Raw genomic sequence first — 67,846 nt, forward strand, 5'->3', positions numbered from 1 at the left:
CTGACTAGTACCTTATCTAAGAGCCTCCTAGCCAGGCCCCAGGGAAGATATACAATTCAGAGAAGCGCTGTTCCTTATCAGGGGTACCAGCCTGCTGAAGCCCGCCTGTAAATCTAAAGGTGCCACAGATCTAGATCTATTGGGGTGCCAGCCTGCTACAGTCTGCCCATAAATCCAAGGGAACAACAGATAACCAACAACTCATCCTTTCATAAAGATCTGTTCTGGAAAAACTGTATAAAAGGTGCTTGTATTGTAAACTGCGGGCTGTTTTTTGTCCTGGAGAGGAAGCGACCCCAGCATTCTGGAATAATAAAACCTCATGTTTATTGCAATGGTCTCTATCTCGTGGTCTTTGTGAGGTGAGCCATCCCAACGTGTGGGATTTGTGCATGGTGCACGGGTCTTACAATAGTTGGCAGGATATTTGAGCAGGTACAGGAGCCAAAAGGCCCTTGGAGAGGGAGGAAATGTGGTTACTCCTGAATATGTTGTGCCCTCTGGCCACTTTCCTGTTGACCGGGATCTGGTTGCTGCTTGCTATACTACAAGTCAGCATGGACCAGGCACTCCATGAAGCAGTGCAGCCTTGGCGAGCCCCCTGGGAGGGGGAGTAAATATGGCTATCCCTGAGCATATGGTGCCCGGTGGCCACTTTTCTCCTGACCAGAGCCTGGCTACTGCTCACTATGATACAAACTGATCGAGATTTAAAGAAGAAAGCAGAGCTGTTAGCACGGATAATCTGTCTGGAGGATGACGTGCAGCAACTGGGCACCCCTGCCTCTCACACCTGGAAGAACGACAAACCCAGTGATGGGTTGGGGGAGACTGTGCATCCCCAGGCACGACCTGTCGTGCACCAGAAAGTGAAACACGAGCAGCCTATGGGACTGGATGGACAACCAGTGGGCAATCCACAGGTGACTCAATTTACCACCTGTGCTCCATATAGCCAGGTGGAGTTAGTTGACTAGGGGAGACAGTTTTGGCAGAAACAGGGGGAGCCCCTGGCTGCTTGGCTGTTGCAGTTATGGGACCTAGGGGTGGATAGTTTGATATGCTCTGGTGAGGAGATGGAAAAATTGGCCTCTATCACCATGCAGAATAGCCACAGGTATGCACAAAGGTCAGGCAATGGAATGTCGTTCTTCCAGGTGTGAGAGGCAGGGGTGCCCAGTTGCTGCACGTCATCCTCCAGACAGATTATCCGTGCTAACAGCTCTGCTTAATGGAATGGGTGAGTGCAGCTGCCCAAACCTTGTCGGCAAACGCTGAAGAACTGCCCAAGATTGTTAGTAAATGGCAAACTTATGCTGAGTTAGTTTAAATAATTTGAGAGCTGGGAATGCAGCAGTCCAGGTTTAATGTGAACACTCGTAGCCTGGATGATAACTTTACAGGTAGCATGAGAGACATAGTGCTGCAGAATACCCTGTCAATGTCCTTTGGGTCGCTGATGGCCATACTGGCCTCTTACGTTGGCTGCCCTATGCATGCAGTAACAACCATGATAGCCAGCTTGGGTGACATAGAAGATAGGAGACAAGCAAAAGAGGTCTGAAAGGTGGCTAAGACCAAATCCTCAAGAAATACTCAGGATTTTATCCTGAGGGGACCAAGCAAGACTAGCCATAAGCAGATGTGGCTTGACTTGCTCACAGCAGGGGTTGATAAAAAGAAAATTGACCAGCAGCCAAATGTAGTCCTGTTTGCCTTGTGGCAGCAATTGCGCCCTGAACAGCATTTCTTCACTAAATGTCCAACAGGTAGCAAGGTATGTTCAGTGGATTTAAAGGATTTTTTTGTTGCTCCTGAGGAGGCAGATGAACTGTTCAATTTCAATTAGGGAGCAGGCCAAAGTGCTGGTCTTCTGGGGGCAGGTGAGGACCAGAGGCTTCATGTTGAACTGGCAATACACTGGTCAAGGACTAATGTGCAGCGTGTTTTGGCATTGGTGGATACAGGCTCAGAATGCAGCCTGATATAACAATCCAGATAAGCTTCCAGGGGCCAGAGTTCATATTAGATGGCTATGGAGGACATACTACTGAGGTCAAAGCTGTCTCATTGCCATTGGGCATAGGAAGATTACCTCCTCATGTATGTACTGTATATATATCCCCCGTAGCTGAATACATCTTGGGTATGGAGGTACTTTATGGTTTGCACCTGCAAACATCAGTTGGAGAGTTTTGGCTGTGGATACGGACAGTAAAGCCTGTGTCATGAGGATATGCTAAACACAGCCCACAGGTGTTAACCCAGCCAAGATGTGTAGTTAATGTAAAGCAGTACTGCCTACCAGGAGGACATGCAGAGATAGGTGCCACTATATTGGAATTAGAAAAAGTTGGCATTATTCGTCCAGTTCATAGCCCATTTAATGCTTGGTATGGCCGGTGAAAAAGGCTGATGGTACCTGGAGAATGACTGTAGACTATTGAGAACTAAACAAAGTAGTGCCTCCTTTGCATGTGGCTGTTCCTTCAGTTCACGACTTGATGGATCAGCTGACGACTCAGCTGGGAACTTATTATGCATTGGACATTGCAAATGCTTTCTTTTCTATTCCAATTTCAGCCAATAGCCAAGATCAGTTCACCTTCAAGTGGGAAGGAAGACAGTGGACCTTTCAAGTATTGCCCCAAGGTTTTCTGCATAGCTCAACCATCTGTCATGGTTGAGTGGCTGGGGACCTAGCCAAGTAGACTAGGCCCAGCACGGTTGCAATGTTTCACTACATTGATGATGTGTTGCTAACCTCTGATTCTCTTACAGATTTACCTCAGGCAGCTCCAATGCTGCTAAGCCATCTGGAACAATGTGGGTGGGCCATGAACACAGCCAAAGTACAAGGACCTGGGCTGTCAGTCAAATTCTTAGGAGTGGTCTGGTCAGGTAAGACAAGGATCCTCCCAGAAGCTTTTGTAGACAAGATACAGGCATACCCTCGACCCACAACTGTAGCTCAGCTACAGACATATTTGGGACTTCTGGGGTATTGGAGAGCTTTTGTACACCATATGGCTCAAATGGCATGCCCACTGTATGCATTAACAAAGAAAGGAGCCCCCTGGGATTGGACTGAGGAAGTAGAACAGGCTTACCAAGCTACAAAAAGGGCAATACAGCAAGTACAGGCTTTACAAGTGGCTGATCCCACTAAACCTTTTGAATTAGATGTAAGTATCACCCAAGAGGGGTTAGGATGGGGTTTGTGGCAGAGACAAGACCGATTCCGAACACCTGTAGGATTCTGGTCTCATCTCTGGAAGGGTGCTGAAGTGTGCTACACCCTAATAGAAAAGCAGTTAGCAGATGTGTATTCTACCGTGATGGTCACTGAAGCTATCACAGGAACTGCCAAAGTCCTAGTAAGGACAACATATCCCATACTAGGTTGGCTGCGCACATGCGCAATCAACCCTAAGACGGTGTAGCTCAGACTCCCACTCTGTCTAAATGGGGAGCATATATAGAACAAAGGAGCACTGTGTCAGCGAGTCCTCTGTCCAAAGAGTTGCAAGCTGTGCTAGGCTCAATAGAGGTTGTGGAGGAAACTTTGACACAACCCCTACCCATGGATGTGGAGGCTACACCTTTCCACGAGGGACAGGGACCTATCACAGAGCAAGCTTGGTATACAGATGGCTCTAGCATGGGACCCTCAGCATCCTGGACAGCTGTTGCTGTCCAGCCCTTAACAGATACTATGTGGTATGAAAATGACACAGGGCAAAGCAGTCAATGGGCAGAATTGAGAGCTGTTTGGATAGTAATAAAAAAATGAGCCTGGGCCATTCACCATCTGTACTGACAGCTGGCAAACTAGCATGGATCTTACCAGAGGGGTGAGAACTCCCCCTATTGGTACCAATAACTCTTCTGTCTTTTCGCCCATAGTGTCCTGGTTGCAGGAACCAGAGTCAACTGGATACAGACATACGTTCCTGTGACCCATGTGTTGGCTTATTGAATACACACTGAACTTCATACCAATGATGACTACCTACCGCACATGTGCGACTAATAATTGAAAGAACAAAACTACAGGACAAACCTTAAGGACAAGCCTTAAGGCATATCGGGCAGACAATAGGTTGTATGAATGTAAGGGTCACTTATCCTTGCTAAGGGAACATTGTGGAAGATTCTGAACACATAGATTGTACAGCGAGGGACCCTGAAGGGGTGGATTGTTGGGAAAAATAGGAAAATGTCAGGGCCCCTCATGTTCAGAGTCTTGTCGAGCATTTGCTGCAAATATCCTCACAGGTGTTCCTTGTTACTACTTAATGTAAATTGTGTACTGGCACCCAGGTGTCCGGGGTTATGGACTTAAGTATAAAAGCCTAACAGCTCTGCTCCACAGTGCTTCTCAGAACACTCAGAGAAGCCCCTAGGACAGTTGCTCCTCGATCTGAATACCACCCATTCATTTTTCTATACCCACGGCTCCCAGAACCTTTTGTTCCCTATTACCTAGCTCACAGACCTGCGTGTGGAGGGTTTGTAACCCAATCTGTGCAACAGACCCGAGGGGTCTGTAAGCCCCAGCTTTACATGCACTCGCCAGAGAAGATGCTGGCAGGGAGGGCACGCGGCTGGGCTTCACCAGACCCTTCTTCCCACCCTCCCCTCGCTGCTGAGACACCCCACTGGGCAGATAGAACCAGATAGATAGACCCTTGGAGATAGACCCTTGCTAACCTCAAGGCAGATAGACCCTTGGAGGAAACCAAATTCCAACTCCAAGCTCCTTTCCAGCCTGGGGTGGGGGTGACACCTCCAGGGTTTGAGGGGAGATTCTTGTAGGAGGGACTTTCCTTGGGCTAAGGAACAGGTCCTGATCCGAGATGGTGTGGGGCTAGTTTGCAGGAAGGGCGGCCCAGGAGGCATTTCTCCCCCACATCTCAGTCTCCCCATTGCAGAATGGGTCAGAAAGGCTCTGATGAGAACAAGGGTCAGGTGCCTGGAACATGCTGCAACTCCGCCCAGCCCAGGAAGGATAGAAGTCATCTCCACCCTTGGCTTATTTATTTTCCTTAAGGTTGGGGGATGGAGGGCAGAGGGCGCTCCTGGTGCAATCCTCTCCCTTTGCGTCCTATGAGCAACCTGAGGCCCAGGGAGCTCTGCCTGCCGGGATGAGTGGGCAGAGGTGAGCGCAGGCGGTGCCAGGCCCTCTCAGGAGAGGAGGGGCCCAAGGAGCGCCTTCTTAGCCTGGCCACTGACACTGAGTTGCAGAGGTCACGAAAGCAGCAGTAGATGAGGTGGGCAGCCCCAATGCTGTCAGGGTCTGTGGCCTGGCAGGAGCTGGAGCAGGAGCGGGTCACCACGGGGATCTGGTTGAAGGGGTACTCTGCAGGGTGGACAGGCGTCAGAGCACACCCCACTGCAGTGCCCGCCTTGCTCTGCACACCCTCACACAGCTCCCAACCTCCGTGCTTTTGACCTTGTCCTTCCTGCCTCCTCCAGCCCTACCCTGCCATATCCCCATCCCTAATGGTCCAGATCTGGGAGGTGGTCCATGGCCACTCCACTGCTGATTGTGACACATTTGTTATTAGTCACCAGCCCCTGTGGAGCACCTGCAGTGCCAGCCTGAGACAGGAGCTGAGCCTGAGGCTGAGGCAGTAGCGCCCCCACCCCACCCTCAGTGTCTGGTACCTCAGGGCCGGGTCCCTGAGGGGGCTGTGCCTCCCTAGCTGCAGGTGTCCCCTCTAAAGTGGGGAAGCCCACCCTGTCCTTCCCATCCCTGCCCCCCAGCCAAGAGGAACAATGGGAGACGTTTAGGGGAGGTGGCCCTGCCCCTGTACACCCCAGGTCTGCCACAGTGCCCTGCCTCACCCGCCTCCACCGTCACCAGTGTAGTAATGCAGGCTGTGTCCTCCGGCTTGCAGTAAGTGATGTTCTTGCACGAAGACATGGCCACAGGCTGCTCACAGCTGTAGCACCTGAAGGCTTCACCTGGGTGAGGGGTGGGGGCAGAAACTCATCACCCTGCCTTGGAGGCCCCATGCCGGAACCAGGAGGACAGGGCTGGAGGAAACCTGCTGAGATCCTTCCAGCCCCGGAGGGTTGGCTAACAGGCCTCTACGCAAGCCTCCATCTCCCTTTCTAGAGAATGGGGTCATGACCCCTGTCCCAGGGTGAACTTGGGCTCTAGGACCCAGAAGGCTCATTAAGAATGAGGAGAGCAAGCCCCATGGGGGCGTCAGGTGGCCTTCAGCCACACAGTCCCCCAACAGACCCATCGCTCTAGGAGGTGGGCAAGCTGAGGCCCAGAGGCAGGGTCCCTCGCCAGCCGCACCCCGACCCGCTCACCACAGCCCATGCTCCAAGCTGCCACGAGCAGCAGCACGGCCCAGCGCGAGGCCATTCCTCGGTGCTCAGCAGCCAGCTGCGAGAGCCGCTGGCTGCTGAGGATTTATACCTGGCTCCTTGAGCACCTGCTCCTGGGTGGCGGCAGCAGAACCGGCCCTGTGAGTCAGGAGGTGGCAGAACAGGGAGGCAGCTGGCAGGAGCATCGTCACTTGCAGCCCTCGGGGGTGGGGCCTGGGAGCCCCGTCTGAGCACCACGGCCTGCCCTCAGCTTGCACCCCCCATGCCTGGGAATGCGCCCTCCCCAGACATCCTCGGTCGTCCTGGGACAGCTCTGACCAGCCCTTCCCATGGAGCTTGGGCCAACCGTTTGACGAGTCCCTGAGGCCTGGCTCTGCTTTTGGCTCACATAGGTCATGGGGCCCAGTATTGGGGCCCTGGAGAGCCAGGTCCAGGCTGGCCTTGTTGCTTGAGCCCTGCCCGGATTACCACCCTGCAGCCTGGCCTGGTCCTGCCAGGGAGACCAGCAGGAACTGCAGCCCACTGGGCAGGCCTGGAGCCAAGGTCTGTCTCCCCCACACCCAGACTCCCCATACTGGGTGTATGCCTGATACACATACCTGCAAAGCAGAGGCCAGAAGAGGATGTGCCATGGACCAGCCCGGCCACTCTCAGGCCGACAGATGAGGGCTCTGGACTGGCCAGCCCCTTCTCCACTAAGAGCCTTTACACCAAGCCTGAGCTTCTCAGTTTTAGGCCTCTGACAACAGGGCTCTGCCCATGCCTCAGCCTCCCGGCCCAACAGTCTTGTCTACTGTCCTCACTGCCTTTCTCCCACCACACACCCCATGCTTCTGCCTGTGCTGTGCCTCCCGGTGGGTGCTGTCTGGTCTCCCATCCGATGCCTCAAATCGTCCCCGTGCTGTAAGATCCATTCAGGTGCTCCTCTTCCACTGCCCTGCCCGGTATCTCAGCCTCTCCAGTTTCTCTATTCTCCAAAGTCCTAATGGGTGGTTGGGTGGATGGATGAGTGGTTGGATGAGTGGTTGGACGGATGGATGGACGGATGAATGGATGGTTAGATGGATAGGTGGATGAGTAAATGGATGAATGGATGGATAGATGTGTGGGTGGGTGAGTGAGTGAGTGAGTGAGTGGGTGAGTGGGTGGATGGACGGATGGACGGATGGATGCTGGATGTTGGTTGTATGATGTTTGAGAGAGCAGATGGGTGGAGAGAATGAATGGATACGAGAATTTGTGAATGGAGGGATGGATACTGGAAAAGTTGGGGTAGATGAGGGGATGGGTGCATGAGTGGATGGGTGGGCAGGCTGCGTGTGAGGCTGTGTGGAAGGCTGGTGGGTGAGCCCTGCTGTGGGGTAGGGAGTCATGCTCTGAATTCAAGGTAGGACGAGATGCTGGAAGAAGCTCTGGTCTGGTACCAGGAAGCCTGGGTTTTGGTCTTAGCCTTGTTTTTCTCTACATGTGTGGTCTTGGGGTGGCCCCCTTGTCCCTCTAGACTTTGGTTTCCTGTTTATAGGTTGAAAGGGAAGAATGACCTGGCCTTGTGGGCTGAGGCTAGTTGTACAAGGCAGAGGGAAGGTTGCAAGAAAGCAAAGGGAGAGACCGTGGTTACTACAAATCAAACAATGGGGCCGCATGGCGGGAGGTGCACACACAGCAGCAGGGGCAGCCCATCCCCAGGGCTTGGTCCACAGACGCACCCAGATGTTGCGAAAGGAGCCAGGGACTGTTTGGTTCTGAAACCTGATAGACTGATCCCAGTCCTGTCTCCACCTGACCTCCTGCATGACCCATGTCTACCAAGGAGGCACTCTGATCCCCCTTTCTTTCATCTGTAGCCTGGGCAGAGGAACAGCTACCCCAGAGGGTGGCTGTGAAAACAAGCAGGTGCTTGGCAAAGCATGTGTCTCCATTGCAGTGCAAGCTCCACACACATCACAGTGAGGTGGCCTGGAGCCCGGGTGGGGTGGCGCTGAGGGTGGGAGGCACCGGCACGCTGTCAGCTGAGGCCCTTTGCCCTGACTTTGAAAGCGAGGGAAGACCTCAGAGGCCAAGGACAGCAGGGAGCATGCTCCGGGTGGGAGTGGCAGCTGGGAGAGGGGCACACATAGCCTTCCCACGGGCAGAGTGGGCCCCATCCTAGCCCATCCCTGAGCCCAGCACCCCACCAGCAGGTAGAAAAGCAGCGCCACACCCAGGTCAGACATGACCCAGGCAGGGCAGAATATATGCCCTAGTGAGGCAGCTGCCCTCCCCTCCTGCCGCCTCTTTGTGAATCCACCACCCTTCCCATTGGCCCCTGATGTGGAGATCAGATTTGAGCCCGGTCAAGGGCAGTGTGTGATCTCGGGAGGCAGCTCACTTCCCTTACCCTGGGAGTCCTCGTTTGTGGAAATCCCATAGCCCTGTGGCCAGGACAGGGCTATCATGCAGACCCAGGGGAGCCCCGGCCCTGTCAGTCACTTGCAGCGTGGCCATCGGCCAGTCATTTTCCCTTTCTGAGCCTCAGTGTCTAATCTGTCAATTGGAATGATGACTGTTCCCAGTCCGCAGGTTGCCGGGAAGTTGTAATGAAGGAATTTGTGTAAAAACTGTCCATGCCGTTTAAGACTATAAGCACTGATGGAGGCTCTGATGGGGCCTCATTCCCTCTCTCCCATTGCCTGCCACAGTCAGGGGAGGACACAGAGGAACCTCCAGGCCCCTCTCCAGGCTGGCCAGGTGCCTGAAGCAACCCCCCCCCATTACCTGAGATGGAACCACGGTCCCTGCCTGCACCCTGCTCCCCGCTGGCCACTGCCAGGTTCACACCAAGCCCCAGCCATCTGCCAGGTCAGCTGGCCCATCTCCGTCTCTGGGGCCTGGCTTCTCCCCCTCAGCCACACCCTTCACCCTCCATTCAGAGGGACTGACTGAATGCAGAATGCACCATAGCACTGCTGCTCCCAGAAACCCTCCCTGACCCTCCACTGCCCTCAGGGGGTACTCAAAGCCCACCCCCACCCTTGGCATTCGATGCCTGCCCTGCCTGTCCTAGCCTGATGGACAGCCAGTTCCTCCAGTGGAAGAACACGTTTCCATTTCTCTAGGGATCCTCCTACCACAGCCCAGCCCTGGTCATGCTAACCATGGAGCAGCATTTGCTGGAGGATGGAGTGATGGATGGATGAGGGGTGGGTGGATGGAGGAGTGGATGGATGGATGGATGGATGGATGGAGGGGTGGATGGAGGGGTGGATGGAGGAGTGGATGGATGGATGGAGGGGTGGATGGAGGGATGGATGGATGGATGGAGGAGGGGATGGAGGGATGGATGGATGGATGGATGGATGGATGGATGGATGGATGGATGGATGGATAGATGGATGGGTGGATGGAGGGGTGGATGGATGGGTGGAGGGGTGGATGGAGTGATGGATGAATGGATGATGGGTAGATGGAGGGGTGGACAGATGGATGGATGGATGGATGGATGGATGGAAGGATGATAGGTGGATGGGTGGGCGGACAGGTGGTTGGGTGGGCGGATAGGTGTCGGGGTGGGCGGATAGTTGTCTGGGTGGGCGGATAGGTGGGTGGGTGGGCAGATAGGTGTCTGGGTGGGCGGATAGGTGGCTGGGTGGGCGGATAGGTGGCTGGGTGGGCGGATAGGTGGATGGGTGGGATAGTGGCTGGATGGGTGGTTGAAGACAGGGAGTCGATGTTGTTTCTTTCAAGGAAACCCAGGGTAAGTGTAATCTGAGGTCTAGCCTAAACTCTGTCCTGGCATTCAGGTCGACCCCTCCCCAGGCTACAAATGGCCTTGCTGGCTCTCTGACAGGGCTTAGTTAGCACAGGCTCGAACTCCCTTGGGGATGGGAGCTTATTCCTTCTTCTGGCAGCCACCGCACTTTTGAGACAAATCTATCTCAGGTCTTCTTCCCTGGGAGCTCACACTTGTCCCAATGACACCCCCTCACTTGGTCCTGGCCCTGTGTCCAGGCTGCAGAGCCAAGCACACCTCCCAGATGAGCCCCAGAGCTAACCAAGTACCTCCAGAACTTGACCCTTGGGGGCTTGAGGGTTTTTTGCATAGATGGGCACTGAGTGACACTTTCAGGTCTGTCTGCTGATTGGACAATGGATTAGGGTGGGGATGGAGGAAGCAGTGAGATGGGAGGTGGCTGCCATAGCCACCCAGGAAGACTGGATGGTGGCTTGGACAGGCAGCGGCAGTGGGCACAGGGACAAGGATAGGAAGACATCCTGGCAGCGGGGTGAGGATGTGCTGCTGCTGAGATGTGGTGAGTGGCTGAGGTGCAGGGGATTACCTCGTCACCATCTTCATCAGCATGGCTGGCTTCCCCACCTCCTCCCAGCCCTAGAGTGGAATGCCAGGTCCTGACCAGGGAGGTCAGCCATGGGGGTCCAGAAGACAGTGAGGTGGGCTCCTTGTTCCTCTTGGCGGCTAGAGCTGGATTCCAGCCTCATCCTGGTTCATGTCCAGGCTGCCTAAGCAGCCTTTGGGCTCTCTGGTCTGCATTGGAGACCTGTAGGCAGGCCAGGCTCTGCTCCCTGAAAAAGGAGGCAGGATGCTCATCTCTGGGCCTGAAGGTCATGCAGGCTGGTACAGGTGACATTCGCTCTGCTGGGCAGGGCAAGCAGGGGCCAAGAGGTCTCCAGGGAGGTCATCTCATTATTCCTGATTCCAGGGCCAGGGGTGATGGGGCTGGTGAGAGGTGCCGGAGTCTGCAGATCCCAGGAGTGGAGCCCACACATGACCCAGCCCGGGGGCAGTGGTGGCCTGGGCGAGTGGATTCTGAATTCAGCTACTCCCCTTTCCTGCCAGCTCCTGGATCCTCTTCCAGCTAAAATCTGGGGCCACCAGCTCTTCCCTTCCCATCACACCACGTCCTGCCCTGCCCAGTCTACAGTCTGTGCAACTGCCCAGGCCACGGCACTTTCTGCTTCTCTTCCCCACAGGTGAGTCAGGGAGGGGAACTGGCTGAAGGACTCAAGCTGTAGGGCGCGTCAGAACAGGGACAGGTCTCCAAAAGATGGCCTCACAGCCAATGAGGTTGAGGTCAAGGAAAAGGTTCTAAGGACTAGGCCTCACACGTATCCTGTGCTTGGCAGGAACTGAACCCCTTCCTTTGTCACTGATGGAGCACTCTCCCTAGTCACACACTGAGCCTTGATCCTGGTCCCAGGTTGAACCCTGATCCTTGGTTCCAGACGGAGTCCTGCTCCCTGGCTACACACTGAGCCCTGACATCAGTCACAGATCAAGGCCTGGCACTGGTGAGACTGAGCCCTGATTCCTGGTCATAGACTAAGCCTGGCTCCTGATCACAGGCTGAGCCCTGATCCCTGGTCATAGACTAAGCCTGGCTCCTGATCACAAGCTGAGCCCTGATCCCTGGTCACAGATGGGCCTTGTTCCCAGTCTCTGTAGTTGTTCATGGAGTGCGTGTGTATGTGTGTGTGTGTAATGCATCTTAACCCAGGCTTCAAGGCCAAGTGACCCCACCCCACTCCTTGCTTTTGTGGGAGGCACAAGAAAAGCCAGATGAGAGAGTGTGATGTGATGACTGAGGACAGGGTCTCCCTCTTGACAAAGGCAAAGCTCCAGGTCACAGCTCCAGATGGGGGCATCCAAGACAGCACTAGACTGTTCCCATCCTCCCAGCCACTGCCCCCATTCTGTTCTGCCCTTGCTCTGCTCCCAGGGGCTCTACAGACAAATGGTATACATACTGTGCGGGCGGTTGTGCTCTGGGACCAATGAGGAAGCTCACTGGGCTGTGGGGGTCCTGACCCCTGGGAGCTGGCCCAGGACCACAGAGCCCCATGGGCTGCAGGTCTTGCCCATGGGAGGCAGAGGTGTGGAGTTCCCAGGGTCCCAGGGACAGGGGGCCTTCTGGAACACTGGTCTCCTCTTCTCCCACAGGCATGGGGGTGTCCCTCAGTGGTGCCTGGCCATGGGACCCTGGCCCAGGACAGATCCTGCTTCAGCTCCTGGCTGCGGCCTGTCTCCACTCAGGAGCAGGAAATCCTTAAAGGGGGTGATGGCTGATGGGCAGGGGGCTCTCTGAGTTCAGGGTCATGGGCTGGGTGGCTAGCACTAGAAGGCTAACCAGACCCATCTGAGCTTAGCTGGAAATGCTGGGAGCTATGTGCTCCTCCCAGGACCCAGGAAGCCAACTCCTCAGGGGCCTATAGGCAGCGGTGGGAGCAGAGAGAGTGAGGTGGGGTCTGCAGGGTCAGAGAGGAGGGGTAGGTCCCAGGGTGAAAAGGGGGCCCTGCCAAGTGATCTCCTCTGCTCAGGCAGAGGCCCATCCCCTGCCCCCACTTCCCTTGGGCAACCCTGGGGAGGGGGTGACACTGGGTAGGAGGGCTGGGTCCCTCCCTGAAGTGCCCAAGTCCCTTATTGTGTGCTTAGAGGAATGCATGTGTGCGTGTATGCATCTTGCCCGTGACTGTGCTGAGTCTCCACCCGGAGGCCTGTAGGGCAGATGACGCTCTGGGGTGTTGGCCTGGAGGATGTGGGTGCTGGCAAGTCCAGGTGAACTGAAGGCCCCTTCTGCACCAGGGCTTGTGGCTGCCCTGGGCACCTGACACACCCCGTCCCCAGGGAGAAGGGCTTGGTGAGAGCAGGAGCGTCAGGTGTACATGGCCACCTCCCCACAGGAGCCTCCGCCATCAGCTTTGGGGTAAAGCCCACTTAGGGGCTGGAAACGTGGGCAGTGGGGTGCTGCCCAGAGCAGACCCAGATCTTGGATCGCTCGGATGACCTTCCTCCCACCTGGCATGTCCCTGCCCTCCTCAACCCATCCAGATCTCCTCTTATTCCAGGCCCAGCCCTAACGCCCCTCCTCCAAGAAGCCAGCCTGACCTGTCCTGGTGGACGGGGTGTGCCCCCACCAGGTGGCCCCACCTCCTGCTCCAACCTTGTCAGGCCCCCTGCAGACCCCGAGGGCCCAAAGGGCAGACATCTGCCTGTTCTGGTTGGATGCCCCAGGCAGGCCTAGTGACCGTCCTTGCTTGTGGGATGGAGCTTAAACCACATCCCAGGGAGAGAGAAGGAGAGACAGACAGGGACAGGGACAGAGTCAGAGACACAGGCAGAAGGCCCCTCTCCCATGCCCAGAAAGGAGACTCGGGAGGCCTGGTACAGGCGGCCACATGCATTTCTTCAAAGCATCTGGGGCTGGGCTCACAGGGCCAGGTCAGGGCTCTAGAGGCAGAGGCTGCAAAGGGGGACAAGCACAAGGGCGAGGGCCAGGCTGTGGGGACTGCCCAGGGCGGGTGCTCCATCCATGTTGCACAGATCAGTGTTACAGCAGGACACTGGCCGAGTCAGGCCGATGCCGTCCACATCTGAGGGCTCACACTTGCTGGCGCAGGACTTGGTCACTGTGGAGTCCCCCAGGAAGGGGTACACTGCAAGGCATAGGAAGCACCAGCTGTCAGGGCTGGTCCTTGACCAAGCCCCAACCCTCAGGCCACCTCAAGAAGGGCCCGCTCTGGGGCGGCCCCCCGGGTCTCAGTCCCTCCAGGCTGGGTGCTGCATTCCTCTTTCCTTCCACCAGCATTGGCCAAGGACCCAGTACGTGCCAGGGACACATGGCATCTTGCACTGGGATTCTTCCCTTGATGGGACAATTCCTGCCTCTATGTGCTCAGGGAGAGCAAAGCCTGTAAGCGAGCCCAGCTTCCCCAGTGACTCCCAAACAAGGTTGAAGATGCGTTCCATGAAAGGAAGGGAGGGACGGAGGGCGGAGGCATAATTACTTGGACAGAAAGCCCGTTTTGGAAATGGGTAAGATGGGGGCTGCGCACTGTGTGCTGGGGGCCGAGCTGGCCCGTGGTGATCGGGCTGGGGGGGCTCTGACCCTGAGACCCCAGCCCTGCCCCACCCAATGCCCAACTGACCAATCTCCAGGGAGTAGAGTGTGGACTTGCACATGGTTTCATTGGCGCTGCAGGTGGTGACAGTGACACATCTGGACACTTCCATGGGTTCGTCACAGGTGTAGCATTGTAGGGCCATTACTGCAAGAGAAGTGATGGGGGTAAGTCAGGCAGCCCTGCCCCTCCAAATCCCAGAGACAGTGTGCGGGGTGACACTCAGCCCTGCCTTGGAGTCCCAGGTCTGAAGGGGACAATGACAATAGCCAGGGTCCAGCTGCCCACCCACCAAAACTCAGGGACAATGCCATGAGGCAGACAGTGCCCCTGGGAGAGATGGGCTCAGCCTGTGGGGGCCAGGGTGGTGACAAGACAGCATTGGAAGTATTTGGGAGGCGCAGGGAGACCAAGGCACTGGTGTCTCCATGGTAAGAGGCACTGCAGGGGTGCGAGGGCCTCGGGTCGGTGGGGCTAGGGGCAGGTCACCCCTCCGCTTCCTCATCAGCAGTGTCCTTCTGGTGAAGGGCTGCTGTGGGGATCAAGGGATCAGGAAAGAGGTCCATGGAGTGCAGGGTGGGCCCAGCTGTGCCTGGTGTGCCCCAGGTGCCAGCTTAACAAAGGCTGTCCTCTTCCCAGAGTGGGGCTGCAGGCTGGGGGGCCGGCATACGCACTTCCCTCCTGCTCCAGCGTCCCTGCCCCCAGCCACAGGCGCCCACGTGTACAGTGAGCCACAGGCCTGGCTGGCCCCTGTGTGACGAGGCAGGGCCTCCGTGCTCTCCGGCTCCCCTCGGTTTCTCCCTCTGAGGAGTGGGCAGAACTGTCTGCCCGGGCCTCTCTCAGACCCACCTCGGGGTGCGCTGGGTGCCTCCCTCCTCCCCATCCCGCTGCTGTCCCAGCCTCCCTCGTCCACCTCCCCTACCCAGCTCAAAGCCCTTCCCTGGGTGCCCAAGACCCCCGGACGTGGCGCAACCCCCCAGCTGGCACCCAGGGCCTTGGCGGCCGACCCCCGCCCACCTGGCCGGTCTCAGCCTCCTCCCTGGGGGCCACGCCTTCCTGACCCTCACTTGAGCCCAGGCCCCATTTGTCCGCAAGGCCCCCTCCACGGCCCCCACCTTGCTCTCCATCCCTTCCCTTCCTTCCCTCCTTACCTGGGGGTGCACCCTGACGCCCTGCTTATCGCCCCCTCTGAGGCCCCTTCCTGAGGTGCCCTCCCTGGGAGAGTGTGTGAATGTCAGCAGGGTGGGGACAGCCTCGGGGGGCAGATCCCGCTCGGCAGGGCCCCGCCGCTCCCCTCCAGCCCCGGCCCCGCGCCCTTACCGAGCTCCCCGAAGGCGGCCAGCACCAGCGCCAGGAGCGCCAGCCACGTCCCCCGCATGGTCCCCTGGTCCCCGGGCCGCTCGCTCTGCACTCTCCCCTCGGCTTGCCTGGCAGGGACAACGGACGCCAAATGCGGTGGCCCGACTGGTTGGCTGAGCAGATTAGCGGGATCAGGTTTCCGCGGCCAGAGGCGCGGAGACCCCGCCCCAGGCCCCTCCCCGCCTCCACTTGGACACCCCATCCCCTGCGGGTGCTCCTCCCTGTCCCCTTCCTGACACGCCCAGGCCCCCTTCCCCCCGGGACCCCTCCCCGCCCTGCCTGACCCCTCCAGCCCCAACCCCATGTTCTGTGGCCGCTTCCCCTGCCATTTGGGGGACCTCACCCTACTCCTCTCCCCAACTCCTTGCCCGGGGACCCTCCCTGACCCCCGCACCTCCACTGTCTGCGGCTCTTCCCCCTTCTCCCCTCTGGCTGGCACAGTCTCCAGCTGGTTCACCCCCCCGGTAGTCCAGGGACCCCCAGACTGCCTGGATCAGGGAGGGGGGCTCTCTCGCCCCTGACTCCTGGCTCTCTTAGGTATCCCGCCTACCCTGGGTCCCTACTCCTGCTCCAGGGCAGATTTGTGGTCCGGTGGCTCCAGGTTGGAGTCTTCCCGGGACCACCGTGGTCCCACCTGCCAGCTCCTGTGAACTGCCACCCAAACAACCAGTGCAAAGTTTGCTCAAAGGCTTAAGGAGACAAAGACTGAAAACTGCTGGGTCAACAGCAAGCAAAGGTCCTGGATGGAGGGTGGGGGTAGGGAAGGGGCCAGGGTCCCCTTGGGGATGCTAATCCCCTAATCTTGTGTCCCCTGGAAGGCCAGTGCCCACCCTTGATCTCTAATAATCCCGTGGGGTGGGCATACCTGTCAGCCGATGGCAGGTGAGGAAATTGAGGGAAAGTTCCTTGCCCAAGGCTTAGACAGGACAGGGTGCATTTGGGTCTGGACGGCTCAGGGCAGCTCCAGCCACAGCTCCCCACAGTCCCCACACACGTCCCCCACAGTCCCTGCCCTGCAGCCCCTCCCCTCTCCAAGGTCTGCCTGGCCTGTGATCCTGTCACCCTCCTCCAAGTCACACGGCTGTCAGTGTGTGTGTGTGTGTGTGTTTGGGGGTTGACAGGGCCTGGGGCCTTCTCCCTGGTGCTCAAGGCCAGAGTCGTGCAGGGCAGTGTCCAGACTCACATTGGAGCTCCGCTGCAGCCCCCACCATCCAAATGTCACTCCCCCCCAGAACCCTGCTGTTCCCATACCTCACCTCACTGGGAATGCCCTTCCCTCCCCTACCCCTCAGTGGTTGAAGTTTATCTGTCTTTGGGGCCCCCCCAACCCCTGCCCTTTCGTGGTCCCTAGGCTTTCCTGATGGATCAGCTGCATTGGGGATCTGGTCTCTGCCCTAGCGACTGGGGGTGCCTGTGTCTCCCTAAGCACTGGGTGGGAGCCCAGTGGGCATGCTGGGGGTGAGTGGGGGTACCAGGTTGCCCAGTACCCCACTTAGCCTCCCGGATCTGAGTTTTCTTCACTGTAGCTCTAGGGGCATACAGAACTGATTACTTTTAGTTTGGATGAAGGAACTGAGGCTCCAAGAGGCTAATTGACTGGGCAAGGTCACCTAGTGAGGGCTGGGGAAAGCCTAGGGCAGCCCAGGCTCGTCCAGTTTTGCATGTCACCACACAGCCACGCTGCAATCGGCCGCTGATGCTGGGTGCAGCTAACTGGATTAGACACCCACCACACACACCCTAGTTCCTCCTCAGGTCTGACCCACTTCCTCTGCTGTGGCGCGGCCCAGTCAGCTCCTTCCCATCCTCAGACCCAGGGGTGCCACCTGTGCCCGCCATCCGAACACACCCGGCCCCCAGGCATTCGGCTCCTCCTAGAGTTTCTGCCTGACCCCCACTGAGGAGACCCAGGCTGAAACTTTCTGCAAAGGTGCAGCTGCCTGCTTGGGGTGGGGAGGAATGTGGCCCAGCCAGGGTCTGAGCTGGCTCTGTCTGAAAGGTCTCTGTTCTGAGAGGCCCACACCTTTCCCTCCTCAGTTCCTCCAGGAACCACTGGGTCAGGGCTCAGTGTGTGACCAAGATCAGGGCTCAGCATGCCACCAGTGTCAGGGCTCAGTGTGTGATCTGGATCAGGGCTCAGCGTGTGTGCAGGGATGGCCTCCACAGCAGTGCTGCTAAACTGGGGAAGCGTGAGACTGCCACTGGAGCTGCTGGCCTCAAGAACGTACTCCTGAGCCATGACCCAGGGATGAGATCCTGCCCTGCTCCCTTCCCCACACCGCTGCCTCTTTTCTGGGCATGCTGGAATTCTGCTACAGAGATCCCTTCCGCTGGACCTTGCTGAGATCCCTCTCTAGAGGTCAGGGTGAAGATTCAATCCTGTCACGTAGACGCACTTGGGTGGGGGGAGGGAGGAGGGCGCGGAGGCCACCCCCTGCTCCTGTTCCTGTGGCTGCTTCTGCTGACAGCCCAGTGGGTCAGACGGTACCCAGGATGGGACCAGCAGCCCAGCTCGCATGGTCTGCAGTGTCCCTTGTTACCCATGACACATGGTCTTCAGTGTCCTGTGGTCACCGGTGTCCCGGGTCATTCAGTGTCCACGGTCTTCAGTGCCTCATGGTCTCCAGTGTCCCATGGTTGCCAGTGTCCTGTGGTCAGCCAGTGTCTGTGGTCACCCAGTGTCGATGGTCTTCAGTGTCTCATGGTCTCCAGTGTCCTGTGGTTATTCAGTGTCCCATGGTCATCCAGTGTCCATGGTCACCATGCCCCATGGTCACTCACTGTCCCGTGGTCTCCCACATGCACTGCCTCACTGTTCCTGTGGGTCTGAGTCAGGGCACGGCTTTGCTCGGCTCCAGGGTCACTCCCAGGCTACAATCCAGGTGCTGGCTGGGCCATAATCATCTCAAGGCTCAGCTAGGGGAAGATACTCTTCCAAACTCGCGTGGAGTGGGCAGGATTCTGCTCCTCACCGTCTGTTGGTGGAGGCTGCCCTCAGTTTCTTGCCATGCAGGCATCTTCAGCAGGCAGCTCGCCTGATCAGGGCCTGCAAGCTGCAGCAGTGTCTAGGGCTGCATGACACATTAACCAACACTCACGGGCTTCCAATAACGCCCGTCCCTAGCTCAGTTCTTTTACACATATATAATGTTTTTTAACCGTGCACCTTTATGGGGTAAAGCTTGTTGTTTCAATATATGCATACATTGTATAATAATCCAATTAAAATAGTTAGCACATCTGTCACCTAAACATTTATCATTCCTTTGTGGTTATAACATTCCAGATCCTATTTTCCAGCTATCGTATATATATACATACCATACAACATTGTTAGCTGTTGTCTCCTAGAGCACCAGCACTCACTCTTCCTATCTAACTGTCCCTTTGAAAATTTGTACCGGTGTGCCCACCTTTCCCCAGCCGCCGCCCCAACTAGCTCAGTTCCCAAAGCCCTGCCTTTGACGGCTGCTCCATCCCAGAGGATCACTTTGGTAGCTGCTGGGTCCCGGCATACTGCAACGACGCTGGTCCATCTTCTCAGGCTGCCAGACAGACCCTCAAGGCACTGTTGCCCGTGGCCCTCCTGATGCTCAGCAGGGCTCGAGGAAAGATTCCCAGAACACCCCCAGCCCCCAGCTGGTTGGGAGGCGGTGAACCTCAGCCTGTACTGCTGCCACCCTCAGCACCCACCTCCACACGGTGGCACTCAGCAGGAAGCCTCGCATGCCAGGCTCTGGACCTCTAGGGCCCCCGACGAGTAGGTGCCTTTCCTGGTCCTGCCCTCCACGTTTGGGGAATGGAAGTTGCCTCCAGCCACTGTGGCCCAGACAGTGTGCCGAAGGAGGTGGGGGCAGAGTTGTGGGCTCTCCACCACGCACAGCCAGGGCTCCCTGCTGGCCCCAGCCACAGTGAGAGGACACCGGGGACCGACACTGGTGGCCCTCCCCTGAGCCCAGCCCATTCTGCATTTTGCATTTCCCTGTCTGCTCTGGACTCTGTGGCTTCTCCTTTGTCCACGCTTCACACTGTTTGGGTAGGAAGTCCCGATGTGGGGTGTGTGGCCAAGCCAGGGGCAATTTCTGATCACATTTCTTTGGGAAGGACTCACATATTGAGTCTTGCACACAGAGCCCCCAGGAGCTAGCACTTTCCCCCATGTGGCCTTGTCCCCTGCACAGCCCAGTGCAGTAGATGCTGGCAACACTCACCCTCAACCTGAAGAAGAGTTCTCTCTGCTGCGGCTGCTTCATGGCCCTGGCACGCCTTCCTTTCCTGTGTCCTGCAGGGTGAGCCTCCCCAGGTGGTCTCTGCTGCATCCATTTGTAGACGAATGGCTCTTAAACTAATGTTTCTGCATTGAAAAGGTGTGCACACATGGCAAAAAGGGCTTTACCTTGGAAAGAGGCTGCTGAGACCCCTTTCTCCCGTGTCCTTCCAGAAGGATTCGAACTAGATGTGCCCCAAGGTACTCACCTCTGTACTCATGGGCATTTAGGCTGCACTCAGTTTCCACTGATAAAAGCTGCAGCGAACATCTGTCTGTCACACTCTTTGCACCCTTCCACCGCGTGTGTGGGGATACGTCTCCAGGAGAGACAGTACCTGGTCACACTGAGAACCAGAACTGTCTCTGCCTTGCACAGGGCTCACTGTCCACAGGGTCACTCTCCTCTTCCAGGTGGCTTCCAGGAACATAAAAGTGGCAATAACTATCACTTATTACAGGACTTTCCTGAAAGACCTACAGATGCTTCAGTAGAAACAATGCAACGATGCCAACGACTCAGAACCCTAACTACTTGATCAGGGTCTTTACCCAACCCCAGCCAAGTCCCCGCCATGGAACACCTACCTTAAACCAGACTCTCAAATCTCAGGAGTGCTGGGAGGCGGCCAGGGCACCCCCCACAGGTGCTGGGTGATGTTTTGGGGGGCCAGCATTTGACAAAACTCTAGGGGCATTTCAGAGATTCAGAGATAGTTAAGGGGCTGCACCCCGACAGCATGCAGAGGCCAGCTCTCCGTTCTTTCTCACCACGGCCTCTCACCTTTTGCTCATAGCTTGAAAATGTTACTTCTCTTTTCCCATTCTGAGTGTGTGGGAATTTCTTTCCTCTTGCTGACACTTGCATCTTCTCCGATCGTGCTGCTCATATCCCCAGCCCGTGTTCTGCCGGGCGCTGTCCCTCCCTGGGGGTCTGTAAGGGCTCCTCATAGATGAGGGATCATCCTTCTACGTGGGTGGCAGGTGTTTCTAAGTTTGTCTTCTGTCCTTCAGTTCTGTTCAAGGTATTTCTTTTTTTTTTTTTGCTAGTTTTTAAATGTAATTATTTATGAATCTTTCTCCATCTGGATTTTGTGCCGATTTTCTTTTTCTTTTTAATTTTTAACAGCTTTGTTCAATACACTTCCCTACTGTACAGCTGTGGACCTGAACCCCTTCCCCAACCCTTAAATATTAACTGACTAGCTTTTCTGCTTCTGTAATTAGCTTGCACAAGGTTTTACAAGCCCCTGCGGGTGGGACTTTCTGGTAAGGGCAGATGAAGGACTTCCCAAACCACCCAAAGTTCACCCAGTTCCGGGAAGGGCCTAACCACACAAGGGGTGGGCTGTTGGGCAATTCCCCAGTTCCTCGTCTGTATACCACCCCACTGAAAGCCACCAATGAATTTAAAAGTCACCTCAGGTGACCAATAAGCTATATACAACTCATCCTGTTGCCAAAGTCTGCCTACCAAACTGTATAAAAAGTGCTCGTGTTAAGAGCTCGGGGCCGCTTCTGTCCTGAAGACAGAGCAACCCCAGCATGCTGGAATAAAAAAACCTCTTGCTTGATTGCAGCGATCTCTGCCTCCTGGTCTTTGCGAGATGAGCCTTCCCAACAAGTAAGATTCGCGCTTTCGGGCCAGTCTTACACAGCTCACCCATTTGAAGTGTGTAAGTCGATGGTTTTTAGTCCACACCTCATCGTCTCTGAAAGAAGCCCTGTGCCCTTTGGCTGCAGCTCCCTGTTGCTCCCTTCCCGTGACATTGTGAAGTGAGTATTTGGTCTTCACCCTTCCTGACACACAGGCCCTAAAACCCTTGGACTCTCATGAGTGACAAGTGTCTTTTGTATGCTAATGAGATGGCTGGGGGCCTCTAGGTCACCAGATCTTCAGGGTCAGGGTTGGTCACCAGGGAGACCAAGGCACATCAGAGGGTTGAGGCTTTTCAGTTTCACCTCCAGCCCTGGGGGAAGGGAGAGGGGCTGAAGGTTGAGCTGATCACCAATGGCCAGTGATTGGATCAATCACACCTACGTAATGAAGCCAGCACACAAACCCAAAAGGACAGCGTTGGGGAGCTTCAGGACAGCCGGACATGAGGAGGGCCCTGGAGGGCGGTGCCTGGGGGCATGGGAGCTCCGAGCTCCTCCCCATACCTCGCCCAGGTGTCTCTTCACCTGGCTGTGTCCTTTGTCGTGTCCTTTGTAGTATGTGGTTAAACCTAAGTAAGGTGTTTCTCTGAATTCTGTGAACCCAGCAAATTAATTGAACTTGCAGAGGGGGTCGTGGGGACCCTGATTTAAACTGGTCTGTCAGAAGCACAGGCCATGCCTGGGGCTTGCGACTGGCATCAGAAGTGGGGGATAGTCTTGTGGGACTGAGCCCTCAACCTGTGGGATCTGATGGCATCTCCAGGTAGATAGTGTCAGAATGTAATCAGATTTGAGGACACCCACTGGAACGGCTTGGTTGCTGGTGGAGAGAATCCACACACATTTTGGCGACCGGAGGCGAAGAATTGTATTGAGTGGTGTGAGAGTAGGAAAAAGCACTGTGGCTTTTCCCATCTGTTACTAATTCTCCTCGAGTCCTAGGCAACCAGTAATCTACTTTCTGCCTCTACAGATTTCCACATTCTCACCATTTCACGCACAGTAAATAGAATCATGGAATATATGGTCTTTTGTGTTTGGCTTCTTTCACTTGGTGTAGCGTTTTCAAGGCTCACCCTGTTCTCGCACAGATCAGATGTCATTTCTTCTGTAGCTGAGTCATGTCCAGGGCATGGGTACACTTTGTCTATTCATTCCTCAGCCGATGGACATTTGAATGGGCTGCTTCCGCCTTTTGGCCACTGTGAGTGATGCTGCTGTGAACATCCGTGTGCAGGTTTTTGTGTGGACGTGTCCTCACTTCTCTTGGGCATCTGTGCCCAGGGGTGAAAGTACTGGGTCCTCTGGTAACTGTGTTTGATTGTTTGAGGAATGTGTCTTGCTTTTCTATTCTAAATTGCCTAGCATCTTAAAGCTCTATTTCTTTTTTGTTTTTTTTTTACAAAGATGACCAGTAAGGGGATCTTAACCCCTGACTTGGTGTTGTCAGCACCACGCTCACCCAGTGAGCTAACCGGCCATCCCTATATAGGATCCGAACCCGTGGCCTCGGTGTTATCAGCATCACACTCTCCCGAGTGAGCCATGGGCCGGCCCTAAACTTTCTTTTTAAAGGACTGGCCAGTTAGCTCGGCTGGGTAGAGCATGGTGCTGACAACACCAAGGTCCGGGGTCAATCCCTGTACTGACCAGCTGCCCCCAAAAACAAAACTTTTTTTTTTCCATTTAAACCTTTGATTTAAGCGGAACGCTTTCTGATGGAATGAGAGGTCAGGACCGTGCTGTACCTGTTTCCCCTCGGTGTTGGCCAGCGAGCCCGCCATCCTGCAAGCCCCCGCCCCCACCCTGCCGTCTGAACAGCCACCATTAGCCCTTTAGCGTATTCTAGACCCTCTTTTGCATTTGTTTGCATTTGGGCTTACTCAGGCACGTCAGACAGTCCCATCCATCTCTTTTTCTGTGCCTATGACAACACTGGGTGTCATCCTCATTGTACCTCTACGTTGGGCTACTCTCTGCTTGGGGCACCCCCCTCCCCAGCAGCTTTACAATCACATCGGCTTTTCCACGTGTTTATTTTCCACAGGAGCTTTGCAAGGTGAAAGCAAGAAGGCCCGAGGGAAGGGCTGCTTGTGTGTTTCCCAGCAGAGGGTAACTCAGGAAGGCGTCAGGGTACACGGTGGTTGACACGCTTTGACGCCGGCAGTGACCAGGAGCACCAGGGCTGCATGCAGGTGCTATGCAACCCACAGCCCGGAGCTCAGCCCAGGGCCTCGCTGGGAGCCCATGATTAAACGTCTGCCGAGTGAGTGTGTAACTTCCACAAACAGCAGCTCATTTAATTCCCGTATCACCCTTGAGGTGAATGGTCACAGCTTTCTCATCCATACCTTTCATCCACCTCAGGGATGTGACTTGATGCCTGCAGGCTGGGCACCCAGTGGGCCAGAGGAGCTGCAGGGAGAGGCCCCTGCTGAGTTGGGGGGCTTCCTAGAGAGGGGCACGCAGCCGTGGGATGGACGAGCCTCCCAGAAATATGCACTGAGCCAAGCAAGCGCAAGGGTGGGTGGGCCCGCATGGGCAGGGCTCGCAGGGAGCTGCAAGGAGCCAGGCCCATGCCGAGGAGGTGGCGGGGTCTTTTTTCCATGAGCAGCTGACCAAGGTGTGTGTGTGTTGGGGGGCTGGTTAGTGAAAGAGAGGAAGAGGGGCTGCCCCACCTCCAGCGCCCCATCCTGCTGCAGCCCTCTCACCCTGGTTCTCCCTCAGCCAGGAGCCCCTCCTCCCTTCCTCCACCCCTGCAGAGCCTGGAGATCTCGGCTCGGATGTCCTTCCTCCAGGGCTTCCTGGACTCCCCCTCTGGGTTGGGGTGCTCCTTGTGTCCCCAGCCCCAGCTCCCCATCACAGCTGGCTCAGGAAAAGCATCTGCTTGGGGTCCCGGGCTCATCTGCAGGCCCCTAAGCCTTTCCAGGCCCTGACATCTGGTTGGAAGTGGGAAAGCTTGTTCAGTGGATCAGGGAAGGTTGGGGTGGGGGGCTGCTGGGGAACAGCCAGCGGCATGGAGGTCATCATTGAAAAGAGGTAGTGAGGAGGGTGAAGCACCCCCAAACCTGCCCCCTTCAACCCCTCTTACTGGACAGCTCATGCCAAGTGATCCGGCAACATTTTATTGGGGGGTTTGGTCAGGACTTGAGGGGGTGGCACACAGGGAGGCCCGGGCCTGAGCTGCAGTGGGTTTAGGCAGGACTTCTCGCAGGACTCCCCGAGGAACAGCGTGCTGGACTGTGGCATGCACACATGGTTGGGGAGGTGAGGGCTGACCAGGCCTGGAGGACAGGGCTGTGCCCTGGGGAGTGTGCAGGGCCCCAGAGCCAGGCCCAGGGGAGGGCATGTGCTTCTGGCAGGCCCACCGGTGAGGGCCAAGTGCGCAGCCAGGAGAGGAGGAGGGTAGTCAGTCGTGGTTGCACAGGCTAGCTTGGCAGCAGGCGATGGACACTTGGGGGCCTAAGCCCAGCATGCCGATGTTGGGGCAACCGCTGTAGCAGGACTTGGTGACCAGGGGCAGGTCCTGGAAGCTGATGAGGGCCCCTGGAGCCAGTGGGAGAGGAGCCATAGAGGTTCTCAGAGGCCCTGAGCTGCCCAGACCCCCTTCACCCACCTGAGGGTCAACCCCTTGCCCAGGTGTTGGACTTCCCAGGGACACAGGTGGCCCCCTCACTTGGGCCCTTCCCTGGGCTGAGGCTGATGGATGCTCTCTCCACTCTGCTCCTGATTTGCTGGGTGCCTGGATCAGGCTCTGCCCCCTCTGGGCCTGGATCTCCCCACCTGGGCAAGAAGGGTGTGGCCGGCCCACCCCTGCCCATCCCCTACTCACGGGTGGCTATAGTCACACAGTGGGTGGAGCCCCTTGGGCATCTGGTCTCGTGGGAGCATCCTCCGAAGCCTTTGCACTGGTGGCACCACATGGCTTCAGCTGCAGCTGCAGGCAGAGGGACACACAGACAGGGAGGCCGTGGAGGCAACTCCCGCAGGTAGCAGTGCCACGCAATTCCCACCCAGCACCCCACTCCCATTCTCAGGGGCTCGTGCCTCAACTCTGTGATCCAGCTCTCACAGGCACTGGGTCCCCAGCCCCTTATCTTGGGGTGCCTGGCCCCTCAATACCCCCAACATAGGATTTGGGGAGAAAGTCACCCTGTACCAAGCCTCAACCAAGGCTGGGCAAGATCCCGACAGGCAGGGATATCTGTGCCCCAGGGCACCACCAAGAGACGATCTGTTCCTGCCTCCCATTCCCTCGCACGTGCCCATCTTCCCAAATGACTCCCTGCTTTGCACACGCTGTTCGTTCTGCCGTCCAGGCAAAACAAGCCCAGTTCAGAAGCCGCCTCCTCTAAGAGGGCCTCCTGGGTTTCCGGGGAAGAGTTAATGATTCCTCCTCTGACCTGCCCACCTCAAGCAGCAGTGTCCCTGGCCTCATCTGGTACCAGTGTCCCTGCGCATGTGACTGTGCTCAGGGCTGTCTCCCCACCCCCGCCAACCCAGATGTGAGGGCCTCCAGAGCAGGGCAGGGCATTCTACCCAGTCCTCGGCGCCGCGCCTCAGGGCACGTGCCACACTGCACCTAATGAGGCTCAGGAGAGGTTCGCAGAAGGAATGAATGAATTCCAGGGGTCGGGGGAGGGGCTGGGTTCTCAAATAATTAGAATAATTCTGGCCCTTCCCAGAAGGTTTTGTGTTTTCAGCAATGAGGTAGAGGGAGGCAGGGGACATTTTAGCTCCAGAAAGGAAATTGGCTGCTGGACGGTGAATGCTGCGGACGCTGGGACAGTATCACGGCAGCTCCTGGCACACAGTGACCAGGCTGAGGAGGAGGAGGGGGGAGAGAGAGGGGTGCGCTGAGGGTGCGGCCGGCCAGTGTAGAGGCCAGCCCAGCCCCCACCCGGTCGCGGGCAGGTCGCCTCCTCTCTGGACTCATCTGCTCACTCGGAAGCAGGCACGGTAGCCGCCTCTCTAGCCCTGCGTGAGGCCTGGGTGGGATCGTGCTGCCCACGGGTGGACGTGGGCTTGTGGGGCACCCTGAGAGAGAGAGACTCATGGGACTCCGACCCTCCATCCTCCAACTGGAAGAAAGCCAGCCGGCCTGCGGCCTGTTCCTCGTGAGGCAGGTAGGACTTCAGCAGCCAGAGGAGCTCAAGGACCCCCTCATGTAGAGAAGGGTCTCTGGGTCAGAGGTGAGTCAGGGGGTGCTTAGCACCCAGGCTCCCATGCGGTGCTGGGCCCCAGGCTAAGATGGAAAGGGAGGGGTGACCGATGGGTGGCCACTCGCTCTGAGGCCACCTGACCCCTCGTGCCCCAGCCCTGACGGTGACAAAGGCTTTCCCCACTTTGAGCTCAGCATCCCTAAGGGTCCTCTGTGGGTCTTGGGCTTTCAGGATGGAGCTCGTCTGTGCTGATGGCCCTGATGCTGTCCTTAGGGCCAGTGGTTCAGCTCCTCACAGGACACGGGGTCCTGGCCGGGAGGAGCATCCCTGGGGATGGAGACTGATGGACATGAGAGCTTCCTGAGTCCAGGGATGTACAAACGCTCTACCCTGTCTCATTTAGGGCCCCATGGCTGGGTCATCCCCAGCCAGCCTTCAGGCCAAAGGGCGTGAGGCTGGGGAGATGCACCAGCAGAGCAGATATGGGCACTGTCAGAGAACACTGCACAATGGAGCCGGGCGGAGGAGAGGAGTGGGGCAGAGGGCTCCATCCCCCAGGAGGATGGTAGGAGGGAATCAGAGACAGTGGCCCAGGAGACAGGCCAGCCGGGAGAGAGGGCTGGGAGGGTGGGCTGTGCACCTGCGAGGGGGCCACTGTGGAAGTGGAGCAGCCTGGGGGTTGGGGGTGGCTTCAAGGGGTGAGCAGTACACTGAGAAGCGCAGGGGTCGGTGTGAAGGCCGGGGAGGGGGTTTCAGGAGGACTCTGAGTGGTGCTGGGAGTAGAGGGCAGGAGCTGGAGCTGGGAAGGGGATGGGAAATGGGCTCCCCCAAGGTGGACAGTCATAGCCCAGGGCCGGGAGTAGCTGAGACTGAGGGACGGGCTGGAGTGATGGGGGAGGACATGGGAGGGCCCCAGCAGGAGGTGGCCGGACCCCTGGACTCACTCAGCTCCAGGCTCAGGGTGGCGGCCAGCAGGAGCCCGACGAGAAGCCGCATGTTCTCTGGAGGTGAGGACGAGGCTCTCGGGCCACCCTGGCCGCCACCTTATACCTGCTGCCACCTGCACCCCGCCCTGGCCCTCACCTGCCGGCTCGGCGGGTCTGAGTCACCAAGCAGCCTGGTGCGGCGAGGAGCTGGGCTGTGGCCCAGGCAGTGCTGGGGTCCAGCCTGGCCCCAAAGTTCGCTGGTTGTGAGTCTTGTTTAATCCCAGGGGCCTTCTTTCCTTGTCTGTAAGGTAGGGATAATCCCAGGTCACCGGACCAAGGATCATGCAAGACGGCCTGGCACAGGGCAGACAGTCAGCACACAGGCCAGCCTCCCTCGGGTGGCATGGGAAGAGGGTCTGGCACAGCAGCCCACCCAGCCCTGTCCCCCAAAAGTGCAGGTGGAGCTGAGGGTGGCTGGAAACCAGAGCTTGGTCACACGCCCAGCCTGGAGAGAGTCAGATCGCCAGATCTCCTCCAAAGAGGCCAGAGCTCCTCCTTCTGCAAAGGGGGCCCCCAGCTCCATCCGACCCCTCCCAGGCTGGGAAAGCGTGAGGCGTGGGCGTGAGCTGCCCTCTCAGAGTGAGCAGCAAGGATTGCCATACAACCTTTACTGAGGGGCCGAGGACCTGCAGGTGTTTTCCCAGTGGTGGGGGGATGGGGGTGGCAAAAAAGAGCCCTAAGGATGAGGTAAGAGCCCAGAGGGTCGCCCTGGAGAACAGGAGCTGTTGCCAGCCACACCATTCTGAAGGAAGCTGGCAGGGCGCTGGGGGACCATGGAGGGGGCCGTCTGTAGGGAGTCAGCCCTGCCAACCAGGAGCCGCTGTGTCTGCTCTGGATGTCCAAGTGGCTTCTGTCCACCCATCTGTCTGGTAAGCTCCTTAAGGCTGGGGAACTGGGGGGAACACAAGGGAGGGAGATCCTGAAAGGGGGTCTGGCAGATTAAGACCCTCCTCCCAGGGGAAGTCAAGAAGCTGGGGTCAGGAACCAGGAAGCCAGAGGAGGGGTCCTGCACCCAGCCCTGTTCCCAGCCCTCCCCAGGGCCTTGTCTGCCTCTCTTCCGTGGAACCAGGGACAATTCCCAACGAGCCCCAGGAATCCCGTCTGCCCCCCTCCAAGCGCCTGGGCTGTCCCCGAGGCCAGGCCAGGATTTATGGAGCTAGGAGAACCAGCCACACCAGATTGGAAAGGTGAGGCCTGAGCTCCAGCCGAGGCACTGGGGCCAGAGAGAAGGGCAGACACATGTGTCCGTCATTCTTTCATTCATTTGGTGAGAAATACTGACCGGACTTCTCTTAAGTGCTGGGGACATAGTGGTAGCAAGGACAGAGCTACGGCCTGAAGGTGGAATTCCGTGTTCCAGTTAGGGTCAGGGCGTAGGGTTAGCTGCTGGCAGGGGCACGACCCTGGGAAGCACCGGGCCGCAGGAAGTTAGGTAGGAGGGAAAGGGCAGTGGGGCAGTGTGCATCCTCATGTGTGCAGGCCCTGAGCTGGGCGCTCACACCCATGACCAGCTGAGGGGGAACTATCATCCCCACCTCATCAATGAGACAACTGAGACTTGGAGCTGTGGATAAGAAGCCCCAGGTCCCCAGAGCTGCAGGACTGGGCAAAGCACACACAGGAAGGCACAGCATGTAAAGACAAGGGCCTCTCGATGTTTTGTTTTGTTTTGTTTACCCTTTTCAGGTTTTAGAATAATGAATAAAATAAACATTTATTGCAACAAATCGGTCACTACACAGGGAGATAAAGAAGCAGCTAGTCTGGCCTCCCCTTTTCCACGTGCAGCTCCTGAGGATGCCAGCGGCTCATGAGCGGTTGGGGCGGTCTGCTGGTTTCCCTGCACCCCCGTAGCGTGCTCACCACCACTGAGGCTGACCTGGCGGAGCCTCCAGGCCTGTGCCTGCAGCTCCCATTTCTCCTGAGTCGCTTTGTCATATTCCAGGAGCGTATGTGCTAGCCCAGGGTACCACAGCACATTCAAGCAGTCTCTCCCAAGACACCCAGGCTGCTTCCAGATTGCAGACTCCATCGGGAGTGGCAACAAACAGCCCTGAGCATCTCTCCATCTTGGGGGTCCCTGTTTCTGTCGGTCCTCCCCCAGCCCCCTGTATCCCCTCCCTCACGTCCATACACAGGGCTGGACACCCCGACTCCAGCCCATACAGCTTTTCAAACCTCTGATCCTTATTTTTTCCTTCTTGCTTTCCTGATCCTAAGCTCTTATAATCACTTAACATGCTAAAATTCTCTTAAGTTTATAAATCCACCTTCCCCCTCCCGGACTTGGGGGTGCAGAGCCTCTGAGGAACCCCAGCTGGTGAGAGAAGAGAGCACAGTGGGGCAGGGGGTGGTGGGAGGGTAGGGAGACCAGTGTGCCTGGTTGCAACCACTTCCCCTCTCCGTGCCTCGGTTTCCTAGTCCATTAAAGGGGCGTGCTAATGGTTTCTGCCTTGCAAGGCTAGCCATTGCCATCACCGACGCTATCAGGACAAGCTGACCGGTTTGACCCTCACTGGTCCTGCTGCTCCAGGTCCCTGCCGCTGCAGTGCCACACACTTCCCACTAGAGGGCCGAGCATTAGCCGTGCGCCCTGTCTGGGTACCTAGAACAGGCCAGCAGGCAGAACTCCGACTGGGGTGTGGGGTGGGGGCAGGGAGGGCAGTGCCGTCAGTGCTGGGCTTGGACCACCTCAGGGCGGGGGACAGATGGACAGAGGGGCGTGGGAGGCAGGCGTGAGAAGCTGCCTGCCAACACTGCAGCGCTCCACGCTCCCATGGTCCCGTCTGGGTGGATCCATCCTGCGGCCCCGCCCAGCTCTGGCCAGGATGCCACCTGACTCAGGACAGAGGACTTGCACAGGCAGGGTAATGATTGCTTCCCAGGCCTCGGCACTGAGTCAGGAGCCGCCTTGGGCTGGAGGGCCCACACCTGCCCTCCCTCCCAGCCAGCATCCTGAGGCCTATCTGGTCACTGTCCTGAGGCTGACCCCTTGTTGGGGTCCTGTGACACCTGGTTTCCTCCCAGCCTAGGTGACACCTGGTTTCCTCCCAGCCTCCCCCAGGGAGGGGCTCGGGTAAGCACTAGACCCACAGCCCCTGGGGGGTGGGCAGGGGGGAGTCCAGGGCCACCCGTACTGTTTACAACGCCTTCCCACCTCCTGGCCTGCTGTGAAGCCTGCCCTCCCTCCAGGATGACCTCTGGGAAGTCAAATGTCCCCCAACCCACAGGCACCTTCCCACCCAAGCCCCTCTGCAAGAGACGCCATACTGTCTTGTCTCATGAGGAAGTGGGTGAGCCTTCAGCAAAGGACACCCGCCCCCCAACATCCTGTCCTCCAGATGAGGAAACAGGCCAGAAAACTACCCCAGCCCCAGGAACAGAATCCTGACCTGCATGAGGACTTCCCGCCATGTGTTGTCCCAGTCCTGCGGAGTCCTAGTCCCAGAGAAACCCCCATCCCCCAAGCTCCATGGGTCCTGGAGCAAAGATCTCAAGATGCAAGTTCCGGCTCTGGCTCCCCTGATAAGGGCCATGCTTTGGGCCAGGGGCAATCCCACCACATGCACATTTGCCACCATTCTGCCCACCTGGGCTGGGACAGCTTGAGAGGGCTCCTCTGTGGACATCAGAGCTGGGGACATGGGTCAGGTGAGGAGGCCTCAGGTGCTGTGTGACAGGGCACCAGACATCCAGCCTCCCTCAAGAGGGTCAAGTGCTCCCTGGGCCAAATGAATCTGGAATGGCTGGCGTTGGGCAGATCCCTGCCTCCCAAACCTGGGAAGGAACGGGGTCCCTATAGGCCCCAACTCCCAGCAAGGGTGCTTCAGTCCAGGCAGAAGAGCCCACGAGACCCTCGGGCGGGCCACAGGCGAGCACCCAGGCTGGCTCCCTGCACGCTCGCCCCGTCGGGATTCCCCCACCTCACAGCCAGCCCAGGGGGAGGGGGGCGGCTGCTCTTAGGGAGTGAGTGGCAGTCTTGGTCTGGGGACTCCCCGTGCCCCCGTGCCCCGCCCCGCAGGCTGCTGGGGCTGAGGACCAGGCCTCTGTGGCTCGCCCGGCCTGCCCGCCCAGAATAGCTCTGGCCCTGGGCAGCACTCAGGCCCCACCAAACATAGTGCGGCCTACCCACCGCCACGTTCCTGCCAGCCTCAGGCTCCTGCACTGGCCCAGCACCGGGAGGGGAGGGGCAGGGAAGGCCAAGGGGTTTGGCCGAGCAAAAGGGCACCCATTCCTCGCTGAACCCGGAAAAGCCTTCTGGGGCTGGAGGGGCCTCAAAGGCCTGCTGAAGCCAAGCTACGCCCTCCCCTGCCAAGGGCTGCTCCAAGACCAGGCCTGGCACGTATCTCTAGGACAGCTGGCAGTGACAGAGGCCTTCCTCACATGGCCTCAATCCCACACCTGCCCTGGGGAGCTCCTGGCCTCCGTAGGAAGCACAGAGACAGCCCTCCTGAAGCCTGGAGTCCCTTCCTCCTAGGACTGCCCCGTCCCCACAGCGGAATCCTGATTGCTTCTCCTGCTCCAGCCCACCTACTGGGCAGACCCAGGCAGGGCCTTGCTCCCAGGGCAGCCAAGAAGGTGGGGTTTGGCCACGACTCCCATGTTCCTTGGCCCACTGAGCCCCCACATAAACAGCACTTTGCCAGAAGCCCCCATCCCTGGACAGAGGAGGGGCCGAGGTCTCCGACAGGGCCAGACACCTTTGGGAGGTCCAGTCCCACATGTCAGCCTTTTAATAATAAAAGATCATGGCCTTGAAGTGAGGCCCTGTGGGTGGGTGGGAAGGTGTGAAGTTCTTTTGCAGACAGACCTGGCCATGGGTGTGGTTGAGGGGGTCTTGGAAGGGGAGAAAGCTGGTGGGGTGTGCAGCGTGAGAGGGTGCAGGTTGAGGAGCTGTGTCTGTGGGGAGCTTTGTCTGATTGGGTCTCCCTGGGGGTCCAGAGCTTTAGAGTAGACCCCAGAGTGTGGCCACGAGTATGGGGGCCAGGGCCAGGGTCCCTGGGGCGGTGAAGCCAGCGGCATTACAGAGGTCGTACTGGCAGCAGGAAGTGGTGGAGGCATGCTTGGAGTAGCCGTCGTACACGGTCTCGAAGCAACTGGGCACGCATGACTTGCTCACTTTCACTCGGGTCGGGGTGTCATCTGCAGAGGGTTAGGGAGGTGAGGCGGCTCCCCTGAGAGGGGCGGACAACCCCAGGTGGCCCAAGCCCAGTATGCAGGGCCATTAGGGCAGGGCCACCTCCCAGCTCAGTGCTCCCAGAAAGAATCCCAGGACAGGTGGGGCCTCCCTCCTGTCTCCCCCACACCCTCAGGGGCAGGGTAGAGCCTTCCCCCTCTTGCTCCCTGGCAGGGCTGAGGTGGTGCTCCCACAGACTCACAAGTACGCGTGGTCATGCAGTAGGTAACCATGGCAGGGCAGCGCATGGGGTTGAAGCAGTTGTCTCCATTGTAGGCACACACATGGCAGTCCAGGGCCTGCACTGTGGGCGGGCGGCCAGGGGTCACAGAACAGGTAGAGGCCCCTTCCTTAGCCCATCAGACCCCCAGCCCATCACCTTCCCCACAACAGAACAGCTGGTGGTGAGGTAGGCATTGGAAATTCTGGCCTCCCTCCCCACTTTCAGCCTGCCTGGCCCCAAATGTGGCTCTATCCCTCTGTCCTCTGTCCAGCTTACCCAGTGGTAGGCCCACCAGGGTCCCCAGGAACAGGGTGAGCAGGGGCGCCATGGCTGGAAGCAAGAGGGCAGAGTGGGAGTGGGGTGGCTATCGGCAGCTGGTCCTGGATCTGGCTGAGGTCCGGGCTGGGGCAGGACACAGAGCAGGTGGGACTGCCCCCTGCCCTCCTGGAGCTCCCGGTCTACTGGGGGAGCTGCAGCCCTGCACAGAGGATGACAAAGACAGGTGGTCGGTGCCGGACCCAAGGGATCCACGGGGGTGATGGGCAGGGGAGTGCGTGGGCAGAAGCCACCCAGTTCAGTGGGTGTCAGAGAGGGTTTCCTGGATGAGGGGACACTTGAGATGGGACAAGAGTGGAGCAGGGGTTAGGACATTCCATCCGGAGACCAGCACCTGTGAAAGTCTAAAACGACCTGCACGATTGGGGGAGAGGGAGGGAAGGGGCAGTGCTAGAGAAGCGGAGGAAGTGGGGAGGTGGGGCGAGGCCAGAGGGGCCCTGCATGCCAGGCTAGCACCAGGACTTCACCCAGGGATGGGAGCCTGGCACACGGCCCCCTCCCCACGCCGGGCCCGGGACTCCCCCTCTCCTTGCTCCTGTTGTGTCCCTGCGTTGGACCTCTTCTGCCAGAAAGGCCTCCAGGGCCTTTGGTGGGGCTCTCGGGTCTGAGCCTCCGCCACCGCCACCGCCACCGCCACCGCGGGAGCTGCCGCAGGATGAGCTGTCAGCTCGCAGGGGACACGCACTCCGAATGCGTCCCGGCGGCGCGGGGGCCACAGGAGGAGGAACGCCCAGATCTGGGTCTGGCGTTTCGGATGGAGATGGCCACTTTCTGGTAAGGGGCCTGCACGGGGACTCTCGGGCCCCCGCCCCGCTTCCCGAGAACGACAGCATCCATCTTCCGTGACCCAGTTCCCGGCCGTCAACCCCGGGGTGGCGGAGTGCTGAGTCAGGCCAGGCCTGCGGCTCGGGCGCTTCCCGTCCCTGTCGGAGAGACCCTCCCCAAAGTCGGCGGTCGGCCGAGGGGAGGGCTCCCAGGCGCGGGCGGGGTATCCGGGCGACCTCGCCGCGACCTTCACCACGCTGACGCTCCGCTGCGCCCCGGACTCACCCGCGGCCGCCCGCCGGTCCCCGCCGCCGCCTGACTCTGCGTGTGCGGTGCGCCCCGCAGAGCCCCGCAGAGCCCCTGCCGCACCGCCGCCCGCGCTGGCTCCCCAGCCGGGGCCGCCAGCCGCGCCCGCCCGCTCCGCCCCGCTCCGCCCCGCTCCGCCCCGCCCCGCCCCTCAGGCCCCGCCCCTGGGAGCCGCCCACTGAGAGCGCACACCGCAGGCCCCGCCCCCGGAGCCGCCCACCGAGGGCGCACACGGCAGGCCCCGCCCCCGGAGCCGCCCGCCGAGAGCGCGCGCCGCAGGCCCCGCCCCTGGAGCCGCCCACCGAGAGCGCACACGGCAGGCCCCGCCCCTGGAGCCGCCGTCAGGAGCGCGCATCGCAGGCCCCGCCCCCGGGGAGCCAACCACCGAGGGTCCCCTGGGTCCCGACGTCCCCGCAGCCGCACTAGTGAAATCAGGCCCTTGCGCCCCCGCCCCACACTTCGCGGACCTTCTGCTGCGGGCCGCCGCGGGAGCCACCAAGCGCGCACGATGTCCCCTGCCCGCGCCCTCCTCGCCCCGCGCCCTCGGCCGGCGACGTCTCCGCGCTGGCCCCACCGTCGACATGAAGTAATCACGTTTACATAAATTTAAATGCTGTACTTCGTCTTATTTTTTTTGTTCTGTTTTAGGCAAAACTTAATAGATTTTCGTGGGCCCTGAAATTTTCATTTTTTTGATGTGAGAAAGAAAAAACATTTTCTTCGACCCTAAAAGTTCATTTTTTCTTTAGAAGAGATTGCACATTTTGGGGGGCGCTAGACACCGAGCCCCTGCGCCTACCGGCTAAGTCCCGAGGAACCCCTCAGTCCGGGACAGACTGGGACGGCTGGTCACCCCGTGTGCCCAATGGTGACGCGCCCCCCATGTGCCAGGAGTTGGGAATACGGCAGGGAGTAAAACCCACAGACGTTCCCAGACGGTCCCACCGTGGTGCAGCGCATGGTCTAATGGGGGAGGGGCGCGCATGGTCACAACCGGTGTGTCCTGGGCTTCGGCGTCACACGTGGTGAGCGAACGCGAGCGGATTTACCATCTCGCCTCCAACGACTACAAACGGGGCAAAACATACAAAATAATGCTTTTTCAGACATAGCTCAACAGGCAGCCCCGGGCACCGATCACACAATGGAGGGAGACAGATGAAGGGACCCGGGTGCAGCCAGGGAGGGACCCACACAGAGTCCACAGCCTCCCCGTTGGGGGGTCAGAGTGCAGGATTCCGGGAGGCCAGGGTGGCCAGAATCCACGGGGTTGCCCTGAGTCCTCCGCTGAGGACCGGCTAGTGCATGCATTTGAGGAGCTGCCCAAGACGTGGAGAGAACCACTGGGAAGGAGCAGGGGGACAATCTCCAGGAGGAACCTCAGAACACACCCCCTGCCGAGCACTCGAAAGGAGCTGTCTCCAAGGTGGGGCCGCATCAGCCCATGCTGCTCTCACCCAAAGGAGCTTAAAAGCCATCCTGGAAGGATCCAGTGGTCTCCAAGGACCTTCACTGGAGTCAATCCTAGAACTTAGTCCCAGAACAAAACTCAAAATTATTTAAAAGAATATTAAAAATAGCCAGCACCCAACAATATAAAATTCGTCTGATTAAAAATACCTGGCATCGATTAAACATCACCAGGCATGCAAAGAAGCAGGAAAATGTGACTGCAATGGGAAGAAAAATTAACTCCTAGAAACAGTCCCAGAAATAACTCAGATGAAGTATTAGGAGACAAAGACATTAAAATAGACATTACAAGTATATTTCATGAGTTCAAGAAGGTAGAAGGTGTTACCAGACTCGAGGGGTCCCTCTCTCCGTGAGCGTGACAGAACGAATGCCACCAAGCCCGGAAGTCTGGATAGGAGGGTTTGTTACCTGTAGCAAGTAATGGAGTACACTGTAGGTAATTCCCAAAGCACTGTCTCTCCGAACAAAGAAAAGGTGGTATCTTATATAGACTAGGTTCTCGGTCAACTCCCTGCCCAGGTCCTCGTTTAGGTCCTCTTACGCACATGGAGGATGCAAACTTGTTCGGTTTGAATTGGATGAATGGAATATGCTCTTACAGTTTTTGAAGCCTAGGTTGTATTTGGGCCCAGAGGGAGCCCTCAAAACTTGTTGGTGGTCAGGAGCTTCATGATTGATTTTGGGGGCATGCTGTTCTGCAAAACAAGCATAGGCACACACATCCGTGAGCTACAGATAGAGCTGTTTGCTTGGGCTTCAGCTCAAGGCCTTACATTCCCCCAGCTCAGGTTCCCCTTCCCTGTGTTGGTCACAGGGGAACATGAACATGTCAGGGGCGGAGGGCACAGGAGATTTTAAAAAGACACAAATCAAACTTCAAAAGTTGAAAAAAATACACTGGATAGGAGTCACAATAGATCAGACTACAGAAAAAAGATTAATGAACTTGAAGACACAGCATTAGAAATGACTGAAAAGGAATCACAGTAGGAAAAAAGACTGAGAAAAATGAACACAGCATCAAGGAGCTGTGGGACGATGTCAAGTGGCCTGATATGTGTCATTGGGGTCCCAGAAAGGAAGGAGAAAACAAAAGGAAAATTAAAATAGGAAAATAATGTCCAAAATGTTTTCAGATTTGATGCAATCTGTAAACCCATGGAACCCAGAAACTCAATGAGCCCCTAAGCACTAGAAATATGAAAATACCACATCAAAGCATATCGTAATCAAATTACTTAAAACCCGTGATAAAGAGAAAAAATTTTAAACAGATATTATGTACAGAATGTCAAAGATAAGGATGGCAGTGATTTCTTGTCAGAAACAATGCAAGTCAACACAAATAAGTGTTTATAATACCAAAAACAAAAAGAAAACAAATACCCCACATAGTGCTAGGCATCCAAAATTAACAATAATTTGTTGTATGTTCTCAAATGGCTAGAAGAGGGGAGCTCAAATGCTGTCAAAACAATGATGAATATGCTAATTACCCTGATTTGATCATCACACATTGTACTCATGTACTGAAATATAATTCTGTACCCCATAAATATGTACAATCAATCCATGTCAATTAAAAATAAATAAAAAAATTTAAAAAGCCCCACAAAACCCCAAAACACAAAACCAAACCACACCAGTCAATTTATAATTATATACTCAGCAAAAATATCTTTGAAAAATGAAGGTGAAATGAAGAATTTTTCAGTTATACAAAGGCAGAAAAAAGTAGCACTAGCAGACTAACACTAGAAGAAATGTCAAAGAAAGTGCTTCAGGCAGAAGGGACATTATATTACAGTATATGGAAATATGAATCTACACAAAGAAATGAAGACCACCAGAACAATAAGGTATTTTTTTTCTTATTTTTGAATCACTTTAGAAGATAATTGATTTCTTGAAGCAAAAATAATAACAATGTATTATGGAATTTCTAGCAAATGTGTAAGTAAATTATGTATCAATAGTAGATAAAGAGAGGGTAAAACAGAAGTACACTATTGTAAATTTATTGTACCATATGTGAAATGGTATAATATTTCTGGAAGTTATACTATAGTAAGTTAAAGATGTGTACTAAAACACTAAAGTAACCACTAAAAAAGTAAAAATAAAACAAATAGCTCTAGATAATAAATCAATGAAGTAGATAAAATAGAATAATAAAAAAATTGACCTGTTAAAGAGAAGATGGAAAAAGAGGAAAAAAAGAAAAAAGTAACAGATGAGACAGATAGAAAACATACAGCATGGTGATAGATTTAAATTCAACCACACTAATAATGACACTATGTGGCCTAAACACACCAACCAAAAAATCAGAGGTAGTCAGATTGGATAAAAAGAGAAACAGCCAAATATATGCTGTTGTCAAGAAACCCACTGGACATACAAAAAGACAAATAGGTTAAAAGTAAAAGAATGGGGAAAGTATACCTTGCTAACACCAATTAAAATAAAGCAGACTGACTACATTAATATCTGACAAAGCAGGTTTAGAGCAAAGAATATAACCAGGAATAAAGAGGGACATTACCAAATGATAAAGGAGTCAGTTCATGAAGAGGACATAACAATCACAATCCTAAATGCTCATGCACATAACACTTGAGCTTCAAAATACACAAAGCAGAAAACAAATGCCTGATAGAACTGAAAGGAGATAAGGAAAATGCACTCTGACAGCTGGGATTTCAACACTCCTCTCTTGATAACTGGTAGAGGAAGTAGACAGAAGGTCTGTAAGGATAAACACTTGGACAATGCTCCCAAACAACATGACCTATTTGTTATTTATAGAACACTTCTCCCACAGAAGGAGAAGACACCTTTATCTACCAATAACATTCACCAAAATAGACCATATTCTGGGCCATGAAACAAATCTCAATAAATTTACAAGGATTGAAATCATAAAAATTATTTTCTTGGGCTACAAAGGAATTAAATTGTAAATTAGTAACAGAAAGATATCTGTAAGATCCCCAAATACTTAAAAAATGAGTACAACACATTTCTAAATAACCTACAGGTCAAGGCGGAAATCATAAAAATTTGCAACTGAATGACATTGAAAACACAATCCAGCCACGTTAGTGGGTGCAACGTGGGCAAGGCCTCAAGGGAAGTTTAATACTAATGCTTGTATTAGAAAAGAACAGTCTCTAAAGAATGACCTAAACTTCCACCCTCAGAAGCTAGAATCTAAACAGCAAAGCAAACGCAAAGTGAGCAAAATAAAGGAAGTTATAAAAAACAGAGAGAAAAAAAATCAATGAAATAGAAAAGTAAAAACAACAGAGAAGATCAGTCAAACCAAAAGCTCTGAGAATCTCTTTCCTGGAGGAGAGACCATGCAGCCCCTCCCAGACCTGCTCGTCCATGGCAGGAAAGAGAGAGGACTCAGCATAAGCTACATCCAGCTGCTCCTGGGCAGGGTGGCTGGCTGTGGGAGTCGCAGCAGGGGCTGCCCCTTGAGCCCCTCTATAGGACCCAGGTGCCCAGGCCGGGCGTTCAGGGAGGTGCTTGGTCACAGCCCTGCTTGAGCTCCTCTGACCCAGCTGAATAATGCACCTTCCTCTCTGGTGAGAATCCAGGCCTGACTGGGCTGTAAGGAAAACAGATGTTCTTGGGTCTGGGGTCCACAGACCCTGCTGCAGATTGTGCAGGTCATTCCCCACCTCTGGGCCTTTGCCCAGGGCCCACACATAGTCCCACTCATCCTGCCTAGGCTGTCTTTTTATCTGTCACGGCTTTTCAAAGCCTTGCCTGACCCACCAGGTGGAACTCCTCCTTTGTGGAGAATACTAACATTTATAAAGCAAATGTATTTCACAGGACCTAGCTTCCAAGGCCCTGTAGTTTCAGGTATAGACTAACTTTTTAGAATTACGCATAGAAATGTGAAGCTTGCAAAAGACAAAAAACTTTCCCCGGGCTAAAGTCTCTGTTGTAGATAAAGAATTGTAACACAGCAAAATTGCTGGCTCTGAAGGCAGATGTCCTTGGTGCAGCCAAACCTAATGATTGTTGCCATGACAATTATCTTACTGTTCTTTTGTAACCACCTATGTTCCTTTTCTGTAACTTTCTGGCTTGGGGAATAAATACTGAGAGAAGACCCCAGTTCAGTGTTAATTTGCCGAGGAGGAATGCCTCTCTCTTGAGGGTTCACGGAAATTAACCCCTTCAGGCCTTTTCACTGCTCAGAAAAAATGGGCTTTGAGTAATCCTTTGCATCTCTGCTACCCTGGGGGAGAGACGACATCCTTCCCTCCTGAAGTTTTGGGGCCACACCCCTGGACTACTGATTTACATGGGGTGGGAGTAGGGGGCATATTCCTCCCTGTCTCTGGGCTGGACTAGGCACAGTGCATCCTCCTTTCCCCCGAGGTGGTTGTCCCTGTCCTCCTGGTCACAGACTCCTGTGGCCAGCCTGCTGTGGGTGGGGCAGTAGTCACTGCCCCTCTCCTAGCCTTGGTTTCCACAGGTGGAAATGGGGATTGGTCTGCAGCTCGGGTGCTCCTGCCCCTCTGCTCTCTGCCGACTCCTACATTCAGATGCCTTTCCTCACCATGCCATGGGGACCTGGGGCACCTCAGACCGCCTGTCTAGTGTGGGGCAGAAAGGGGCACAGTTGCCTGGGTAGGCAAGCGAATTCTCTTGTCCTAGGCACTTCCCAATGCCTGTCTCTCAGGTGGCCATCAGGGGGCGTGCCAGCCCCAGCCCTGGCATGCAGGAGCTTCCAGCAGTGCAGCAGTGTCTAGAATAGCTCTGCCACAATGGGAGCCCCAGGGGGAAATGCCTGCACCTGCAGTGGCTCTTTGGGAGGCCAGGACCACCAGTGACAGCCACAGGTGACATGGCGGAGTGCTGGCTGCAGCAGGTGGGTGCCAAGAGCACACGTGGGAAACAGGCTCCAGGAGGTGGAGTGCCTCACAGTCACTCAATCAGGATGACCCAGACCAGACCCTGGGGAGGTGGGGCTTGGGTGAAGAAAAGGAGGCTCTCAGGATGGAGGTAGCGAGGCTCACCCCAGTCCAAGCCCTGGGCTGCAAGACCTTGCCTGGGTGGGTTGGCCAAGGGCTGGGCAGCCCTCCAGGGAGAGGTTCCATGGCGGCCCTGGGTTCCGGGAGAGGCAAGATGGCTGTGTGGTTAGAAAGGATGGCCTCACCAAATCACGCTCCTCTTACAGCTGTCCAGGGCCCCTGGGCCCTCCACTGGGTCTGGGGATAGTGACGATGATGTTTGCAAATGAAGAGGCGAGGCCCTGGCCCGGGACAGAAGCACCACTGAACGCTGATCCCCCACCAGCAGCTGCCCCCTCCACAGCCTGCAGGGGGTGGGGGCTGGGCCACTACAGGGTCCTCCAGGCCTGGCCGGTGAGGGTGTCAACCTGGTGAGTGTAAGAACTCTGCACTGACCCTGGGAAGGTCTGAGAGGCTGGTGGCTGCTGGGCAGTGGGCCAGCCGACTGGAAACTCTGGTCCTCTCCAGGAGCCAGAGGGCTGCTTGCTTGGGCATCTGCTGGGTGCCTCCTCTCTCACTCAACCTCACAGCCCCATACCTGAAAATTTGCCAAAATCTAAGCAGCAGGCCCAGAACCCAGGAAGCAAGCCCAGAACTCAGGCAGTGAGCCCAGAACCCAGGCAGCGAGCCCGGGACCCAGGCAGAGGGCCCAGGACCCAGGCCTCAGATGCCACGCTATTCTTAGGCTCCTCCTTGCTTCTGGGTGACCTCACCTGGCCCATATGTTCTGAGTCATGCTCCCCCACCCGCAATCTTGCTCCACCCTAGTGAGCTCTGCCACGGAGGCTGCTGGGCTCCTGTGGAGGGGGTTGAGCCAGGCAGCTGGGTTTGCCTTGGGCTGTGGTTGTGGGCGCCTAGCTCCAAGGCTCAGACTAGGCCACCTCTCTGGAGGCTGATGGACCCGGGTCTCAGCAAAGCAACTGGGTCTTTGCTTTGGTGCTGAGTGCTGCACGTGGGAGGACTCCAAGCCCTCTGCCCTGTGCTCCTACTGAAGCCTCACCTCAGGAGCACCCTCCAGTTCTGGAGCCGTGGGGAGGTGTCTGACAAGGGTCTGTCCCGGTGGCAGCTGATAGTGGCACTTCAGGCGTCACTCATCTACTGTCATGACTGGTCCCAAGTGACATTTGCTGGAGCCTTGGGGACCTGCCCCACACCCAGAATAGCACAGACACAGCCACACTGGCTTAAAAATCATTTATTCCCATGCAGAAGTCAGAGTAGAAAAATAAACAGAAAACAGAACGAGTACAAAACTGGATGGGATCAGAGTGGCTTCTGTCCTCAGCCTCCATGCCAAGGCGTGTCCTTGCATCCTGGGGAGCTGCTACATGCCCGCCAGGACCGGCCCCAGGCCTCCCAGGATGCACCAGCCCAGCGCCTTTGGCACCCGCATCACAGCTGGGGGGTGGGGTGTGGAAACCCTCTGCAAAGGGAGGGTGAGGGATGGGGCCCTGCCCTGGGGATCACAGGTTGGGGGCCAGGACCAGGGCGAGGAGGCCGAGGGCGGGTGCTAGGCTGAGGGGGGTGCTGGAGAGTGGGGTGCGGGCAGGCGCGGCGCTGGAGAGCCTCTCGTTGCACAGGTCGCTCTGGCAGCACAGCGTGGCCCCGGTGCCGCTGCTGACCTGGCCCTGCAGGCTGTTGGTGGGCACACACCCCTCCGCACAGTCCTTCTTCACCAGGTTCCCCGTCAAAGGCTCCACTGCACACAGGTGGGTGCGGTCAGGCCCGCCACACACCACCCAGCTTACCCCGTGGCCACCCGAGGCACACCCCAGACCCGCACCCTCCTGGGCCACTGTGGCCACTATGACCAAACCATCACCAACATCACCCCACCCAACTGCCCTGGGGGTGGTCCTATAGCCCTTGGGTGCCTGGACAGACGTCACTCACCTGTGGTCATGGTTCTGCAGAAGCGGGCGCTGGCCGAGCAGGTCTGGGGTTGACGGCAGTTGGTGGAGCTTGTGCACACGTGACAGCGGAGTGCCCAGGCTGGTGGGTGGGGTCAGGGGGCTCAGGAGACTGCAAGGCCTGGGTCCCCTGCCCACAAAGACCCCTCCTGGATGGAACACTCTGCCACCCCTCCCTAGGCAAGCCCCCTGAGGCCCCTGGGACCTGCTGAGGCTCTTGTCCTCAGGGGATGTCTGCTCAGACCCGTCAGACTCCAGCTGGAGGAGAGGCCCTGTCCTGGGCCACGTCTGGTGGGATGTGAGCAAGAATGGTGTGGATTTGCAGGAGACCCTTCCTCTAGGGGCTATGGAGAGCTCTGGGCTATGCTAAGAGCAGCTCCTGGACACAACTGCTGTCACCCACTCCAGCGGATGTCCCCAAGTGGACCGCCGATGGTTCTGAGGACCCAAGGGGTCTAGAGCTGTTAGTTTGGCTGCCCTGAGCCTATGGAGGGAAAGGCTCGGCTACCTCCAGGGCTGTCCTGGGAGGGAGTTGGGGACCAGGGAGGGGCTCCGGCAGGGGCTGGGTGCCCCGTGCATCTGTCTTTCCCCAGGGGGAGGCATCTCAAGACAACCCTATCTTGACCCCCTCTCAGGGTGTCTGTGATTCCATGAGTTGATTCTAAGATTCTCAGATTCTGAAATATTGTAAGTTGGTGAATCCACTAAGTTGTGAAATTCGTTTGTTTTAAATTCTAAAAGTCTGGTATCCCACAATGGAGGATTCTGGAGCCTACAGGTCTATAGCACAAGGCTTCCAGTGTTTGGTGCCTGCCTAGGGGGCCCAGCCTGGCTGAGGTCCAGGGTGGGCACATAGGCTGGAGCTGCCCGCCCCCACCCAGACCCTGCCCAGCCCCTCACCTGGCCCTGTGGCCACAGCCAGGGCAACAAGGAGCAGCGTGACCGTCTTCATCTCTGGTGTTCTCTGGGAGCAGTGAGGGCACCTCCCCTCTGGAGGCCTTATAGCCGGGACAGGTGCTGTGGGAGGGTGGGATGGGCAGGTAGCCAGCTTGCCCTGTGCACGTGTCAGCACAGGACCAGACCTGCCCCACCCTGCCTGGCCCACACCCACAGCCTCGCTCCCACCTGGTCTCTGCCAGCTGGAGGGTCCTCTGCCCTTGGTCACCTCCCCCAGTTATGGGTCAGCCCTCCCGTCTCGGGGCCCAGCCAAGGCCAGCTTTGCACAAGGGTCTGTCGCATCTGGCTCCTGCCTCTGCAGCCGGCTGCCTCTGTGTCTCCATCTGTCCCTGTCTCTGTCTCTCTCTCTGTGTGTCTGTCCTTTCACGGCCTGTCTGTTCCTGGGTCACTTGTCTGTGGCCTTCCACCTCTCTTGTCCCCATCCTCATGTCTTTGTCCTTGCACCCCCGCCCCACCAATAGTTGATAGTTGCTTCAACAGAACTGCAGCCTGTGCGGGTGCCCACGGGAGCCCAGGGCTGTGCCACGGGGCGGGGAGGCAGGAGGACGAGGAGCTGCCCTGTCCTGGGCTCTGGGCTCAGGGTACTGGGTTGACCCCATGGAGTGCTGGAACCCCACGGAGCCTCATGGAACCCCATGGAAGCAACATGTCCCTGCTGAGGTATGAGGATGCAGGGGGTGGCTGTGGTCTGGCCAGGTTTGCAAGGTGCAGGGAGAGGAGCCCGGGGCAGGGGAGGGCAGCAGGAGCCGGGTGTGGGTGCAGGTGTGGATGTGGTGGCAGAGAGGCATGACTGGCCCGGTGAGGGGTGAGAAGACCGCACACGGGACCTGACCATCCAAGGTGCCAAGCCAGGGTGGGGCTGGTGGGGAGAGGCAGGGGCTGTGGAGGCAAAAACTCAGCCCCTCGCTATAAGGGGAGAAACCGAATGCTCTTCCTGGTCTCCACCTGTCTGCTCTGACTCCCACCCTCGGGGACCCAGAACCCCTCCCCAGCTAAGGCTCCCTCCCCCATGCTCCCAGGACCCTCACCTTTGGGCCCCCAGTGCCCAGGACTCCGGTGCAGGCTACGGGGTCTGGTGCCCAGGGGTGGGCGGCAGATCCCCTCCTTGACTCTCTGCACTCACGGGAGAAGCTTTCTGTGCTGCGTGACTTGGGTCTCCGAGCACAGCCAGCCAGGAGCCCCTCCCTGCTGGTTTCCTGGCCTTGCTCACTGGGGCCCTGCAGCCCTCTCACAGAGACCATATCCTGCCCTGCCCTGGCGCTGCAGGCTGGCTGCTGATCATGAGCAGGTGGGGGCACAGGCAGAGATCAGACCCACCTGCTGGCCGTCCCTGTGCGGGGCCTCTGGACCTGCACTAGCAGGGACGGGGAAGTGAGGGTGGTCCTGTGCCAGACCAAGCACGGTCAGGCCTGGGCTCCAGACCCCCAGCTCCTCCTCCCAGCATGCCCCTGGTGAGCCGGCTCCTTTGCCGGGCCTCTCCTCTCCCTTGCTTTGGGGTAAAATGAAGGCCACATCCCGGATGCTGGGAAATCAGAGGAGACACTGCCTGACCATGCTCCGAGTGCTCTCTCTGAAGCAGTGACCGGCCCTGGGGCACCTGCCCAAAAGTGGAAGGGTCATATAGTCATGCCTTTGGGGAACTAGGAGTGGTGCAGGTGGGTGCCCCCTGAGGTGGCCCCACTTCTGCCTCTATCCTGTGCCTGGAAAAGCCACCTGTCCTGTTGGCTGTTCCCAGGCTCCCTGGGGCTTGTTTGGGTGGCTGGAGTCTCACCCAACAAGACAGGTGATGAGGGGCTCTGTGCCCCTACCCAGAGAGAGAAAGTCACCCCAGTTCCAGGGCCTCTCTGCATTCACGGGGCACAGTGCGATGCTTGGGTGGGTTGGAAAGAGGGTGCTTCCAGGGGCCTTGGGCTCAGAACCCAAGGGTGGTGACAGGGTGGTGACTCAATGGGAGAGGGCAGGTGGGGAGGGGTGATTCACTGGGCCCTGGGGACATGGAAGCTGCTGGGAAAACAAGTTTGTCATTCCTGTTGGACCTGGTGGAGCTGGAGGGTCCAAGGATGGCAAGTGAACTGAGGGTGGAGGTCTGGCACGAGACCCCCGGACAGTGGGCTCCCCACACCTGTGGTGGGGACAGCCTCTGCACACCTGGCTTGCCCCCAAAGGTGCCTCATGCTTCACTGTGGCTGTGTGGCTGGGGCGGCAGCTGGGTTCCAGCTCCATGGACGAGGGCCTGTGTCCTTGGAGGGGCAGCCTATGAGGATGGAGCTGCCTGTCCAGGGTGGTTTCTAGCAGAAGCATAAATAGCAGCCCCAAATACAGCTTATTATCAGGAGAAAATGACTAATTCTGACGGCAGGAGCTTTTAGAGAGCTGGGAACTTATGGGGCAGTGCAGTCAGGGAGGACTTCCTGTAGGTGGTGTCCTGGCCGAGGCCTTGGAGGCAGTTCAGGCTGGAGTGGGGAGTGGAGTTCATCCCTTACATTACCCCCCTCCCAACACCCTTTCACTGGTGAGGAAATGAGGGCCAGAGAGGGCCAGGTGGGTGCCTGGACACCCCCGCAGTGGGGCAAGTCCGTTCGGGGTCTCAGGCGCTCCTTCCTACCACCACTGGCCTTTGTCCGTCCCCTCTTCCCTCCTCTCACGGAGACAGCAGCCTCTTTCCAGAGCCCGAGCTCTCGCAGCCAGCCCCTCTCACCCAGCTCCTGTGGCCAGAGCCTGACTTGTACCATCTAGACGTTGGCAGTAGAAATAAAGCCCCGAGAGAAGAGCAAGGGGCAGGGGGCAGAGAGCACCTCTGCCCCCCCAGGCCCACCCGCTCCCTGAACTCCGCTGGCCGGGAAGCCGGTGCTGGGACAAGCCCTGGCCTCTGTCTGGAGCAGAGCTTTCCCTGCTCACGCCCCAGCCCCTTGCCTTCCTGTCCTCTCCCCCAGTACTAGGCCACTGGGATCACACAAGGGCACTGGGGGCCTAGAGATGGAAGCGCCTGGCCCAGGGCAGCACATCATGCCAGGCCTTCTGCAAGTACAGTCCTGGGCCCAGCTGGAAAAGCCAGACCCTGGCCTGGAGATGCCTGCAAACCTCTGGGCACAGGGAACAGGCTTCTTCAGCCTCAGGTTGCCATGTGGACAGGCGCTGGCCACACACCAGGGGCTCCAAAATGCTCCCCTCTGCTGGAGGTGCTCATTCCATCATTCAACAGTCTTTCATAAGGACCTACCGTGTACCAGGCACTGAGGGCGTAACAGAGACCAAGAGAGGAGAGAAACAGGGTCCCCAGGCCAGCTGGAGAGGGCGAGGCAGGCGTTGATTGCTCTGTGGTGTGACAACCTGGGAGGTGAAGGGATGTGTGGCTGGGGGGCCACAAGAGGACCAACCTGGTAGGAACCATCTAAGCTGAGACCCGAGGGGTGGGTGGCATCACCTGGTGGGGCTCAGCGTGGGTCCCAGGTCCGTGTGACTCAGCATGTCATACCTCTCTTCTGTCTCTTCCCCCAGCAGGGGCCGGGTGACTGCTCCTGAGGAGTGCTCTGTGAGTTAGCCAGGAGTGATGCCACGTCTCCCTGAGCTGTGCTGTCCCCCTCCGTCATACACCTGCATGCACCAGCATGCTCGGATGACAGAAAGGGCCAAGGCCTCACCCAGTGTCACTAGCCAGCAGGAGCCATGGCTGGGCCTGGCCTCTGGGCTGGGGATTTTTCCCACACCCAGGCCTCCTGCTCCTCCCTCCTGGTGCAGGAGTTACTTTTACACATGGAACCACAACCCTAGATACGGGTTGCTCACACGTGCTTCCTAGGGCTTGGTGTGGCCCTGCCCATGCCTTAGGTCATCCCCTGAGACCCTGGCCACCAGCAGCCATTCTCTAGCAGAAGCCTGGCTTCTGGGTGCAGTTAGCATCCATGGTCTGGGCCAGATGCTAGGATCAAGGCTCTGCCCCTCCATGCTGGGCCCTCATCCTTGCTGGGCCTATCTTTCTTGCTCATGCAAATCCAGTGAGGAGATGAACAGAGGGGGCAGAGCTCAACAGCCCTTCCCTGCCTTGGGCGCAGCACATTCCTGAGAAGGGCTGGACTGGGGACCACAGTTCCTAAGGTCCAAGAGAAACAAATCAGTTCTCAGGCCTGGCTGGTGGTGCCCACGGGTGGGGGCTGGCACCTTCCCTGGGAGAGGCCCCACGCCAGCACCTGAAACCAGCACATGGACACCCCTCTAGGGAGCCCTGTGTGGGCCCTGGTTCTTGGGCTCTCTGCTGTGACCCCTGTGAGTACTCAGGGATCTGGGCAAGAGTACCCAGTGCCAAAGCCCGGGTGGGGAAGGAGCCCCAGTGAGTGTACTGCTTCTTCCATGAAGTGTGTCAGGGGGAACCTACAGAGGAGCATGACAATGGAGCCAAGGAACCATGGCACAAAGACAGCAGCACCTCAGAGTCCCAGGACTGCAGGCTCCCAGTAGTATGGGCTTGCAGAACACAGAGCCCTAGAATTGCAGAACCCAAAGCACTTGGGTGAGAACCAGGTACCCTGCAAGTGGTTTATTCTCTGAACATTAGGACAAGCCCCCATTGGGGCTCTCGGGAAGGTCTGAGGGCTTGTGCTTGTTTTCTGCTCCTGGGTTCTCCTCTTTGCTATGTCGCAGCTCACTCTACTTCCTGTTGTAGTCTGGAGCTTGTGCCTGCCAACCCTTGAGCTCCATGGGGCAAGTTCTAGGACGGTGAACACAGGGACTTCCTCACTTTCCTTCTTCACTCTCCTGCCTCCACTTGCTGCTGACACTCACCCACTCATTCATCCATCCACCCACCAATCCCTCCCTCCCTCCCTCCATCCATCTATCATCCATCCATCATCCATCCATCCATCCATCCATCCATCTATCCATCCATCCATCCACCCATCATCCATCCATCTGTCCATCCATCCATCATCCACCCATCATCCATCCATCCATCCCTCCATCCATCCGTCCATCATCCACCCATCATCCATCCATCCATCCACCCACCATCCATCCATCCCTCCATCCATCCATCCATCCTCCATCCATCCTCCACCCATCATCCATCCATCCATCCATCCATCCATCCATCCATCCACCCATCATCCATCCATCCATCCATCCACTCATCCACCCATCATCCATCCATTCATGCATCCATCCACCCATCCATCCACCCAACATCCATCCATCCATCCACTCATCCACCCATCATCCACCCATCATCCATCCATCCACCCATCCATCCCTCCATCCATCATCCACCCATCATCCATCAATCCATCCATCCATCATCCACCCATCATCCATGCATCCATCCATCCATCATCCACCCACCCATCATCCATCCCTCCATCCATCCATCCATCATCCACTCATCATCCATCCATCCACCCATCCATCCCTCCATCCATCCATCCATCATCCACCCATCATCCACCCATCATCCATCAATTCATCCATCCATCCATCCACTTATCCACCCAACATACATCCATCCATCCATCCATCCATCCACTCATCCACCCAACATCCATCCATCCATCATCCATCCATCCATCCATCCAATAATTATTGCTGAAGAGCACCAGCTGTGTGCCAGGGACCATGCTGGATCACATGCTGGTACACAGATGTGAACAAGGCACATTCCTGCCCTCACAGAGCTCACTTTCTCAGGGCACCATCAGTAAAGACAACAAAATACGTTCTGAGAGATCAGGTGTGGACAGAGCCTATGAAGACAGTAGATCAGGGCAGGGAGATGGAGTGACGGCAGGGCTATGTTTGATGGGGTGATACTGGAAGGGTGGGTGGACCTTGTTGACAACCTGGGGGAGATGCAGGATGAATTAAGAGCCGCTGGCACAGTGTGACTTTCCCCAGTCATAAGGAAAAAGTCCCAGATGTTGACCGTATCCTTCCAGAGGGTCCACTGGTGGATGGGCCTTTGTCTTCTCATGCTCACTGTGACCCTTGCCCTCTGGGAGTTCCTACCCCACATCCAGGACCGCCTCCCCTGTGAGTCAGTGCAGACCAGCTCCCAGTGGAGGTCCCAGCAGGATTGTGGACATGGTGGCCTTCAGCACTTCCAGGCAAGGGTTACTTGGTGGTCTGCAGTGGCTTTGTCCCTCCAGGGCCTGTCCTCAGCTAGCCGTCCCCACCAGTGGGCACTGCCCTCACACCACCCATGTGTCCTGTGGGTGGCAGTTACACTGATATCTCTGTCTCTCCTCCCCTCTTCTCTCCTCATTCACACACATTGCCCCTGACAAGAGAAGACGGCAATTCTGAGACCATGGAGTGGACCCTGGTGGGGGCTCTGGGACTCTGGAGTCTGCAGGTGGTCAGCGGCACCTCCAGACTTGCACACCTGGCCTGCAGACAAGCTCTTTTCAAAGGTTATATAATGACTTGGGGGGCGGGAGGGGACTTTGGGAGGACATCACTGATCCCAGCCCTTCAAAGGAAACGTCTTACATACAGTGTGCGCCCTGCCAGCCTGTCTGTCATGGGCGCTATGCCTCTCACGTGGCGGGCAGGAGCTGTCCACACACAGCCCGGAGGGGAGGGGGCCTGGCCTGCTTCTCCTGGTCTGGGGCGGCTGTGGGGCTTCAAGGCTGGGGCGGCCCAGCTTGGCCACTCTCTGCTCAACCTGGGGGCCCTGGATCCCACTCTGGTGCTGGTGCCTGGGCAGGGACCAGGGTGGGATGTCCACCCAGGAGCTTTGCGTGTTGTTGCCATCCTCTCCGGGTGTGGGGACAGGCCCCAGGGGAGGGAGGTGGGTCCCAAGCCGGGCCCTGCCAGGAGCTCATTACCACAGTCACGAGAGCTTAAAGGATCAAGAAATGCATCATCTCAGCCACCGGCATTGCGTAAGACGGGGGTGTGGGCGGGTCCTTGGGGACCAGGACAGAGGAGTGGTCCTGACTGTGACCGCAGGTCCGATGGAGCCGGGTTGGCATGAAAGGAGAGGGAAAGGAAGGCCCCACCTTCATTCCAGAACTTCTCTGGCTGCTTACCCCCGCCCAGTGGGAACAATTCTTCCTCTGTCCCCGCTCCTTTCCCCAGGGAGGAGGAACAGACTGGAGCCCCTCCCTTGCCATCCCTGAGAGGCTGCCCATGCTCGTAGGAGCCATCCCAGCCTCCCGTTCTGCCCGTGAGCCCTGCTCGGGCTGGCCGTACCTGCTGCCCCTCTTGGCATGGCCACGCTGTCCTTGCTGCCACTGCCTGAGTCTCCTCACAGGCCCTCGAGCCCTCTCCTGCCTCCGGGCCTTTGCATGTGCTGTCCCCACTGTGGGAGATGTGGGTGTCTTCCCATGTCTCAACCATACCCTCTCCCCAAGCCTGCAGCCTGGGGGATTTGCCATTCTGCTCGCCGTTGCCTGGCAGGGACTGTGTCTGTCACTCTGGTTTCCAACAGCCCGGACCAGGACTGCTTGCAGGGGATGCTTTTTGAGGGTCTATTGATTTAATGACTTTAGGGAATCAGAGGGGGCACGCTGCCACCTGGGAGCTGTGGGGTGGGGGTTCCAGAAAGCTCTTTGTGCCTTGGTCCTCTGAAGCTGGAGGATATTACTGTGTGCCCCGCCCTGACTCCTGAACGCAGAGGCCTGGGAGGCGGAGGCCACAGCTGTCTGCTGCGGTTTCCATTGGGACTTGCTGGAGAGGGGCCTGCCCTAAAGGGTGAGGCCCCTTCTGGGCCGGGCTGCCTGGCAAGGCCCCTCAGATGGGAGAGTCAGGATTCGCACCTTCCTTAAGAAAAGAAAACCCCAACTATGCTGCAGGCATGGCTGACCCCACGGACCTCCTACCAGCCTCCCATTGGGTTCCTGAGCCCAGCGGGCCGCACCATGCCCACGAGGGGAGGTTGTGCTCCAGGCTTGGAGGGGCCCTGTGGGAATCCTGGCAGCAGCCGCCTTGTCCTTCACTGTCCCTCAGACAGCTCAAGGTGTGGCCACGGGGGGCGGCAGGAGCCCCCTCCCTCAGGCCAAGCCCAGAGCATAGTGCTCCCCACAGAACGGCTGCCACGGCACAGGCGCTGGCTCAGGAGACCAACCGCAGGCCTGGCGGAGCCTTGGGGCATACAGGGCAGGGGGACTGGAGTCTCGGCACATCGTGGGCACTGCGGCCCCATGAGGCTAGAGAGGAGGCTGTGGGGAAACCCCGCCTCGCAGGGATGCGGGAGGAGCACCTGCTTGTGCTCCCAGAACAGAGGCCGGTGCCCACCGGGATGTGAGGGATGAAGAGGTAGGGGGAGGGGAGGACACCTCTTCTGGCTTCTGGCCTCTGAAAGGGCAGGACAGCACGGCAAGGACTCAGCCTGGATGGGGAGGAGGCTTTTGGGCCAGGGCAGGGTCCCACAGGCCCCGCAGCAGGGAAACCCCAAGAGGATGTGGGCTCCAGGGCCTGGGTGAGGAAGGGCCGGTGCCCCCCACCCCCAGCAGCCAAGCCCTGAACAGTGGCCGGGGAGCAAAACTCCTCCAAGGCTGGGGGCTCTGGCCTTGCCACCCAGAAGAGCCCTGGCAGGAGCCATGGCCTTGGGAGACCTCAAAGCTTCCAGTGCCTGTCCAGAGTGGCTGGAGGAGTCTGTGCCCCCAGCAGGGACACAGGACTGTGGGGACACCCTGCAGGGCTGGAGACTGAGGCCACACAGGATGTGGTTGGGGAGGCAGCATAGACGGGGGCCCCAAGGCTCAGATAGCCTCCCCAGATGTGACCCCCCACCCTGACCAAGGGGGGTTCCACCTAGATATGGGATTCTTAGGTAACAAGTCAAGTGCACTTCTCCCCGCCTGAGCTTGCGCATCGGGAATCCCTACCCACCCCTCTAAAGATCCCTGCTTACCTCCTGGGTGCAGGGGCCCTTCCCCTCCCCAAGAGTGAGGTTCAGCAGACTTGACACCTTGGAAATGAGGACTGAGAAGATCTCACACTTTATTCTACTGTCATGACAGTTTGGGGGAGGTGAGACAGTGCCCCCATGCCCATGAGAATGATGCCCCAGTTCCAATGCCTGACAACGAGCCCCAAGGAGACCTGTCCACCCCCACAGTGGGCAGCCAGGGGACTAGTGATAAGGCCTGTGTTCACCTGGATGGGGCTGGAGGGTCCCTAGGCTAGGAGCACCAGCCAGCAGGCTGAGGCCGGGGCAGGCTCTGAGGACACCCAGGGCGGGCTCGCGGTGAATGAGTGCAGGATGAGGACAGTGAGTGAGCACGAGAGAGTGACGGGCGAATGGATGGGCGGCTGGTGGGCACATGCAGTGAGGACAGGGTGGCTGGGGGAATGGACAGAGAGCTGGAGGGATCCCCTGCCCAAGCCCTTGGGCTGTGTTTTCCCTGCACAGACCACTCTGGGCACAGGAGGGGGCCCAAGGGGCCCGATGACCACATGCACAGGGGTCCTGCCAGGCAGGGCCTGAAGGGAGAAGAGCCCCCAGGCCCTGAAGTGGGAGTAGAGGGCACTGGGGAGAACTGGGGGTCTCTTCCCACTTCTGGACGGCCGGGGGTCCGGCAAGGACTGAGAGTCTCCTGGAGGTGTAGGTCTTGGGGGAGGGTGTCCCCATCGGGCAGTTCCCTGAAGCAGGGTTAGAGCTTCCGTCACTGGGGAGGGGGCTGGGTGTGGCCTGGGCGAAGTGGAGAGGAGGAATGACCATGGAGATGGGACCCCTCGCCGCCAGGGTGGGGCATGCGGGGAGCTGTTCAGGCTGCAGACTGACGCCATGCTGAGAGTCACAGGAGAGACCAAGGGCTGGGCCCTCACCAGGCCACCTGGAGCAGTGCCCACAGCAGGCTGGCACAGGCACTGGCCCACAGGGTGCCACGGCTGCCTGCCATGCCCGAGGCCGCGCTGCGGTTGCAGTGGCTGCCCTGGCAGCAGGAGACAGAGAGGGCACGGCCATCTGAGGACACGGTGCTGTTGGGGCAGGTTGGGGCACAGGACTTCATGACGAGGATGCCACCGGGGTTGGCTGAGGAGAGAGGAGGAGGTCCATGGGAGCCGTGCATCTTGCACTGTGGCCCCCCCGTCCCCAGCCCTCAGGGAGACCCTGCAGCCTGGGGCTGTCCGCACAAGGGGCACAGCCTGCTTTGAGGGTCCTGGGAGCTCCATTGTCTGCACGGGCTTGAGGTGGCAGCTTGAGGCTGGTCCCAAAGAGCCTTCTGCTGTGGGTGAGGGTCCTTTCTGGGTTCCTATGGGGATCTGTCTCCCCCTCAGACTAGGCTCCCCCGTGACATCTGGGGCCAAGGTGGCTCACCAGCTCCTCCCTCCCCCAGTCTCTCGGTCACCCTACTCCCTTCCCCTCCCTCTCAGGGGCTCTTTGCCTTTGAGTTTCAGGGGCCAGAGGAAAGGCCCAGGTGCCCACTCTCAGCCCTGGTGCTCTCGAGACTGGAAAGTCCTGTGAGATGGAGGGGAGGGAGGGTGGGGCTCCACGGCCCGTAAAGCAGTGGAGCCAGGGCCTTGCCGGGGGCCCTGGGAACAAGCAGGGATGAGCGGGTTTAGGGACAGCACCACTACCTCTGTGGGTAGATAGGGCCCCTGAGATGACGGTGCAGGCTCCTTAGAATCAGTCGGAACCACACAGCCGTTGGTTAAGGCAAGTTTCTTCCTGTATTCTGCACTGTTTAGAAGGTTCTGGAAGCTGTAACCCTGAACGAAGGGGCCTCTTGTTGGCAGCTGGCTCAGAGACCTTGGGATTGGGGTGGGAGGGCTCTATCTTGAGGTGCTTGATCTCTCTGTGCCTCAGTTTCCTCATCTGCCAAATGTGGACAATAACAGAGCCACCCTCTGCCACTGTTCTGGGGTCAAATGTCTGAATTCACAGGAAGCACTGAGAGCAGGGTCTGTGCACAGCGGACTCCCGCAGCGAGCAGCTAGAGGAGAGTGTGGCTGACACTCCGAGCAGCCCTTCTAGACCTTGGTGAGGGACAGAGCCACAGGTCCGTATGGCTGGAGCTGCTGCTGGACTGAAGACAGTGTCAGAGGGTCCAAGGAAGGGCTCAGCTGCCCACTGAGGAGCCGCCTCTGGGACACACCCTGCTCCTGAGCCTGGAGGCAGTGCTGGGCAGGACACCAGACAGTGTTTGTCCACATCTTGCCCCCATCTGGCCAGCAAATGCTAACTGGCTTTGTTTTTAAGGAAAAAATGGAATCAAGGCTGCATTTGCTGACCCCTTTCTGAGTAATTGTGAAGAGACCTGGGATGGGCAGGGCCACCCGTCACAGGCCGGGGGCTTGGAGAGCGAAGGCCCTGGGCTCGCACTGGAGCTTGGCCACGTCCTGGCCGGGTGGGCTCTGAGCTCATTTCCTCACCTAGAAGTGGGGACATGCAGCCAGGGCTGTTGGAGGATGGGACCAGAAATGGACAGAACCCTGCGGGGCCTGGCGCTCAGCCATTGCTATCGCACCCCTTTCCCCTCTCTGCCCCCACCTCGGGGGATGGGAAGCCACCTGCTCCTGCTGGAGCTGCTGCAGGTGGGTGCAGGGAGCCTCCATCCACTCATGCCTGCCAGAGGCTCTCGTCCCCCTGGTCCCCCTGTGGCTGCTCCAGGACACTCCTGCTCACCCCGTCCCCTCCAACGAGCACACCCTCCCCTCCTGTCAGCCTCTGACACCCCCATTACCATGGGCTCTCCTGTGAGCTCTGAGGCTCTGGACAACAGATGGCCCCATGCACCTCTGTGTCCCCACATCCGCAGTCGCTCAGGAAGGGCGGCCTGGCTGGCTGGATGGATTGGCAGATGCATGCACAGCAAGGGGTGGGGACAGGTGGCAGGCCTGGGGGATGAGAGAAGCCCCCAAGGGCACCTGGCCCTGTCCAAGGTGTAAGAACCAAGGCTATGGGTGAGGGGAGAAGAGCCCCGGCCCTTCTGTCTTTGGCTCTCCAGGCCTCTCTGCCCTGTAGTTGATGATTTCTGGCCAGCTCCCTCAGCGGCCCCCACAGGGCAAGGGCCTTGTCATCCCTGTTCCTGCCTTAGGCTGGCTACAGAGGCACCTGCTGGGTGCTCGGTGGGCAGTGGCTGGGCAAGTGGATGGACAGGTCGCTCCTGCTGTGCCGTCCCAGCATCTGGGTAGTCAGAGCGAGGTGGGGGCGTCTCCTGGCCCCCAAGGGTGACAGAGCTGGTCTCTGGGCAGGGCTCGTCTCTGTCCCACAACGGAGGGTTCCAGAGGCATTTGAGGGGCATGTGCAGCTCCCTTGCACAGTCCCGGGGCTGAGAGCAGGCTGAGGGCCAGCCGGGGGTGGGAAGGGACAGAGTGTGGGCGACAGACCCCGGCACAGGTCCCAGCCCTGCTGTGCACTCAGGGGGCCCTGGGCAGGCCCTGTGTCTCTCTATAAAATGGGGGTGGCTCCGAGTCCAAGTTGGAGCGGCTTTTGTCATCACCGGTATTGGTAGGAAATTGGCTCAGAGGATAGGTCTCCCAGGACCAATAGTGAACTGCCTGACACGACCCTAGGGGTGGCAGCAACCCACAGGGGACAGGATCCCTCATCCCCTCCTAGACGTGAACACTGAGGCTGACAGCTATGCAGCCATCCAAGGCCTGCCCCTCCACCATCTCCTGTGCCTCCTCCCCTCTCAGGGACAGGGCTGCCCCTCCTTCAGGTCCCACCTTGTCCCACTGACCCTTCCTGGCCAGCATTCCCACTGCCCCTCCTCGCCCTCTGCAGTGCTGTCAGCCTTCACACCCCCTCAGGTCATTGTGTGGAGCCTTCTCCCCTGGACTCCTTCGGCACTCTGCCTGAGTCCCCAGCCTGCTTGTCACTGTCACATTTCACCCTACACTGAGCTCTGGGCCCCTGCTCAACCCGCAAGGCTCAGGGAAGAGCCAGATCTGCAGAGGGGGCCACAGAGGCCAGAAGAAGAAGAGGGTCTGTCCTGGGGAGGGCGCTGGTCAGATCAGGGAACCTTCTGGGCGAGGTGGTCCACTGTGATGTGGACAGGGCATCCAGGGATGAGGTCATGGCTGGCCAGCTGCAGCCGAGCTTGAGACAGGGCACTAGGGAGAAGTGCCACCAACACCAGGCCAAGGCACTAAGGCTACAGACATGGCGTCTGCTGCCTCCCTTCCTAAAACTTTAAATGGGCTCCCTCCAGATTAAGCTGAAGCCTCTTTTAGGCCTTGTCCTGAGAATGTTATTGGGGAGCTGTGGGGCTTCCTCCTGCATAAATACGTGAGTGCAGGCCATGACAGCCTGCGGGGCGTGGGCCACACTGTGGGGTTCCTGCTGGAGGGCAGCGGGGCCCCTGGAGTCTGGACCTGGCTGGGCTGGGGGCACTGAGGCTTCTGGCTGGTTGTGGAGGGTGGGAAGGGGCTCAGACAGGGCAGGAGGGCCTCTGTCAGGTGCTGGCGGGGCAGGGCTGGGTGTGCGTGGCCCCGGGTACTCACTCGCCCGCGTAATCACACAGTACTTGTCAGTCTGGGCACACTCCACCAGAGACTCGCAGTTCTCATGGCCGCAGCACACGTGGCAGTGCAGGGCCTGGGCTGGGGGAAGGAAGCACAGGCCCGTCAGTCTGGGCTGGGAGCTGGGGACTGAGCTGAGTGCCTGGCCGCCTGTCCAGGATGGCCCTCTCTGAGCCTCCTCTTCCTCCCTCCCTCCAGGGGGGCTCTGGTCCTCTGGGATGGGGCTGAGGGACCAAGGACTTTGTGGTGGTGACTCTGACATGTTCCTCTCTGTGCCCTGTGGCCCTGTGTGTGTGTAAGGAACCAGCTATCAGCAGGAGTGAGAAGCAGGTATGGGGCGTCTGCAGGCTGCCCTGGGCTGGATTCGCTGATGGCCCTCCCCGCTTCTCTGGTGCCTGTAAGCTCATGCACTCATCTGCTTCCTCACCCCTGCTACTGCCTCTGGGGAGGGGCAGGGGACCCTAAAGAATGTAATGGAGCTACGTAAGCTCAACCAGGGAAAGACCAGGTGGATGAAGGGAGGGTGGGTGGATGAACTGGAAGGTGCAATGATGCATGGTTGAATGGATGTGTGGGTGGGTGGGTGGACCAATGGATGGATGGGTGGATGGATATGTGGGTGGATGAATAGATGGGTGGATGGGTGGATGGATAGATGGATGAGTGGATGGATGGGAGGATGGATGGGTGGATGGATATGTGGGAGGATGGGTGGATGGATATGTGGGAGGATGAATGGATGGGTGGATGGGTGGATGGGTGGATGGATTTGTGGGTGGATGGATGGGTGGATGGATGGGTGGAAGGGTGATGGATAGGTGGATGGGTGGATGGATGGATGGATGATGGGTGTATGGATGGATGGGTGGATGGGTAGGTGTATGGTTATGTTGGTGGATGGGTGGATAGATGGGTGTGTGGGTAGATGGATGGATGGTTGGAGGGGTGATGGATGGGTGGATGGATTTGTGCATGGATGGGTGGATGGATGGGTGGAGGGGTGATGGATGGGTGGATGGGTGGATGGATGGATGGATGATGGGTGTATGGATGGATGGGTGGATGGGTAGGTGTATGGTTATGTTGGTGGATGGGTGGATAGATGGGTGTGTGGGTAGATGGATGGATGGTTGGAGGGGTGATGATGGATGGGTGGATGGATTTGTGCATGGATGGGTGGATGGAATGTGGGTATATGGTTATGTGGGTGGATGGGTGGATGGGTGGGTGGATGGGTGGATGGATGGTTGGATGGGTGGATGGTTGGATGGGTGGATGGTTGGAAGGGTGGATGGATAGGTGGATGGATGGGTGAGTGAGTGGGTGGGTGGATGGATGGGTGGATGTGTGGGTATATGGTTATGTGGGTGGATGGGTGGATGGATGGGTGGATGGATGGGTGGATGGATGGGCAGGTGAGTGGGTGGGTGGATGGATGGGTGGATGGATGGGTGGGTGTGTGGATGGGTGGACAAATGGGTGGATGGGTGGATGGATGGATGGATGGGTGTATAGACAAATGGGTGTTTGGGTAGATGGATGGGTGTGTGTGGGTGGGTGTGTGGATAGAGGGGTGTATGGAGAAGTGAGTATGTGGGTGGGTGGACAGATGGATGGGTGAGTGGATGAGTAGAGGGATGGAGGGGTGGATGGTGGACAGAGGAAGGGATGGGGCAGCGTCGTGTGAAACCAGGAGGGTTGAATTCAGGGCTGCCCTGGGTTCTACCCCTCACTGTCCCTGTGCTCAGCTATAAGATGGAGATAACCACAGCCTGTGTTGCTGGCCTTGGGGGAGGATTGGATGGGGTACGCAGGAAGTACCTGTACCAGGGAAAGATGGCAGGAGCTCCAGGGCTGGGCTGGCTGTCCAGAAGCCGGAGGCAGCTGGCCTGCCTTACCCAGGGCAGGTTTGGCTCTGAGAGCTTTGCACACAGTAAGTGCTTTTGGGCTGTTTAGTTAGAGGGAAGGCCCCCTATCTGCCTGAGGACTGCTGGGGACCCCACCCAGGCTGAGTGTCGGGCGGCAGCAGAATGCCCTGGCCCTGGCTGGCCTTCGTGCACTGGGGAGAGCTGGGATAAGACTGCTGCCCACGAGAACACACAGGCTGCCTGGGCAAGGCCGAGCGTTGTGACTCTGGGTGGTGTGACCCTGAGCGGGACAGAGCAAAAGGTTCAATGGACATTCTGTGGAGGCATCTGGCCAAGAGGGAATGCAGTTTTGACAGAGGGCGGGGTGACCTGGGAAGGCTTCCTGGAGCTGATAGCCTGGGGCTGGCCCGGATGAACTGAGGAAGAGTGGTGCGGCATGGCAGAGAGAGGTGCAGCATGGCAGAGAGAGGTGCGGCATGGCAGAGGCGAGGCTAGCTTACGGGATGTGAGGAGCGGTGCGGGGCGTGCCGGGGCAGGGAAGCTGGGAACACCATGCCCTGCGCTGGAGGTTTTGCTGCTGGGAAAGGCATCTTTTGCTGAGGCTCAGGGTGGAGACCTTGGGAGGGGTTCCCTGCAGGGGGTGTCCTGCAGGGGGTGTCCTGCAGGGGGTTCCCTGCAGGGGATATCCTGCAGTGGGTGTCCTATAGGGGGTCCTCTGGGAGGGGTGTCCTGCAGGGGGTGTCCTGTAGGGGTTACCCTGGGAGGGGTGTCCAGTAGGTGTGTCGCGGGCAGAGCACACCTCCTTGGCCTGAGAGCCGGTGCCTGTGGAACAGGGTGATAGCACCTTCCACGCACGGGTCAGCTGATATCAAAGCCCTTTGGCCCCTCCGTGGAGAGTGGGGAGCTCTTGGAGCTGAACCACAGGCAGCAAAGGGCCAGGCTCAGACCCTCACACACCTCCCACCCTTTCTGGGCTCCAGGGCCATGTTTCCCAGGCCAGAGTTCTGGAAACTTCTAAGAGAAATAGGCCTCTTTGTCTGGGGATGACCCCTGGCTATTCCTGACCCCCTGTCTGCAATTAAGTCCCCAGTGCTGGTGGAGCCAGGGAGACACTTCCAGGTCACTCTGACAAGGACATACCCTACTTCTGTTTCCCCGTAGGGATCCTGATAGTCCCTATGCCCTTGGCTGTGATGAGAATTGACGGCTGACACTTGTTAGGTCCTTGGGGCCATGGCCAGTTCCCAGTAGGTGCTGTCCAAGTGTCAGCAGTCTACAGGTCAACCACCCAGCAAAGCTAAGCCCCTAAGGATGAAGGCACCCCAGGCCGGTGGCCACAGCTCCCGACTCAGCCTTCCAACCCCTCCCCTCCCTCAGCTGCACCCTGACACTGGGGCTGGAAGGACCTAAGCGGGTGCCCCAGCGTGAGGCCCCACACCCACTCCTTTCTCTGCTCTTCTGATAAGTGATGCCCCTGCCCAACCTTGACCTGCACCCTGTCCCCTGCAGCCATCTAGGGCCCCCTCTACCTGTCTTTCCAGCCTCCCTACTGAGGGCCCCAGTCAAGCTGGGACTGCTCCCCAAGGAGCCTCCTCTCCTGCTTCCACCCCTCCACCCCACCCCACGCTCGGAGGAAGCTGAGGGGGCTAATTATTCCCAAGATGATCATTATTCAGCTGATAATCACAGGCTATATCACCCCCCTCCCGGCCCCATTTCAGGCCCCAAAGCCAGGTCATCAAGGTCAGGGCAGAGCCGGGCTGGGAGGGCGTGACCAACTCATCCTGGCTTGCCCAGGACTATCTTTTTTTTTACCACTGAGAGTCCTGCATCCCGGGAATCCCCACTATCCTGGCGAAAGGGGGACAGCTGGTCACCCTAGCTGGAATGCAGGTCCCAGTGCGGCCTTGTGCCTCTCACTGGAGTTTTTCACTCCCACAAGAGCATGAAAGATACCAGAAACTGTGCCCAAAGGGGAGGGGTCTCCATGTCCAGCTGGTCACCCTGCAGCACCCACCCAGGCCTGAAGCCCCAGACAGGCACCTCCCCATCCCTCCTGTGGTGCAGCCAGCGGCCTTACCCAGGGCGGCACACAGAGCAGCCAGGAGCAGCAGCAGCAGCAGGGACCTCATCGTGGGTGTCCACCGGTGACTGCGGTGCTGCGAGTGCAAGGGCACCTTTATACGGCCGGCCCCCAACCTGCGCCACACTGGTAATTTAGCTGGAAGATGAGCTTGGGATAGCAGGTCAACCTGACTCATGCCACCCAGGCCTCCTTCCGCCCCACACCCAGGGGCCCCGGGGCTCACAGAAGGTCCCTCTGTCCCCCTCTCTGTCATTGCTTGGTCCTGAGCCACTGGCCTCCCCCTCCCTGCAGTTGCCAAGAGGCCCCAAGTTGGGCGGGGGGAAGAAGGTGGTCTCTGAGTGACATCCCTGCCCAGGGGTCTCAGGGACCCGGCCCTTCACAGCCAAGGCCCCTCATCTTCTCCTTTGTGCCAGGGCAGGCGGCAGGTGCCAAACCCATCTTAATGGAGAAACAGAGGCACTACAGGCCGAAAGCTAGCTCCTTGATCTTCAGTGTGCACATGCGTCACCTGGAGATCTGGTTAAAATGCTGATCCTGACTTAGGAGGCACAGGCAGAGCCTGAGACTCTGCATTCCTAGTCAGCTGCCAGGGCGCTGGAGCTGCTGGTCTGGTGCGCACAGAGCCAGCGGTACGCACGGGCACCATCCACGGCCAAATCACTGCGTGCCCGACCTCCAGGCCAGGCTCGGGGGCTGTGGAATGGCAAGGGAGCGCAGGAAAGGGCCTGTGCACGGCGCGGCTGCCCACTGCTGTCAGGGTCTTGCTGCAGTCCTGGTCCCACCTCCATCCCCTCCAGTGGCTCCCACTCTCAGGACGACCCCACCTTCCCAGGCCTCCCTCACCCCCTGTCCTCTCCACTCCATGTGGGCTCCAGTTCTCTCAGCCCCTCCCGTGAGCCATTCACACCATCTCCACGCCCTCCCCTGACCTGGCCTTGTGCCCAGAACACCCTTCCTCCCTCACCGGCCCCGACAAAACCATCTTTGTCTTGGACACTCAGGCCCCATGCCCGGGCCTGTGCTCCAGAGGTGTCCACATGGGGCCTGAGCCCCTTAACAGTCCCGCTCTGGGGACCTAGGAGCCCGAGGGGCCTCTTCTCCGTCTATTTTGAAGTGTGGGCCCAGCTGCCCGGTGCCCACCCTTGATGTTAGGTGGGGGTGAGGGTGGAGCTGGACACACAGGCCAGGGCCACGCGGGATGGAGCAGGGTGGGCAGAGGAGGGTCAGCTCGTGCACGGAGTCCCTGCTGTCCTTGGGCAGCCTCCTCCCAGCACCAAGGCCAAGGAATCCATATCTAAATTCACACCAGGGTTTCCCCATGGTCTTGATGGTATATTTGTCCATAATATTTCATTTTCCCTGTTTTCCAGCTTCTTTTAGATCTTTCATATTTTGGACATATGGTGTGTGGACTCCCATTTGCCACAGGCCCCAGATGGTGAAGATGGGCCCACCCTGACCGTGCACCTCTCTGTGCCAGGAAGAGACAGGTGCTGGCTGACCATGCCGGGGTCACACTCCCTGGGCTTGGCTCCAGCCATGCCATTCCAGCCACTCCTCTCCATGTCACCCCTGAGCTTGGTGGCCTCCTAGCTGTGGACCATGAGGGTGAGAACACACGGCCATGTCCAGCAGCCCCTGGCTTTCCAGGCCCGCAGCCCGGTCCCGCCTAGAGCTGTCCTGGGACAGGGACTGGTCTTCGGGGCCCGGGCACCTTTGCAGACTCCACCGTAGCCCCTGCCCAAGCCTGAGAAAGTTTCCTCACTCTTCTGTGGGGCACGTGGTCAGGAAGGGTGTGATTGAACGAAGAGTGTGCCCTGGTGGGAGAACAGGCATGGCACGGGCCCTAGACACAGCCTCAGAGGGACATGGAGGAGGCCAGAGCACGCCCCCAAACGCTGGCATATTCTGCTGGAGGGCCCCACATGGTGCCTCAGGACACAAAGCATTTCTCCAGCTTCCTGGGCAGGGCCCTGCCTGGACTCCCCAGGCTCGTGAGGTTCATGCAAGCTGCCGTTGTCACCTTGGACGGCTTGAGTAGGACGAGCCTCCTCCTCTTGCTGAATCCAGATCTGCTTCTTGCCCTTTCCCCCATCCCAGTGCCTATGTAACCTTGTCACCTGTTACCTGCCATGGGGCTCTGTGTATGCAGGAGTGCAAAACGTCCCTGGGCCACAGAGAGGCGGCAGGAGGGGGACAGAGGACCGCAGCCCTGGGTTCCCCCAGAACCAGGTAGTGAATCAATCAGTGCTCAGCTGGGGACCCTTGATGCTGGGGTGCAGGGCGAGTGTGTGTGTGTGTGTGTGTGTGTGTGTGTGTGTGTGTGTGTGTGTGTGTGTGTGTGTGTGTGTGTGTGTGTGTGTATGTGTGGTGGGGTGGGACCCACGTGAATAGAAATAGTGAGTCACGTAGCACGAGTGGGGGCACCATGTGTGATCCAGCAGTACCAGGGGCCAGCAGCCACTTTCTGGAGAAGGCACAGGTGGGCTGCATTTTGAAGGAGGAGGGGAGGGGAGGGATCTTGAGTGTAGGGAAGAGCCAGGAGGGTTTCACCAGTGCATACAACAGTTCTCTTCTTGGGGACCTGTGAGAGCCACGTTGATTTGAGAAATGCTGAACTCAGTGACTCTCAAAGGGCCTTTTAGGGGCAAAGATTCTGCAGCCCCCATGGGGTGGGGTGCTGAGCTGGGCTGTGGGGGATGTAAGAGAGGGCTGTCCTTCTCAAAACTCAGGCCATGGCCCTCAGGGGAAGGGTGGACCCTCCCTGCGGGGAGAGTGGGCGGGGGTGGGCTGGCTGCTGGCCGCCCTGGTTTCCTTCAGGCTGGGGGAGGGGTTGTGGCCGCCCCTCATTAAGCTAATTAAGCATGGGAAACTCATTCTTTTACAAGCTGGGTGCTCTCCAATTACAGCCCAGACTCTCTCCAGGGGCCCTAATTAACACGTGGCCTCCCTGGCCTGGCATTAGACTCTACTCCCTGAGAGAGGTGCGCAGGGCAGGTGAGGGAGCTGGGCCATCGAAGGGGTCCTGCACTGGTCGGTCACCCTGCAAGGGCCCTGCCAGCCCGGTGGAGCAGGATCCCACCTCCAGGAAGGGGCCCAGTTAGGAACTCCAAGAGCTCCAGGTGAAGCAGAGGTTGAATCCTGCTCCTGCCCCTGCTCCTTCCCTTCCTCCTTCCACCCATCCACCCTGCCTCTCTCTGACCTGTGCTTGGGGCTGGAGCTGGACCCAGGAATGCAGGCAGGCACACGCCAACTACACTGAGTCTTTAGAAATCCCTGGACCCTGTTATTTGTGTGCACACCTGGAGCCGGACACTCACAGACACCTGCACTCTCCTCACTGGAGCTTTTAGCCAGCAGAAGGAGGTGGTCACCATTGCCTCCCAGTGTGGGAGGACTTGATAATCACAGCTCGGGGTGGGCCCACTGCTTTTCCACCTGCCACCTGGATATCCCCGACAACACCCTGCCCCCAGACCTCCTGGAGCCCCTCAAACCTGCTGGGTCCCCTCCCAGTCTCAGGCCTGGAGCGAGGGAGGCAGTGTGAGCTTGTCCAACTAGTGGAGGACCTGGGAGCTCAGCCAGTGCGACCTCCTTCCCGACTTCGCACCGGGGAAACCGAGTCTGAGCAAGGGTGGGGGAGGAGCCAGGATTTGAAGTCAGCCCTTGACTGGCGGGTGGGTGCTGAGTGGAGTTGTGCTTGGGGACAAATGGGGCTCCTGTGCCCACATGCCCCATGGAGGCCTCTGTGTCTGGGGAGAGCAGGAGCTGGGCTCAGAGTCACAGAGGACGAAGGAGAGTTCCCGCTCCTCCCTGTGTGCCCACGACCAGAAACCTGGGCTCGGGGGCAGTGACCCCTGCCCACGCCGTGGGCTGCTGGGCCTGTGCCCTGCCTCTCCAGGCCTCCATCTGCTGTCTGAAGAGCAAGAGCGCTGACAACACCCAATGTCCCCAAGGAGGGTGCTCCAGAAGAGGGTGCTGTGGGTTGGGACTGGACAAGGGCCCAAAGTCCAGCTGAATAATCAGGCGATGCCTGCCAGCACCTACTTCTCAGCCCCCAACTAAGGATGCAACAGGGAATAAAAATTAGCCTGAAACTCCTTTGTTAAAAAAAATTGTGGGGGGTGGGTGGCTGGTACAAGCATCCAAAGCCTTGACTTTGGTGTTACAGCACCATGCTCTATTGAAAAACTTTTCAATTGAGATATAATTCACACACTGTAAAATTCGCCCATTTAAAATGTATAATTCAGTGCTTTTCATTATATCCACAGACTGGTGCAACCATCACCACAGTCTAATTCTGGAAAACTTTTATTACTCCAGAACGAAACCCTGGACACACCAGCAGCCACTCCCAGCTCCCTGCCCCCCGCCCTGACGACCCCCATGCTACCTTCTTTTTTCTATGGATTTGCCTGTCTGGACATTTCACGGAAGAGGCGTCACACAGTACGTGGTCTTTAGTGACGGGCTTCTTTCACTTAGCAAAAGGCTTCCAAGCTTCACCCGTTTGTGGCATGTGTCAGAACTCCACTCTTTTTTATGATGGAATAATATTCCATTGTACGGATACACCAAGTTCTGTTTATCGTGTATAAGTTGATGGACATTCAGGTTGTGGAGCATCATGTGGGCCCAGAAAATAAAAGAAAATGCTAAAAAAAAAACCAAAGTGATAGGGTTTGTCAAAGGGATACCTCAGGCATGCGGAAAACCTTCTAATGGCCAGAGCTGGGACCATTTGAGGAGCAAAACAAATAACAGTATTTGATTATAACCTCACGTATAAAATAAATACCTGAGCCCATAATGATACGAATAGACGATTGAAGAAAGGAACAACTGGGAGAGAAGAGGCGAACCTCACTGAATTCCAAACAGCGTAAGCAGAGCGTCCGTCCTCGAGGAGGTGGAGCCGAGGCCTCCACTCCTTCAACGTGGCTCTGCATAGTGGCCTCGTTCTGACGAGGACAGCGTGGGAATGGGGTGGGGGAGGAGCCTGGCAATGCTGCATCGTCCCGGGGATCAAGGTCAACGCCAACAGAGGGAAGTCACATGGACGGGGGGACCCTGGACGTGGTGCTGCACTTCTGCTGTGGTCGTCCCCGAAATACAGTTGTACCCAAAATACGGTCGTCCCAGTCTAACCAGGAGGAACACATCAGACGAACCCATGTGGAGGGACATTCTGCACAATATTTGACCAGTGCTCCTGCAGACGGTCAAGCTCATCAAAAACACGGGATGTCTGAGAAACTGTCACAGTCCCAGGAGGCTAAGGGTACATGACGACTAAGTGTCACGTGGTGTCCTGGATGAGATACTGGAGCAGAAAAGGAAGGAAAACAGGGGAAAATGAAGGAAAGCTGAATGAACTGGGGACTTGAGTTAATAATGAATCAATATCAGTTCATTAATTGTAACAAATGGACCACACGCGTGCAAGATGTTCAAATAGGAGAGACTGGGCTCAGGGGACACGGGAACCATTCATACCATCCTTGTGACTTTTCTGTGAATCTGAAACTATTCTGAGATTCAGTGTCTATCAAAAACGTAGCAATGCCCACAGAAAGTGCGTGACGCAATGGTGGTTTTGCGTGGCTGGCAGAGCTACTGGGGGCAGTCCTGCCCTTCCTACAGCCATGTGGGTGGATGCTGCAGACAGCGGCTGCGACCCTGGCCCCAGGACGTCCCATCCTGGGGCAGGTGGTAACATTCTCTCTCTGGTAGCCTGAAGAAGACCTTTAAATGGTTAGTATCAGGAGAGAGAATGCCAAGATAATAACGCTAAGGCCACTGCTCATGCCTGTCAATCATCATTTCATAATGGGGATTCTCATTTCCAGGCATGGCTGAACCTAGAACCTGGTCACACACTCAGCCCTAATCCTGGTCATGTGCTGAGCCTTGATCATGGTCCCACAGTGTGTCTTCTCTCCAGACACACACTGAGCCCTGACCGTGGTCACACACAAAGCCCTGATCCTGGTCCCACACTGAACCCTGACCCTGGTCCAGGTTGAGCCCTGATCATGGTCCCACATAGTATCCTGACTCTGGACATATATTGAATCCTGATTGTGGTCTGAACCCTGAGCCTGGTCACACATTGAGTTCTGGCCCTGGTTGTAGGGATGGGAAGATGTAGTCTCAGGACCTAAGACCAGAGTTGGGGTGAAACAAAGAAATGCCAGTTTGCTCAGGGGCACAGAGCACCTCACAAAGGGCTCAAACAGCAGCTGGGGGCTTCTGGCTTGTGGGGCTCTTTGAGGGTCCGGAGCAGGAGAGTGACCAGATGAAGGGCGGACATTGCAATGTGTACCACCCCTGGCACCCTGCTTCCTCCTCTTCCTTTTGTTCCTGCTCAGAGCCTGGCCCCTGCCCCTGCACCCATCGCCTTCTGTCCTCCTGTGGTGGGGAGGACACCAGCCTCTCTACACCCATCCCGAGGGATCCCAGCCTCAGGTGTGGGTGTCACTGATCGCTTGCCCAGGCATGTCTGGCTGCCCCTCCCTGAGCCGTGTTGGCTCCTTCTGGGGATGTGGGTGGGGAGATGGAGGACACAGACGCTTCACTCTGGGTTTCCCGGCAGGCTGGGTGCACCTGTTCCAGCCGGTCTGTTTAGC

General features: G+C 57.7%; 5 protein-coding genes across 5 annotated transcripts; all 5 read right to left on the reverse strand.

Annotated features, from left to right (window-relative positions):
- Positions 1-5,048: 5,048 nt before the first annotated feature.
- On the reverse strand, positions 5,049-6,382 carry SLURP1 (secreted LY6/PLAUR domain containing 1). The gene is made up of 3 exons (XM_063079288.1): positions 6,328-6,382; positions 5,851-5,970; positions 5,049-5,362 (listed from the first exon to the last, which is right to left on the reverse strand). The coding sequence occupies exons 1-3, from the start codon at positions 6,380-6,382 to the stop codon at positions 5,049-5,051; spliced, it is 489 nt and encodes a 162-aa protein (XP_062935358.1).
- Positions 6,383-13,567: 7,185 nt separating this feature from the next.
- LYPD2 (LY6/PLAUR domain containing 2) lies at positions 13,568-15,616 on the reverse strand. The gene is made up of 3 exons (XM_063079093.1): positions 15,559-15,616; positions 14,266-14,385; positions 13,568-13,773 (listed from the first exon to the last, which is right to left on the reverse strand). Exons 1-3 carry the CDS (start codon positions 15,614-15,616, stop codon positions 13,568-13,570), a joined length of 384 nt encoding a protein of 127 aa, XP_062935163.1.
- Positions 15,617-24,932: 9,316 nt separating this feature from the next.
- On the reverse strand, positions 24,933-27,681 carry SLURP2 (secreted LY6/PLAUR domain containing 2). The gene is made up of 3 exons (XM_063079930.1): positions 27,630-27,681; positions 25,356-25,460; positions 24,933-25,069 (listed from the first exon to the last, which is right to left on the reverse strand). Exons 1-3 carry the CDS (start codon positions 27,679-27,681, stop codon positions 24,933-24,935), a joined length of 294 nt encoding a protein of 97 aa, XP_062936000.1.
- Positions 27,682-32,381: 4,700 nt separating this feature from the next.
- On the reverse strand, positions 32,382-34,568 carry LYNX1 (Ly6/neurotoxin 1). Its single transcript, XM_063079928.1, has 4 exons — positions 34,457-34,568; positions 33,347-33,548; positions 33,050-33,151; positions 32,382-32,813 (listed from the first exon to the last, which is right to left on the reverse strand). Exons 2-4 carry the CDS (start codon positions 33,396-33,398, stop codon positions 32,617-32,619), a joined length of 351 nt encoding a protein of 116 aa, XP_062935998.1. The 5' UTR covers positions 33,399-33,548; positions 34,457-34,568; the 3' UTR covers positions 32,382-32,616.
- Positions 34,569-42,169: 7,601 nt separating this feature from the next.
- Positions 42,170-43,886, reverse strand: LY6D (lymphocyte antigen 6 family member D). The gene is made up of 3 exons (XM_063079998.1): positions 43,800-43,886; positions 42,883-42,981; positions 42,170-42,688 (listed from the first exon to the last, which is right to left on the reverse strand). Exons 1-3 carry the CDS (start codon positions 43,849-43,851, stop codon positions 42,453-42,455), a joined length of 387 nt encoding a protein of 128 aa, XP_062936068.1. The 5' UTR covers positions 43,852-43,886; the 3' UTR covers positions 42,170-42,452.
- Positions 43,887-67,846: the final 23,960 nt, after the last annotated feature.

Source organism: Cynocephalus volans, chromosome 15 (assembly GCF_027409185.1).
Source record: "Cynocephalus volans isolate mCynVol1 chromosome 15, mCynVol1.pri, whole genome shotgun sequence".
In the NCBI taxonomy this organism is placed as follows: Eukaryota; Metazoa; Chordata; class Mammalia; order Dermoptera; family Cynocephalidae; genus Cynocephalus; species Cynocephalus volans.

Bases quoted from the DNA above. Each gene is read 5' to 3' on its own strand.
- SLURP1 (XM_063079288.1), bottom strand. From the start codon at position 6,382: ATGGCCTCGCGCTGGGCCGTGCTGCTGCTCGTGGCAGCTTGGAGCATG. The intron at 5,971-6,327 runs GTGAGCGGGTCG...CCCCTCACCCAG, and splicing joins AGCTTGGAGCATGGGCTGTG to GTGAAGCCTTCAGGTGCTAC. The intron at 5,363-5,850 runs GTGAGGCAGGGC...TCCACCCTGCAG, and splicing joins ACTGGTGACGGTGGAGGCGG to AGTACCCCTTCAACCAGATC.
- LYPD2 (XM_063079093.1), bottom strand. From the start codon at position 15,616: ATGCGGGGGACGTGGCTGGCGCTCCTGGCGCTGGTGCTGGCCGCCTTC. The intron at 14,386-15,558 runs GTAAGGGCGCGG...CTTCTCTTGCAG, and splicing joins GGCCGCCTTCGGGGAGCTCG to TAATGGCCCTACAATGCTAC. The intron at 13,774-14,265 runs GTCAGTTGGGCA...TATGCCTTGCAG, and splicing joins ACTCTACTCCCTGGAGATTG to TGTACCCCTTCCTGGGGGAC.
- SLURP2 (XM_063079930.1), bottom strand. From the start codon at position 27,681: ATGCGGCTTCTCGTCGGGCTCCTGCTGGCCGCCACCCTGAGCCTGGAG. The intron at 25,461-27,629 runs GTGAGTCCAGGG...CTCTGCCTGCAG, and splicing joins CACCCTGAGCCTGGAGCTGA to CTGCAGCTGAAGCCATGTGG. The intron at 25,070-25,355 runs GTGAGTAGGGGA...CACTGGCTCCAG, and splicing joins CTGTGTGACTATAGCCACCC to GGGCCCTCATCAGCTTCCAG.
- LYNX1 (XM_063079928.1), bottom strand. From the start codon at position 33,398: ATGGCGCCCCTGCTCACCCTGTTCCTGGGGACCCTGGTGGGCCTACCA. The intron at 33,152-33,346 runs GTAAGCTGGACA...GCCCGCCCACAG, and splicing joins CCTGGTGGGCCTACCACTGG to TGCAGGCCCTGGACTGCCAT. The intron at 32,814-33,049 runs GTGAGTCTGTGG...AACCCTCTGCAG, and splicing joins CTGCATGACCACGCGTACTT to ATGACACCCCGACCCGAGTG.
- LY6D (XM_063079998.1), bottom strand. From the start codon at position 43,851: ATGAAGACGGTCACGCTGCTCCTTGTTGCCCTGGCTGTGGCCACAGGG. The intron at 42,982-43,799 runs GTGAGGGGCTGG...CCCACCCACCAG, and splicing joins GGCTGTGGCCACAGGGCCAG to CCTGGGCACTCCGCTGTCAC. The intron at 42,689-42,882 runs GTGAGTGACGTC...ACCTGTGTGCAG, and splicing joins CTGCAGAACCATGACCACAG to TGGAGCCTTTGACGGGGAAC.